Source organism: Gymnodraco acuticeps, unplaced genomic scaffold (assembly GCF_902827175.1).
Source record: "Gymnodraco acuticeps unplaced genomic scaffold, fGymAcu1.1, whole genome shotgun sequence".
Lineage (NCBI taxonomy): Eukaryota > Metazoa > Chordata > Actinopteri > Perciformes > Bathydraconidae > Gymnodraco > Gymnodraco acuticeps.
The window spans coordinates 15,001-78,984 of NW_022991956.1; the positions used below are offsets into that span (position 1 = coordinate 15,001).

Below are 63,984 nucleotides of genomic sequence, written 5' to 3' on the forward strand. Positions count from 1 at the left end.
AACAGGGGTGTCAAACTCAAGGCCCGGGGTCCCTGTGAGCCCACTGTGCTCTGATTGGTCAGCTCGCCCACTCTGTTCTGATGAGTCCACCACCGTTACAGCGGAACATCGGTGATTATGTGTTTCAACGGCGTTTTTTAGCAACCAGAAAATGACACCGATGAGAATGCTGCGTGGGGTCTGGGTGCCGTGTTGGCGGGACGTTGTGGGGCTCGCTGCTCCGCCCGCGTATTTCCTGTGTTGCAAGAGACTTGCAATTATTTGCCCGAGACTTCTGCTTTCAGACGTAGTTATTTATGAAGTTATTACCCTATCCGATAATAATCCAATGCAGAGGCAATTATGTAATATAACACATTATGTTATATATATTAAATATTTATATATGTATTTTTATATAGTCTTATATATAAAACTGGCCCTTTGAGTGCAACCATGATGCCAATGTGGCCCGGGAGGAAATTGAGTTTGACACCCCTACAAGCATCTTAAATGTGACGCATAAGATTAAGGCAAGGCAAGTTTATTTATATAGCACTTTTCAACACAAGGCAATTCAAAGTGCTTTACAAAAAATGAAAGAGATTAAGAAAATGGCATTTAAAATCAGTCAAGACAAGTTATTTAAGAAAGTGAGCTCTTGTGACCACATGTTCGGACCAGACTTCAAAGTCCTTCCAGCGTACAGTTTCCCTCCCCCTTTTTAATTTATCGGGCTGCTGTTGAGCGAAGACACCCTGCCTCCATCGCTCTCCAGAGCCATATCAATATTCATGCGTCTGCCGGGTGCGTTTGTGCGATGGCTGTCTCATTAGCCTTTGATCCCGGCCTGTCGGAGCGCTGATGCTCGACAACAGAGGAGCGTTTGAAGTGCAGAGAGAACAGCTGCTTGCATTGATCTCCATATACTTTCTCTGCCATGCTCGCACACACAGATGCTGCCCACAGGCACATGAATACATGCATCTACTGTAGCTCAGGATACAGCAGTAGTCTGACCTCAGCACGGCAACAATGGTATCAAGACGATGGCTGCTTTGTACCAAGTCCCTTCATCAGGCTCTGCTCAGCTACTGAACCCCACTTGGAATAATACATCCAAGGAAAGAAAACGTTTACATTAAGGTACGCATATTCGCCATCAACTAGTCTCTTTATTAGTCATTATAAAACACGTATTAATGCCTTATTCTACACGACCATATTCTTCAACTAATAGGCCATTAGTTAAGAGTTTTTCCTCAATAACCCTTTAATTAGTGCTTATTTATTGTAAGTAAGGACGTTGTTGTACATGAGAGGGTCTTAATATGCTCAATATGGGCCTAATAAGTCCTCCTCTCATAATAACACGTGACACATGGTCTATTCTTAACAAGACATGAAACTACAAGTGTTAATTGTGTCGAGATAACTCATGAATAATAAAATGTGGTATTTCTAACTCAGAATATGTTCCCTATTTTAAAGTGACGTCTTGTTCATAACCAATAAGCTAGAAGTTTGACGCTAATATGTTAATGAACAACTACTTGATGGTGAATATCTAAAGTGTTACTGATCATTTCTTGCGAGATCACAAGAGCCAATTCTGTGTGGAAATATGTGAAGATTCAAAAGGTAATAAGGTGTGTGTTTGAGCACAAACGAATCATTCACTTTAAAGAACTCACATCTAACAAACTATGTGATCAATGACAGTATTTGGAATTACCTGAGTCCTTTTTAAGCTCCACTCATCCATCAGTTTTTAATTAATCAACGTATTTTTTTACAATTGATTCATAATGTGGTCGTTTTACATGCCAACATGTTAAATTCAGTGCTACTAAAAGTCAAAATAGCTGTTTCTTTAGCTGTGATTGTACACATGAACATTTTTTGGCTATATTCTTACGTTTTACTGGCTCATAAATTATCTGTAAATCAGTAAAATAATGTGCAGATTAATGGCAGGTTCGTTTCATCCCAAGAAATATATGTTAAAATGTGTTCATCCTCAATCCTATGTTTAGTAAGAGGCAGGTAAATAATTAGAAATCTGTAAGAACGCATGAAAATCTTAATCTTAATGTTTTATCAACAGATTAAACAAAGAATGGTTCACGGCGAAAACTAACAACGATGTACTTCCTTCTAACAAGAGAGGAACTACTGGATTATAATGCAAGATGGAACCAAAACTCTTTGACGCCTCTTAAAAAAGCCACGATAAACCCTTAGAAGTTAAGAAAAATACAGAATAACTTGATGAAATCAGGAATATGTTGGGTCAATGCAACAGATTCCAGTGTATTCTGTCATTTAAATGCATGTTAAACGGTAACATCGACCTTCTTATGCACTATCTTTGCAGAAAACCAGACAAAAACGAAATGACATCATCTGTTATCACAGTGAAAAACTCAGGCTCTGCTTTAGTTGCTGAATTGAACCTGAAACAGTCTCTTTAAAGCAAAAATAACCCGCGTACGTTCTCTATAAAGAAAGGAACTACTTGATTATAATGCAAGAGGTAACAAAACTCTGACTATCATCTTTAAAAAAGCTCTTATTTGCAACCATGTGCCTTTAGAAGTTAAGCAAGTTCGAGAATCTCTGTGTCAATGCAACAGATTCCAGTGTGTTCTGCCGTTTAAAAAGCCCACAAAAATGACATGGCATCATCTGTAAAGCAGATAAAGACAAACAGCTATTGACTTTAACCTTGAATAATGTCTAAAAATCATACGTTAAAAGCGTTTTCTGACCGCTTCTCGAGTGCTATTACTATACTCTACACTTTTTTCCACGGTGCAGCCGTACATCATGACATCTGCACAAAGACCGCCCCTGCCTGCGCTAGTCCGCTCAATACCTCTCCTGTGCGTTTCAGGGAGTGTGTCTGGAGTCTATTTGAGGAGAAAACCTCAGTGTGGGCCCCCGTGGGAACAGGTTAGCGGATCAATACGTGCTGATAACATTAGAGAAGCTTTAATGGCACTAATGAAGAGAGCGGGTGACACTCAGGGAGACTCCGGGCAGAGGAACCGCCGCAGAGATACTTCCGCTTATACAAGGAGTTTGGGCGAGTGGATTAAGCTGTCCATTCATTATGTTATAGCCCACAAGGAACGGACGGAGATAACCTTAAAGTATAACAGCTCAAGATCACGAGAGCCCATTCTTAAAGTGTAGAAATGTGTACCAATTCAAGAGGAAATGATGAAAACGGGTGCGAGCAAGTGTTCAAATCTTATTAAATGGTGATCAACGAGAGCATGGGGGATAAACTCAACACGCAGGTGAGACATTTAAGGTCTATATGAGGTCTAAGTGATGTGTTCTCTCTACACACACTCGTAACTTTGAGTGAAGCACGAGGAAGACGGACACATATTGAGTTTTTGGAGGTGATCAGCTGTTTCGGTGTGCTTTCTAACACCAGGGTCACAGTGTGAGGACGAGTCTGATCGCACCGACTGTCAAACACTGAAAACACTGAAATGTCGACTTTGCACATTGACTACAAATGTATTAATGCAGTAGATTTCACATGACTGTATTAGGTTAAAAGAAATACTACATGTAGGTTCAACGTAAGATTATTGCTTTCAACTAACTGAATACAGTCGTGTAAAATCTGATGAGATAAAACACTTAATTAAAGTCGACGTTTCCGTTTTTTGAGTGAAGAAACTACATCTGAGCAGAATCCTTGCTGACATTTTGATAAATCAGCATCATCGCTCACACACACACACACACACACACACACACACACACACACACACACACACACACACACTCCACCAGCTCCAGCGCCTTCACTGAAAAAACTGAACCGTTGACTTGACTAGTTAATTGAAAGAAAATACCATTAAGTTGAACCTTAAACTTAAATCTTATTACTTTCTGATCTAAATCTGAGGAGATCAAACACTTGATTAAAGTCAACGGTTCAGTTCTTTAGGAGTGATGAAGAGGAGGAGAGGGATGAACAGAGGAGATGCACAAAAGGAGATTAACGTACCTCACAGCAGACGTCTTGGTTTTAACTTGTGGAAAAAGAAAAAAATGGAGTTGAACGGAGGAGGAGGAGTGAGGTCTTCTTCATCTGTCGTCTCTGGGATGAAGATGAGGAGAGCTGCTCCTTCGGCTGCCTCCTCTTCGCCTCTGGCTCGCTCTGCCTCTGCCTCACTAGCATACCTCCCTCCCATCAACTTTTCCTCCTCCTCCTCCTTTTTACTCCTCCCCTCCACCATAACCTTCTCTCTCTCTTCTCTCCCTCCACCCTCCACCAAACTCAAGGGTGACAATAGACATCAAGGCAAGGTAACACTCATTTAAAAGCAAGTGAGATACACACATCTGAAATGTTTAGCTCTGACTCTCAAGCATCGCTTTTTTCTATGACCTCACTTTGTCTACTTTATTTTTTAACTTATCCGTTAGTTATGTCAAGTGTCTCGCGCTAAACGAACCCCCCTTTGGTCAATTCTAAATACCCAATATTCCGAAAATCCAACGGATCCTGGCCGTATTTGTGTAGCATATAAAATACATTTGAAAACGGCGTTTATCATCAGTGCTTTTCCACAGAGTGTCAGTGCAGATGTAATCACAGAGTCGTTGTTCAAACATCTGGTGAGGTGAGTCTGTGTTTGATCGATATAACATCAGGACTAAGTTGAACGCTGCCTGTTCAATCGACCCAGCAGTTTCCAGAGTCAATTCATTGTCATATATGATGAAGAAAAGCAGCACATTCAGTCAAAGTCACAGATCGCTCGCCTGGTACAGACTGTTATGAACATGATGGGGGTTACAACACCCATCTCTCCAAAACATATACGAGCAGTCCATTATCAGACAGGCAAAGGAAATGGTGTCTGATCCCACCCACATACTCCACTCAGAATTCCAGCTGAAGATTCAGGGTTCCCACGAGCAGGCTGAACCGCTAAGCACTCATTCCTACCTTTGTCCATTAAGCTTCTTAAAGGTGGTAAGTTTGAGAAACTGGCTCGAGATACACTTTTTGTTATATTCCATGGAATGCTCTTAACATCCCGATAGCAATGAATATATTAAATGCTTTGACAATAAATACATTTAAAAAAAGTCATCTGTGGAAGCCGTGGCGCTGTAAAAAGCTCGACCAATCATCTGAGCCGGCCCGGCTAAAGTAACTGGATGGCCTACCTGCCTGTCAGCCCTCCATCTGGGCACAAAGTTATCTCGTGCCCTCATTGGTCATGTGCGCGTTCGTGTGTGTTGGAGGAGGGGCTCTGTAAGGAAGTGGCAGATTGCTTGCGGCTGTGTATTTTCAAATTCTAGCGATCTCGAGCCGGTTTCTCAAAAGTACCCTACCTTTAACATTCACCTGAAATTAAATGTATTCAAATGTAATGAAATGTACTTTTTAAATGTTGGCCATGAAGGGTAGTGCAATAAGTCGCTATTGTCAATATGTGCGTCTGTGTTTTGTGTTTGTTCAAACGGTGTACGACTGATGATATGTGTATGTCTCTTAATGTCCACTATGTTTGTACATGTAGGCCTACTGTATGCGGAACTGCAGGACGGAGTCCAGAACACATTTCCTTGCGGGGACAATAAAGTATATCGTATCGTACATTCACACATTTTAAAAACTAGAACCAGCAGATGTTGGACGTTTAGATTGAAATAGTTGTTGCGTTTGTATGAAGTAGATTAAGGCAAAATCCAATAGCATTTCCCGTTTTCATTTGATCTCTCAGAGGAGGAGATATAGGCTACATAGAGAAAAGGAGAGATGTTAGGGAATTTAATTTTAATATTTTATATAATTCATGCAGAATGGGGATTGTGCAAAAGGGACAATTATCAACTAGACTAGACTCACAGCTGTTTTCTATCCAAATGTGTGTGTATAGTGTTATTTGTTATACTTACTGTTGTTCCTTCTTCTATGTATACCTCTTAATGTGTGTATTAATAATACATTTTATTTCTATAGCGCTTTTCTTGAACCCAAAGACGCTTAATGTAACAGTTATATAGACACATATATAACTGTGTGAGTATGTATGTGTATATATACAGTGGGTGTTCAGGTGTTTTTGCGTCACACACACAGAGAGAAATGGACAATAAAGTTTGCTTTGACTAATAAAAGGCAGTTGTTAATGATGGTATCTCATCAGGTGCGTAACGCAGCGTTCTGTCACAATGACATGAGGACGAACAAATCCAGATATGTTGTCACCTTGCCTTTTATTTAAATCAGATTAACACTGTTATGAAATCAAATAGCAGCTCATCGTCACTCGGTTATAAAGTAGATTTAGGCTAAATCCATGTATTGATTTCCCTTATTTAGAAGATATCTTAGATGTAGCTGTTTCTTTTTGATATTTAATATAATATCATACAGAAGTGCAAAAGGAGGTGAGACACAATATTAACGGCAGATGTTCGTGACGGTATCATCAAATCTGGTGCGTAACCCACCGTCACAAAGAACAGAAACATAAGGACTCACAAAAAGCAGAAGGAAAAGCTTCATATGAACTGCTGTGTTTCACCTTGCCTTTTCTTTTAAAATCACTCGTGGATTTTTCAGCCAAGAAGCAGTTATTTTTTCCCTTTCTCTCCGCCTCTCGTTCGCCCCACATATATCCCTCCACTGCCTCTGCCTGCCCCTGTTTCCATAGTGACACTTTCCCCGCGAATCTCCCTCGACATAACCAAGTGAACTGGATGGGGGTTGGGGGGGGGGGGGGTAGCGGGCAAAAAAGATTGAAAATGATAGCAGAAAAAGAAAAAAGGACAAACATGGAGATGAAGGAGCAAATAATGGATAAAGAGAATATCAACAGAGATGTGTGTGTCGAGTTCACATCAGGTGCTCCTCGGCATATGGTGGAAATAATTATCATCAAACAACTGGATGGCCACTTGTGCTTTGTGACAATACTCCCAGCAGCAGAATGGAAAGGAATGATGGGACCGAGCCAATCAATCTGAATTTTAACGAGATAGAAAAATCAGTCTGATGCACGAAGCCAGAAAGAGATGCTGGAAATAAAATATGAAGAAAAGACAAAATGTGATGATAAGCAATCTTTTAAGTCGTCTTTTTATGTCTGTTATTCAGTCAACAACTTTGATATGTAGTGTGTAAAAATGACAGGAAATCATGCTCCCAGCAGAATGGAAAGGAATTATGGGATAGAGCTAATCAATCTGAATTTGAATGAGATAGAAAAATCAGCGTAATGCACGAAGCCAGAAGGAGATGTTGGTAAATGTGTAGTAAAGACTAAGAACATCCATAACATTCAGCTGTTTGCAACTCACAATTGATGTATCACTTAGTCTCTTGGCACTACTTCTATTCTATTTTATTGTATTTACTTGCACTATTTTATCTGTTTTATTGTGTTGCACTGTTGGAGAAGCCTGGGAACATCGACGTAACTACACTGTAGATATGAACGAATGACAATAAAAGCCTTGAATCTTGACTAAATGTAATTTCCAGAGTTGCAAAGATACAATAAACACAGCAGCGTAATAATAAAACTGACAGTGCAGTAAAAAGAGCAACTAAGTAACATAGACGGTCAAACAATTAACACAAACTGTAAGCAAACTTCTGTCATCTTTTTTATGTCTGTCATTCAGTCCAGATGACAAGAAATTATGCTCCCCAGAGCAGGGGCGGTTTTAGGGGGGGCCAGTGCCCCCCTAACACTGACCTGTGGCCCCCCTAAAAATGAAAAGTGAAAAAAATGAAAAATTTATGATTTATTACACGATTTATTGAATGACGGAATAGGCGGAACTAACGTTATTCGTCATTCTAGTCGGACCCATTAGAGCGGTGCACTCAGGACCCATTAGAGCGGTGCACTCACTTTCACTGTCCGGCTGAAGCGCGCGAAAAACAAACACTTTTCATCTCGGATCATCAGAGGCTGTTGCATCCAAGAAAGACTGATTGAAACCTACATTTCGAGAGACTACCACGATAATTGAAGGTGAGTTAAACTATTGTATCCGGGTAATTGTAGATGTAAAGTAGAGATGTAACTGTTCATTGCCTTTATTTTTATATAAATATGGTGTTAGTGCAAACATTGCACTATAACTTAAGCTGAAGCTAACAGTAATAACTATAAGATCTATCTGAAATAAATAAGTGTACTGAAACAAATACCAATAACTGGATTGCATTGTTTTCTTATGCGCAATTACTTCATACTGTCTAGTTCTCTTTTTCGTCCTGCATTTATTGTGCCCCCCTCAGAAAATAACTGGCCCCCCAGTGGCCCCCCCAGTCAAATTGGTCTAGAACCGCCACTGCCCCAGAGGATGAACCCTTAATGTTGATCTGGCGCCACCTGGAGGCCAAAAAACGTCTCTGGATGAATGTTGATAATTTGTTTTCATGTTAATGCGTTTCATCTATCATCTGTGAATATATAATGAATGATACATTTAAATATTTGAAGATTTGACCATTTTGATATTATCATCATTATTATTCAGAGATAATTAACAAATGATACAGAAGTGTGTTTTTGAATTTAAGTTGTGTTGAGCAGCAATGCAAAACCAAAAGGATTGAGGAGCACACATGAAAGTGTCTTAAATCAGAATGGAAAAGATCAGAGTCCGTGTAGTTTGTGCAGTTCACTTTATCAAATACACAAATAAGAATCACCATAAATGTGGAAGTGGGGAACAGAAGAATGCTTTTTTATTTTTAAAACCCATCATACTTCAAAGTGGGATGATTGTGTCCTCAGAAAGATGATAAACCAATATTAAAAACGTACTCAGATGCACTCCAATGATCATCTCCTAATAGAAACACCTGTCCGAGATGTTGAAGGAATCAATAAGACAAATACAGGTTGAATTTGCTCTTGCTACCGTTTCTTATTTAAAGGTCTACCTATCATGCAAAATGCACTTTTTTATGTCTTTTATACATAAATATGTGTCCCCGGTGTGTCGGGGAACTCACGCAGCGTCAGAAAATAAAACCCTCTCTCTTTTCCTCTGTAGGCCTACCCAAATCTTTTAAAAACAGGTGGACAACGAGCGGACACAGATTTGCTGCCGTTATGACGTGAAATCGGCGGCGGACCCACAGAAAGTTGCTATCAGAAACAATGCCTGACGTGTTTTGGACGTAATCTCGTCTTTGTTTACATTAGCAAACCTCGCTAACACTCAGAGCTAACTTGTACTGTAAAGCACATGTGTTTAAAAAGCAGGAAATTAAAAAAGGAACTCACCTTGTGATAAACCCGCAAGAGAGAAAACATTTGAGCTAGCTCCATACTGTTTCAGAAATAATCCTTGATGTGGTTTAAACAGGATGGCGTTTTATCACAGCAGAATTTAACTTTATCTCCGGTAGAATTCTGATCAGGCATTAGCTCCGCCTCCTCTTTTTTTTTTTTGTTAAGCTAAGGACCCAAAATCCGCGTTTCTCTAACAGGGCTGCAAAAGAGGGGTTTGAGCAGAATGAGGCATGGCTACAATGGGGGATCTGTTAGGTAGCCTATAGGTATGGCCCTACAATATATGTTTCCAATATAGCATGATAGGTCCACTTTAAAAGAAATAGCAACGAAAGCCACCATGAGGCGTTAGAATAATAGTGTACAAATTATCATTTTGCTGCATTGATCATGGCATTACTGTCGACTGCGTGATCATCTAACAGCTTAACTTGCACAGTAGTCTTGTAACATTCTCTTGCACTATTTCTATTTTGTTTGATTGTTTTATGTCTTATATGTTATGCCGCATTGTTGGAGGAGCTTAAGATGTTCCTTGCACACCAACACTGTAGCTGTCCATATGACAATAAAGCTTTTCAACTTTGAATGGTTTGTGAATGTTTTAATACTCCATTGATCCACAGCTGCTGTGTTTCTCCCTCTCTCCTTCAGACAGAAAGGTCAGAAAGCTTTGGCTCCTCGTGGATCCAGCGCAGATTAAGAGTTGTGATTAAAGTGACATTCCTCAGAGGTCATTAGAGGTCGAATGTGGGACTTTACGTCTTACAGGGTTTGATTTATGTGAACACGAGGCTTCTCTGCTGCTGCAAAGAAAAGCGTTCGCACTGCAGCCAGCAGGGGAATACATTGCTCTATCTGAGGAGGAATTGAGTTGTTTACTGTGATACAACTTTTGGGGAATGACTTTGTCCCACCTTACAACAACACTACTACATAAAGCACTATGAGCATTTGCTAAATTAAGCCCAAGCGATGTAGCTTTATGGCAAAAAGTGCACTTTAAATGATCTTAATATGTGAATTAAAGCACATTTCTTCTCATTTGATGTCCAAGCTACATCGCGATGAGCAGTAGCTTATGGTGGCTAATGTAAGCTAGTACATTTCCAATAGAAGTTGTTGTCAAACTGTGAACCAACCTGACTAATGACTGTGCATTTCTCTCGATAACTCAGCTCATACTTGATGTTTTATACTAATAAACAATAATATAGCATCAAATGTATCATATTAACTACATGTTATGCAGAAACATTGACTTTTCATGGAAATATTCATATAATATACATCTCTATTGTTTTACTTGTTTTTATGAAAATATATTCAGATTTCTTTGGTTGTCTTTATTTCTATCTTTCTATTCAGAAAGCCTCGTTAAAGAACCTAACTATATTTTAAAGAATAACCTGATATATTCGCCATGAACAGGTTTAAAGCCAGGTGTGATTTATCTGACGTTAACTTCCTGGAAGAAAGGCACGAGAAAAGCTCTGTTTCGGGAGAAAAAAACAGTGCATTATGGGGATTTTTTGGGGTCCAATAGACTTGAACTAAATGCCACAGTCCACTTTATCAGATTTGGTTACATGCGACTCAGATATCATACATTTGAGCAGACCAAGTGTGTGATAATATAGGATAAGATAAGAGGTCAATCTTTGCCTTACAGCAGCATAAAAAACAAGGCATTGCACATAAGTAGAAATTAAACAATACTAGAATTGTGTGTGTACAAATACTGTAATGACAGACACATATTCGACTTATAATACCACTTTTAGATGTGTATCAAGCAGGAAAAACCATCGATTCAGTTGTATTACTAGTGTTGCCTCAGTGTTGTCATATTTAAACAAGATTGCACTTCCTGTCTCCCCAAATTGGATGTTGGGCTTCCACTTTAACATCCCTGTTGTAGCAACATCCCTACCGCCCCTGCCTATAACCGACCTGGCCGAGCACAAACTTGTCTAAAAGATTTATGTCTTCTCCAACTCTAAATTCCAATCTCAGCCTGTTAGTTATCCCCGGCTTAGGTTTAGTTGGCAGAATGATTGACAGCCGGCTGATTGGGGGGAGCTGTGGATTTCTGTGCCCTCAAGTCAGATTCTGGAGGGATTCAACCAATTATCGCTCAAGGGCATCAAGACAAGGTGCCGAGTGTTGCAGGTTGTACTCTAGACCCCGGAGGGTTACAGTAGGATGCCGAGACAAGGAACTGCAGAGATTACGGAAACACACAATCAGACCTGGCAGCTTGTGTCTGTCGTAATTGGAAGAAAAAGAGTCTTTCTCTATCTGCTGGGTGAATCCCTGAGACGAAGGAAGAGGCGGGGGTGTGTGTGACAACTTTGTGACACCGTCAGGGAGGGGGTGTTTCTCAATGTTACGGAAGGATGCTCCAGAGCCACTATTTCAAGGATGCTACGTCATCGAGTGACGCCGAAGGACTGTTCCAATGTCCAGGATACTTGGAATTCTACCTTACGGTACGTCCACACAGCAGCTTTTCAAAAATCTTGAAAATCTTTGAGCTGGGCGTGTCTGAAAGCTTGGGGATTTTTTGCGAGCAACGCGACCAACAACCAATCACATGAATCTCCCGCCCCCGACATACAAAGCAAAAAACCCCGGGGATTTTATGCGAGCAATATATATATATATAAACTCCCCAACGGAAACAGGCGAAAACCTACCAGTTTCACCCACTGTCTCCGCACCTCCCTCCATGCCTGGTTCCTCCGGTTTGTATCCCGTTAATAGTTCTGGTCGTAAAGAACCGGGTGATTTGCTACCGTAATTTCTCGTTTGGAATATGAGGAAATTAACTGCGGTCTGGTTCTCCCTGCTTACACGCGGTTTGATTGGCTAGCGCTCTACTCTCAGATTTGCATAAACGGGATTTGATTGGCTGACAGCTCAGCTTCAAAAGTTGAACATTGCTCAACTTTTGAATCCTGGAAATCCTGGAAATCTTCGCTTCGCTCCCCCACAAAGCAGTTCGGCGAAAAGCGAGGCAAAGTGACGTCATCCCCATTCAAAGTCAATGGGTAGAGAAGCGTTGGAAGATTCGTCTAAAGCTGCTGTGTGGACGTACCGTTAGCGAGAAATTTCGAGGCTGCACATGTGTATCCTCCGCTGTCTTAAAATCCCCACAATGCTTTGTGCACGGACCAATTTCCAAAATCTGTGGCGGAAAATGTAAGGCGGGGCCTCTCATATGACGCAAACCTGCACACTTGCTAGCCTGTTCCATTCTTCGTTCTCCGAATGCCAGGAAGGATTCTTGCCTAGCTTCCGAAGGACCTGACTTGGAAGACTTGTCCTACCAAGGAAGCGTCCTCGACATTGTGAAACACCCAGTGTGTGTGTCTGCAGACCTTAGAAACAGCATTTTGACCTATGCATGATGATACCAGACGACTCAGAATACTGTATGTATTGCAGCTTTTCCTCGATGTGAATTCAAAACACTTTAGGGGACTATTTTATATATGATTTCCTAGGATGGTCAAAGTCAACTTTATTGTCAATCTCAAAATATGTTTGTACACGCAGAAAGATCGACTGTTTCCCACAGTCCCGAGGTATAAAAAAACATACATTAAAATGCAAGAACACTCCATAATTACAAAAAAAACACAAAATAACCGTTTACTTCAAGTAAGCAGGATATATAGATTAGATAAGATAGTGATATGTGTAATATATATTCATGTGAACTATATTTTTGGAACATTGTGTGTTTAACTGACCGGCTATAAATCCATACTTGATCCAAAACTGACATATTATATTATTATGTTTGACTACTTCCATATATAATTAATGATGAGGAAAGTGCAGGTAATGTAAGGCTAGCTAACGGATGAAATGTTTTTTTTCAGCATCAAGCCTTTTCCCAGGTGTCAAACAGATAAAACGAGGAGCTTTTTTACTGGTATTTCTACACAAACTCTAACTTTGTTCAGGAAGTGCTACTCGAGCATTTTTTAAAAGCAAACATAGGTTGGGTTAGGGTCACAAATTCATTCAGGAGTGTATGTGCCATAGCTGAAAGACTCACATCTGTCATATAGGTAGTACTAAACCTACTTAAGAAAACTTGATACCTGATTTTACAAAAAATGTGTGTGTGTGTGTGTGTGTGTGTGTGTGTGTGTGTGTGTGTGTGTGTGTGTATGTGTGGTCTAGCATTACTATACTTGTGGGGACCTAAAAATGTTTACACAGTCACGTGTGGGGACTGGCTTCCCTTATGGGGACAAATTGGAGGTCCCCATGAGGGGAATCATTAATTTTAGGGTGAAGACTTGGTTAGGTTTAGGATTAGGGTAAGGTTAAGGGTTAGGGTTAGGCATGTGTTGGTTATGGTTAAGGTTAGGATAAGTCTCCAGGAAATGCATGCAAGTCAATGTAATGTCCCCTGAAGTGATGTATACATGGTGTGTGTGTGTGTGTGTGTGTGTGTGTGTGTGTGTGTGTGTGTGTGTGTGTGTGTGTGTGTGTGTGTGTGTGTGTGTGTGTGTGTGTGTGTGTGTGTGTGTGTGTGTGTGTGTGTGTGTGTGTGTGTGTGTGTGTGTGTGAGAGAGAGAGAAAGGGAGAGGGAGAGGAGTGCAGACAGCGACTTGTAAATGATGTCTTTCATCTCTTGACTTCAGATGTGGCTGCCACCCACTTACATTATACAGCGGGATGAAGGGGGACACACAAGACAGACTGTGGGATGGGAGTGTGAGAACAAAGGAAGCCAGCACACACACACACACGCACGCACACACACACACACACTCACACTGGTCTGGTTGGACTCGTATAATCCCTGCAACCAGAGCAGGGAATCATTCCTCTTACTTGAACCTGGGAGATTTCAGGACAGATAATCTCGGGTGTGGAAAATGATCGAGCAACACTCTCCGTTCGCTCAACAAACAGCGCTGTGGTGCCCTTGAGGAGCCACTTAAAGCCCCACATCGCTCCAGTGAAGCTGCTCAGTGGCCGGCGGCATCAGACTGTGGCTGCACCCAGGAAATGTCTGCATGAATTTGAAGCACAAGGCTGAGAAGCAATGGCGGTTCGAGACCAATTTTGCTATTGCTGGGGCCAGGTATTAAATGAGAGGGGCCTTTAATGCTGGACGAGGGAGACAAAGACAGTGTGGAATATTTACACTTATTGCAACTATCCTACAAATATTCAACACATACTTATTCCTGTATTTATCAACATGCATGCGAATTTCACTACCAGTCTGTTTTTAAACACTGTGATTTAAACGTATGTATGTTTTTCCAGTGTATAGATACATACATATATATATTTTCTATTGCTTGTTGATATGTAGATATGCACTGACAGTATTGCTCTTTGATTATGCTGTACCTGTACAATGACATTATAGTTTTAATAACAGAATTTGTGTCAATGACTTAGTGACATTACATTTTAATTGAGTCACTAAACCATTAACCTAAATGCAGTTTGGGGAATAAATACATTATTTATTCAGCCAAACGTTGTTTTTATTTGATTTCTTCATATTTATTGGTATTTGTTTCAGTAACTTAAGCTTATATATATTTAATTACTTTACCAAATTGTTTAATAACGCCTATAGAGCTGGGTTCAGATTACCCTATGTTTTTTTATCCTGAGTCTTACATATTAATGGTATTGTATGTCCTTGTATTGTAATCTATTTTATTGGTTATTCACGTTCTATCATGTCTTTTAGAATTTCTTGTAATTTTCACTATATTTTACACTGTCATCTATGTTTGTTAATCTGTAAAGCTCACTGAGACCAATTTATGTTGTGAGATTGGGCTATATAAATACACTTTGATTTGATATTTGATGTATTCCTCTGGAAGGGGGCCACAGCGTCCAAACACAGAGTTAAAGGGGCACCGGCAAAGAAAAAGCAACCAGGCCACTAGATGTATTTTAGACGAATTCTCTACTCTGGATGTGTTTTAGAGGAAGTCTGAAAGGAGGCAGTACTGGGGGAATATCTATTCATTTAAGCCGAGGCTACACGGTGTAAAATAAAAGTCCCTTGGGGAAATTAAAGTGGGATCAAAACAGGACATTCATATATTACAGTAATACAGCCACCCAGATCCCAGAGTAATTCCTTCACTCTCCTCTCAGAATCACTTCTCGTGTTCTCGTGACAGCTCAGGCAGCAGTGAGTGGAAAATGAAATTGCTTTTCAGTGTGTCTCCAAACTCCCATTTCCAGGTAGATTTCCTTTTAAGGGGGATAATCAATGGCTGGATTTCATTGGGAAAGTCTCGCAGGTCAGATGCCGAAAATGTCCGGTTTGCTGCTTAGCTCAGATTGTTAATTTACAGGCTGTAATGATTCATTTAGTGTTACCAGTAAATAGATATACTGTATTAAAGGTGATAATCAGTCTTACATTAAGTACTTAGCGCCTGGTAGAGGACCCTTAACTCCTTGCTGATGATTCAATTCAAGATACAGAGGCTTTATTTTTCATATGCAGTGTAGATGTGGCAATGAAATCTGAAGTCCAAGGCTCCTCCAACAATGCAACATAGATATATATAAGACATATTATTTATATTTAAGTCTTTTAAAAGTATGTGTTTTATTTATAAATGTTTACATGGGCTGCCCGGGGGGGGCCCCCCCCCCTCCTAAGGGAGGGGGGGGCCCTCCCTTAGGGGAATTCATCCACACAAAACACACTGGACGCCGCACTGGGTCAGAAACCAGAGGAGACTGTGAGGTCCACCGTAGACGGACCACTTTTAGACAAAATGTCCTCTCCATCAAAGGCAGCTCTTTGTGGAATAGCCTCCCAACTGAGATACGGGATTGTCCCACTCTCAATAGCTTCAAAGGTCAACTCAAAGAATGGTTGAGAAACAAACAGACGTGCGATCACCGCTAAATGCACTTTAACACAGGGGTATCTCCTCTTGCACTTTAGGTAGCTCTTGTATCTTCTCTTGCACTTTATATGTCGTTGCTGCTATATTGTACTGCCATGTGGTAATTTATGTTTTGCTATGTTTACAAATGTCATGTTCTTATATGTTGTATGTCAGGGACTACGGATGGAAATGATCTCAAAGCATATTTACACTTGAAGCATTATTTGTCTAAAGTGTTCATTAATGTGCATTATTGTCCCTATTCAAATAAACGATTAAATTAAAAATGACATAAGACAATAAAACACATTTAAAATCCATAAAATTATGCAGGATAATTGTGTTTCGCTAAGACAGTGAATCTTTTGAGGACAAGCAATGTTTTTTTATGGTGGCAAACCAACCTGATCTCACCAGAATGCGTGACTCCACCACGACTCCTTAACACCACATTGCGTGGTGGAGTCACTACTGTGCTACATTTACGTGTCGGCACCACGCAAACAACCCCAATGTAAAGTGAATGAGGCTCCTTTGTCCAACCTGATCTCACCAGAATGCGTGACACACAATGCACTGTTTTTTGAGAACAACAATTGGTAACTAATGCGCCATAATACATTCTGACGAAAAATACAAATGATTATGAATACAAATAAAATAAAAGAAGCCTCCCGTGAGTTACTACAAGCTATAAAGTAGATTTAAAAAAAACGTTTTATAGAATACAAAGCTCACTGCAGGACGTTGTAGAAATGCGTGTGTGCACCACGACAAAGGTAATTCACTTTACATTGGGGTTGTTTGCGTGATGCCGACACGTAAATGGTGACTCCACCACGCAATAAGGAGTCGTGGTGGAGTCACGCAATCTGGTGAGATCAGGTTGTGGCAAACGCATTACAACGGCATTAAACATTTTCATAAAGAGAAACTTGCTGCAGTTAAACAATTGATGCAAATATAAATACACAAATGTGTGCAATGTTTACTGAAAGTGTTGAATGAAGGAAACGTTGCAAATACAAAAAACGCTGCAAGAAACTCAAAACATAAAGGAAACCATTAATGTCATAATTTGTGTAAAACTGAACATAAATATAAATACTGGAAAGTACCAACGTTTCTGTTGCAGGATTGCTCTTTTTATTTTGTTGTAGGAATTCAAATTCAATACATTTCTGATCATTATAGTCATAGTGCACAAAACCCCACATTAAATACCATTATTGGTTTTTGTTACATAATTTGTGTCAATGACTAAATGCAGTTTGGAGTAATAAATACATTATTTATGTAATAAATGTTTTTATTTGATTTCTTAATATTTGTTGGTGTTTGTTTTAGTAACGCGCTGCAGTTTGATGATGGCTCCAAATGTGCAGCACAAATAAATCTTATCTTGCTTACAAATATCACAAGCCATCACAAGACACATTCTGCTTGGCTCAGCGTTTAACCTCAGCAAAAACAGCTTAGCTATTTCAACCAAACATATTAAGGACATTTGTTCAGACAGAGAAAAAGTTACAAAACTCACAAGCAAAGTCTTTCCATTGGGAACAGGAAGAGAGTCCTTCTGCTAATCCACATGGACAACTCTCTGGATGTTTCTCAATGTCGAGGAAGGATGCTCCAGAGCCACTATTTTAAGGATGCTACGTCATCGAGTCCCGCCGAAGGACTGTTCCAATGTTCAGGATCCTTGGAATTCTACAGGGGACGGCGTCCTTCGTTGCGGGAAATTTCGAGGCTGCACATGTGTATCCTCCGCGGTCTTAAAATCCCCACAATGCTTTGCGCACGGATCAATTTCCAAAATATTTGGCGGAAATCGCGCTCCATTTAAGGCGGGGCCTCGCACATGACGCACACCTGTTAGCCGGTTCCACAATTCTTCGTTTTCCGAGGCGAGGAAGGATTCTTCCATCGCTTCTGAAGGACCTGACTCGGAGGGACTTGTCCTACCAAGGAAGCGTCCTCGACATTGAGAAACACCCTCAGGCCGTTTCTCAATCTCGAGAATGCTGGCTTGGTAGTCGCGTACTTCCAAGTCACTTCCTTCAGAAACGAAGCAAGTATACTTCCAAGCCACGGCTTCGGAAAACGAAGAAGAATGGAACAGGCTAACAAGTGTGCCACTCTCTCTAACGGTTTCAACATAAACTGTACCGAAAATAAATACCTCACGATGTCTATCTAATTATGAACTTGCTTTACTTTCACGGAACACTTTTTTGGTGGTAACAAATGTAACAAAGTAACATATTTACCGACACATGTTCTACGCCACTACATACTTACATTTAAATGTGTGCTGCGTCGGTTCAGCCATTCTCCGCAAGGGTTTTTGAAATTGGTCCGTGTGCAAAGCATTGTGGGGATTTTAAGGATGCGAAGTCTACCCATGTGCAGCCTCGAAATTTCCCCCAAACCAAGGACGCGGCCTCGGTGGAATTCCAAGTATGCTGGACATTGGAACGGTCCTGCTGCGCCACTTGATGACGTAGCATCCTTGAAACATTGGCTTGGAAGCCAGTATCCTCGAGATTGAGAAACGGCCTCAGTCTTAATGCCCACCAGTTTTTTCCTGTTAACCCCTGAACTGTGAGTCACATGATCTGACCTGACCAATGAGAAATTGCAAACATGTTTAACTTTCATTACAACAGACGACCAAAAGGTGGCGCCTGCTTAACACCATAATGTGTTCAGGCCTAAGAATGTGTGCCATGACAATTAATGTCACTGAAAAACGTAAATAAAATGTACGATTTATTGGCTTATTTTAACAATGTGATCGCATGATTCCTTACAAAATTACTGAAGATTTGCTGTAAACTAGCCATCTAACGTAGCTTACATAGTAATTTCATACACTTACGATTACAAAACAGACTAACTGCCAATAGTGACTAACTTTCTAATCCCCAAACATGCCGTTGAAGTACGTTTGCACCGTATAAACCTGACATTTTACCTCCCATGTCAAACAATAGTGGGAGTCAATGGTAAAGACTGTTGTCCAAAGACTCCAGTTATATCACATATTTGATAGATACTTCCAATTTATATATATTGCAATTTCACAAAACAACTTTTAAAATAAGACATGAAAATGGACTGCATTCATTTTAATATCAACATGTAATTTATTTAACTTCCACTATGACCAGTTGTAATGCTTGATGGTGGTCATAAATATTATCTATCTATCCATCTATCTTTCTATCTATCTGTCTATCTTCTATCTATCCATCCATCCATCTATCTATCAATCTATCTATCCATCTATCTTTCTATCTATCTGTCTATCTTCTATCTATCCATCCATCCATCTATCTATCTATCTATCTATCTATCTATCTAGCTATCTATCTATCTATCTATCTATCTATCTATCTATCTTCTATCTATCTATATCTATCTATATCTCTATATCTCTATCTATCTATCTCTCTATATATCTATCTATCTATCTCTCTATATATCTATCTATCTATCTATCTATCTATCTATCTATCTATCTATCTATCTCTCTATATATCTATCTATCTATCTATCTATCTATCTATCTATCTATCTATATATCTATCTATCTATCTCTCTATATATCTATCTATCTCTCTCTCTCTCTATATATATATATATATATATATATATATATATATATATATATATCTATCAATCTGAAACACAAGATTTCCAAGAACAGATCTGTTTCCACATCTAACCCTAGAAAAGCTGTTACCATCATTTTTGTCTTACAGTAACGCAGAAGTAACATGATTGGAAATCTTTGCCTTTTACAAGAATCTACCGACTAATTTGACATATAATTTAGCAAATGTACACCCGAAATGATGGTGATACTGATGGATTGGGTTTACTGAGTTTGGTGACATTTAAGTGTATTCATTTGTGTCTTGTAAATAGTCCCTCACTCTAAATCTCCTCTTGTACGTCAGGATTTAACTCATGACCGCTGGATATTTTTTAACACAACAAACCAATGTGAAAGTGTTACATTAAAATGTGTTTTCTACAGGTTGTTTGTTTGAAACCCCTCTAATGCCAAAAGGCAATCACCACTCCACCTCGAAGTGAGCTTACAACACAATTAGCGAAAGAGCAGTAACATTTCACATGGCATTAGGGGCAGCACTTTAAATAAGTTTAACAGACATTTGCTCGAGGACAGAGACAGAAGAGAAGCAGTAACAAGTGATTTTAATGAGAGCTTCATGCAGAAGAGGATAAGCAGAACTCTTCACCTCACATACCGAGACCCTGGCTGCTGAGACGGCTTCATTAAGTCCGGCAGACTATGGGATGTCACTCCTGGAAACGGGCAAGGCGGCCAAAGGAATGGGGAAACAACAACACGGTAATAACGATGACATTTACAATAGGCGTCGGATATCATATCCAATTTCTCCCTGCACACCCTTAATTCCTTTTTAATTGCTTTTCCGTGTTGGTTCCGGGATAAGGCTGTCTCTCTTCATTTATGAAAGTGAAGAGATGGGGACAGTGGTGTGTGTGGAGGGGACAGATGTGTGTGTGTGTGTGTGTGTGTGTGTGTGTGTGTGTGTGTGTGTGTGTGTGTGTGTGTGTGTGTGTGTGTGTGTGTGGGTGTGTGTGTGTGTGTGTGTGTGTGTGTGTGTGTGTGTGTGTGTGTGTGTGTGTGTGTGTGTGTGTGGCAAGGCCACCCTGAGATAATTGATGCCTGTTTAAAACAAATCAAATGTATTTTTTTCAAATAAGCTTTAATTAAATACTTTCGAATACCGGACTTAATTCGAAATTAACTGGAGAAGTAAATGATTATGAAACACGTATAAATGATTAATTTTCCTGCAGCACACTACTGAATAAATGTGTTTCAAAAACTCAACCTTAAAGAATGGATTAAGGTGCAAATAACAAACAAAACAATGAATATATTTCTAAGACTGAACATATGGGAACATTTTCAACATTCATCAGGGTAATTGTACCAAAAAGTTAAACAGGATGCACCTGCACATTTAATACGGTGTGCAGCGGTAGTGCTAGCTAGTAACAAACATGTCGGATAAACTACGAGTGCATATAGGTAACTTAAAGTATAAAACGGGAGGCTGTGGCGCAGTGATATATTGTGTTGGTGTTCGGATCAGGAGGTCACAGGTTCAAACCCCACTGCACTCAGCATGTCGTTGTGTCCTTGGACACAACGACACTTCACCCCAAATTGCTTCTGTGGGGATTGCCCACAGTATTGAGTATGTAAGTCACTTCGGATAAAAGTGTCTAACAAGTAACATGTAATGTAAAAAAAGTCCAACTAAGACAGGGTTTGGTTTGTAGGTTTGGGGCTATTTTAGAAACACAGCGGTTCAATACGGTGTAGCTACTATGTTAGAACCAGTTCTCTTTAAAAGGGGTTCATTGTAAGCTAACAGGAAGACAACAAAGATCTGTGTTTCAAGTGATTTTTAATGAAAATCTGATATTGAATATTATATTCCTAAAGATTTTCATAAACTGGTCCTTTAAGTGTGAAGCTGTAAGCAGCTAGTTAGCTTAGCTTAAAGAGTGGGAGAGCAGAGGGAAAAAGGTAAACAGGCTCTCTTCAAATGTTACAAAGTTTTCCGACCAGCTTTAGCTAATAAACACATTAGAGTAACCAAAGAGTAAAATGTCAAGTTGTGGTTTTGTGTTTGGCTTTGTTATCACTGCTGAACCAGGCTAGCAGTTTGCCAGGCTTTATGCTAAGCTAAGAGGCCAACATCCTGAACTGATAATCGGACAGTCGCACTAGCTCTTTGAGTTTTTGCGCTAACTGGTTGCTAGCTGTAGCTCCATATTCTGCGCACCCACATGAACATGGTTTCATTCTTGTCATCTAAAAAACTCTTGGGTAGCCAGGGTGCTATACTTTATCTCCCAAAATGTTGAAATGCTCTTTCACCTTGGACCAAACTAAAATACATCAGCTTTGTTGTACACTTTAAGGTTTGAGCAGTAAACAACATCAATCAAGCATCCGGTTAATCACGCTGCTGCTGCCTGACTGACGGCACAGCCCAGTGCACCAAATAACTTGGCAACCCTGCAGCTACTTTTATCCAGCCGAGTGTGTGGTGGTTAATCAAAGCCCATCATTTCCATAATTCATGGATGCCCATCTGTTTGCCACCTCCTCCCATGCCCAGTGCAGAATAAACAAATTCAGGAGAGGGGCCAAGGGGCTATTTAATGACAGCAACAGCCAGGGTGCAAATATCCACACACACACACACGTGCGCGCACACGTACACACACGCACACACACATACACACACGCACACACGGAGGGAGTCTAATCAATCTTCCAGCACAACTATAATTAATTTTAAACGCAATTGTTTAATCCATCTAAGGTGCAGCATTTGCATCGTAATTCACAAATTGAGGTTAACTAATTAGGCTTCATGAGTGTAAGGATATTACTCATCCCCATCACGCTGTGCCTTGTAGAAGAAGACTTTCAGGTATAACTTGCATAAAACATCTCTGATCTCAACATCGCACTACACTACGGCAACGTACCGATTTCCTTCTGATAAAATCACGCTGCTTTCACGTTATTGCAAGGCTCTTTGACGGCTGTGTGTTGAATTGGCGGAGATCAGGAGAGAGAAAGAATAAAGGAATATGGATTGTTCCTATGAATTAGTCACACAAGTTAAAACACAGTAAGTAAGGCTGTAATGTATAAGACAACAGCAACAACCTTGTGTTTAAGAGGGACTTACAGTGTTGATATTGTAATAGAAAAGTGTTTTTTAACATCTAATCATATTTCCTTTCAATGCCTCCATTTACACTCTACACTGATGTAGAAAAATGACATTTTAAACTGAATAATACTGTAATGGTTTAACAGCTGGAGGCTTGGCTGCTGTCACTTACTCAGAAGCCCCTGATAAACTCCCTAAATGAGATCTACTGTATAATACATCATGAGGATTGATGCCTGCAAACTATTAAGTGTATTGATGGTACCTTTTAAACAACAGGAGGAAATGATGGTTAACAAAACAAAACAGGTTTGATTAATTTAACCCTCCTATTGTCTTCGTTTCCCCCCCTTACTTTGGTGTTCGCGGTCAAATTTGACCGGTCCTGTTTTAACTGCTATTACATTAACACAAAAACCATTAATCAAACACCCTTTCAAACTGTACATATTGTATCAGACTACTGGTATACATGAACAACTGCAGTAAATATACAAAGAATAGACACTGAACATGTATTGCGTGTGCCAGGTGTGATTCACATGGGGGGATGGGCACATAAGGGGGCAGGACACACATATGTATGTGTGTGTGTGTGTGTGTGTGTGTGTGTGTGTGTTTGTTTTATCAGATCTGGATGGTTACTAATTCCTTTTCTTTATGGCAGTCATGTTTGACCGGGAACACCATGGGTGTTACAAAGTTGACTAAATCATCCAAAATCCAATGAAAGTGGTGATCAGCTATTTGATATGTTCAAATGTCTGTGAAGGATATCATGAAGCCTTAATGCAATCGAATGTAAAACAAAAAAGTTATGATTGATGAAAGTAGTACATCGGTCAGATTCGACCCGAAGACAACAGGAGGGTTAAAAGCATTTAAGGCGACAAATCTTCCAGTGTCGTCTGGTGTGAGAGGGTCACAGATGTAATTCAAGCCCCTCTGACCCAGCTGTTGAGCTCCATTTAAAGTTTTAAAGCACTAATACACCAGGGAGAGACACATTACTTTGTCTTCAAAAACACCTGGAGTGATCGAAGTTCTCCAACTCGGTGTTAAGCATCAAAAGTTTAAAATGAATCTGAAACTCTTCTCTGTCTTTGTTGAAACAAAAAGCCGGCTGACCAGAAGCCCGTGAGTCTGACAGTGACTTGACTTCTGAAGTTCAGGTAAAAAGGCTGGCAACAATTCAGAAACAATTTAAATATTAAGTTGTTTTTATCCTTAGCAGATTTACAGAAGGTCATCCTAGCTTTTATTTGGTTCTTGTTTACCAGATAAAATATCTTGTTGAGAAAACTGCATCCTGTTTTAAATGTAGAAGCTGTTCTTTACTGTAAGTGCACTCGAAAAAATGTAGCATCATGTTTGGTAGCAGGATGAGTGTCACTAACATTACCTGATATTACAATTGATTTAAATGAATTTAAAAGATGCCATTATGTTTTTTGGGGTTTTCCTTTTCCTGTAGCGCACGTGTCAAACCCAAGGCCCGGGGGCCAAATCAGGCCCTTGGTGGATTTAATTTCGGCCCGTAAGATAATTTATAATTCCTATTAGATCTGGCCCGCCGGTATAATGCACGCACACCTTCACTCCATCCTGAGGGTCTCCTCAGCTCAGAGCCTGAGCCCAAACATTGATGACCTTGCACCCGAGATGAGATGCCAAGTGTCTGGCTTGAGCTAGCATCACAGAGCAGCACACTGAGTTCAATGGATGTTTCCTTCTGCACTTTCTCTCACGACAACAGGGCATGTTTGGTTTCTCTTTGAGGGGAATAGTTTTGTTGAAGCTGTTGTTGGCCTGTGGGAAAATGTAATCATAAGAAATGACTCTGGAAAAGCTGCAGATAGAGCCATAAGAAATGAATGCACCTGATTATTTAATGTTTAATGTTGTTTTTATAGGCATTCATTTAAGCTTTGTTAGTTCCAGGTTTAATATGTGCAATAAGTTCATTTCAATACATTCTGCAATAAACATTGAACCAGTCCGGCCCTCGACTAGTACCCATTTATTTTTATTTTGGCCCACTGTGTATTTGAGTTTGACCCCCCTGCTGTAGTGTGTTGTTAACGTTTTTTATATTCTGATTACTTCTGGAAAACAGTAACACTCACACTTCTTTTGGCTAGCGCTCCAACACATTGTACCTGATAGGCTAAGGGGCGTGGCATCTCTAAGCTGGTTGACCAATCACAACAGAGCCGGCCAGCAAACCAATCAGAGCAGACTGGGCTCTGGTTTCAGACAGAGGGTGAAAAGTCATATGTCAGCTAATACCAACACAACAAAAACACACACACACAGTCGTCACCAATGCATATCAGTTTATTCATTTCTGGCATGTTTTTAAATATATTTTATTTATTTATATATTGTACATTATTCTTGGATTTGATTTTCACGCCTTTCATACACATATGGCTAAAAGATGACAAAGAAGAAAACGTGTTAAATTCTGAAAGCTAAAAACAACAACAGGTGAATCTGTGAGTAAAACAATACAAAATCATAAAAAAACTAACATTAGTATAACTGTTGAGTTAATGCAAGTCAGTGTTGTTAGCCAAGCATCATCCACCTAATTCATGTTTTGCTAGCCCTACTTTTTCTCGATCCACCCGAAACACTTTCAAATGAAGCTACAGCTCTTTCAGAACCAGTTACATTTGTCCTGTTGCATCTTTAAGCCCATTTTCTATACGTTACATTTGGCAAACAGCTGCTCAAGTCCCCGCAGATACACGATTAAACTTGTCAAATGGCTCGAGACATCATGAACAGCATTCGTCCATAATTACTTCCTGCCCTTCCCCATCTGTGTAATTCTGTGTCCTGAAGTATCCCTGAGCCGCCGTGTTTCTGCTGATGGCTGCCTCCATAATGGCCCCATCATCTCATTTTGTATACGCTATTATTTCAAAAAGCATTGATGGCACAACAGAAAGCGATCAGTGGAAATGTCTGTAAACATACTGTCGTGATTCGATGCAACACTGATCCATTTTGCATCCATTGAATTGAATAAAAAGGCAAGAAAATACGAGTCCACGCCCGCTACCAAAAGCTCCATCAGTGTAAATGTCAACAAGGCAAAAAAAGGGACACAAAATGAAATGATTCTCAGATGTATTGTTGCATCCTAGGTAACAATTAATTTGGACTCAAGGAAAAATCAATCAGACATTATTGCATGCACACAGAGCTGTGTATCGAACAGTTATTAAAAAAGTAAGCACTTTGCACACACTGCATATTTCACACTTCAATCCAAAGACTGACGTGATATGTCGACTTTATTTACAGGTTCTTTTTTCAGTAAGGCATGCCGTTATTAAAAAACAAAGCGCTGGGATTATTTTATTTGTGGGTTACGGTCTCTGTTTTAGGGCCATGATGATAATACTTTATACTGAGGGGGGGAAGAGGAGCAAAAACTGCATTTCTGAGAATAGTTTTTAGCCAATTTGTGATGTTAATTCGTCCGTTTACCTTCACTTTGTCAACATGTTGATTTCATTAAATGAGTTCAAAGTCTGTGGTTGTATAAAACAAATGTGCATAAGAGATTAAAGTTTGTAAAAATAAGTATTAAAGATTTCTAGATGCCGGAAAAACATGATTAATTTGTCAGTGATGGAGCTATTTAGATTTTTTCAAACCTAATAATTGCAAAACTATATACTGTAACTATACAAAGTACCAATGGAAAAGTATCATATTGTACCCATGACACATTTCTGAATATTATGTTATATATTGTATTTTAAATAATGATGCATAATGTAGGTATGGTGCAGCTGTTAAAAGTGGAGCTGGTTTGAATCACTTAATATGGTGCTAGGTGGGTTTATTTGTTATTGTACATCATAATGTATGAGTTTAAGTATGAGAAATGTATGTGAACAATTGACCAAAAGTCCTACAAACTATAACAAAAATAGCTATTTTTGGAAGCATTTGAGTTCCGATTTAAATCAGAAAACTGTGTGAAACTCCAAATTCCCACACTGTGCGTGACACTGAAGTATGCACACACACACTTAAGTCCTGTTCAAACATAATATTAAGACCTTCTTGCAATTCCCTTTAACAAAGAGGGTTTTTCTAACCGCAGACTTTGAAATGATTTCCAGATCTAAAGCGTATTGACTCTGAAATGAGCCCGTATAATCCCACAGTTTGAGTCAGTTTATCCCAGAAAGCCAGCAAGAAATCTCCCTTTTCTCTTCTGTTGAGAAAAGGATCAAATAGAAACGGGTACATGCGGTAACACCCAGTATGTTGTGGAATTGTTATCGAACAGTTTGAAGAATTTGTCTGAGTTTTGCTATCCTCTTTTTCTGTGTCAAGTTTGAACAAGACAGGCGAAAAACCATGAAAACACCGCTACTGTTGGAAGTTAGTTCTTCTCCACGTTGCATTCATATGAAAAACGTAGGCCTACATTCATCTAACTATTATAGTTGTTCACACTAGCTTTGGTTCATATAAGACATCTTTTGTTCAGTAAAAAATCAGATGGGAAAAATAAGTGTGTAAGATGCTGAGGCTTTGTTAAAAAAAACTCGTGTTTGACCCAAAGCAACAAAGACAAAGCAACTTTTCCTAGTTAACTTTCATCAGCTGCATTTTATATGATTTGTCGCCACCTGGTGGTCAGACTGAAGCAATTATTAGCGAACTTTTCAAGTAGTATAAACTCTGCATGCTCAAAGCAAGGCCTGTGTCATTCCTCATCACTTTCTTTGAGTGAAACACAGAGGAGACCGATGGCAATGCACCAAAAATGTCCCTTAGTTGATGTTCTCCATCTATTTTCTCCTTTGTCTTTTGCTTTGTAGGCAAACATTCGCACACACAAATGATAAATGATTAAATGTCCTGGTTAAAATCGACCTGTGTGAAGGAAAAGGAGCCGCTGTTGAGTGTTACTGACATCAGTTACCATGACTAGGCATCACCTGAAATGTTCCAACGGCGCATAGTTTAGAGATACATTGAGCTCTGTTTCAGTGACGTCTGGTTTAAAAACACCAGTAAGGCAATCAGATATGGTGCATGCTCATGCATGATTCATGTTTACGTGTGTCCAAACATCCTGGAGTTCATGATTTGAAACAAATATGAATGTCTGCTGAAGCCTCCTCAGGAAACACAGGATTCTGCTGGCTGGTTTTTCTTGTGGCTTTAGTAGAACGAGAGATTTAAGAGGAATATCCACTCACACACACACTCCACTACAGACAGATTCAATGCTAGTTTGCAGATGGATAATAGCCTCAGTGTGTGTCGCTAGTGAGATGGAAGAGGAGGAGAGATGCAGAGCAGATGGAAAACTGTTATTCGTGATACCTCACTTGTCCTCCATGCACTGTGTTGTTCCAACGTTCAGTGCCTTGCTCCAGAGTGTTCTGCACTTTCTGCTCAAATCCTGTCTCAGTTTCAAACGTAGATGCCTTCAGGGTTGAGTCCGGACGTCCCGGCGCTCAGGGCTCGCAGGTCGCTGGGTAAGAGCCGAGAAGAGCCGAGTCTCTTCAGAGAACCAGAGTTCACTTCTGCAACACACACACACACACACACACACACACACACACACACACACACACACACACACACACACACACACACACACACACACACACCACACACACACACACACACACACACACACACACACACACACACACACACACACACACACACACACACACACACCACACACACACACACACACACACACACACACACACACACACACACACACACACACACACACACAATATGATTTAACAACCTGAAACTATCTCATCCGATGTTACAGCCATCTCTGACCATGAAAATAAGGAAAGACGAGTCATGGGACTTTTAAGGGTTATTAGCGTATTAGCTCTTAACTATTATTAATGTATGTTTTTTAACTGGCCCCAGGCCTCCTGTCATTTTGCAACGATGAGAATCCCTGTCTACCGTCTACTGAGTTTATTTCAAATAATTGTAGTCACTCTGTGCAAGCGTTTTGTAGAAATACATTTGATCACCACTGTAGTTTATGAAAAGACACAAACTGAACACTAGGAGAGAAGTTCTGACCAATTTACTACTTTCATTAATCATATATATTGAGTTTTACATGTCATTGCTTCGAGTCCTAATACTCCACAGTAGGCATTTGAAAAACTGCTGATCATATCTGATTGCTGATGTCTTTCTTTAGTTTATTTACAGTCGTTAAACATTACCAACTTCCTCCTTAATTTTAAATGGTTGCTTTTTAATATACTTCACAAGTTATGAAGAGTAGTAACAAAGCCTTCTGGGGGATCTTTCTCTGAGGGATTCTTGCAGCATTTCGGGGATACTAGTGATTTAACCGGGCTACAGACTTGCTTAAGTTATGGCACATACACTCTAAAGATGACCAGAAGGGGGCACTGTGTACAAACACATGGGAAGACAATAATGAAAACAAAGCACTTTCATCCAAACGAGGCTAGTTATAATAGAACCTTTCAACAAGGTCATGGTATTGTGGCAAATGTGTGTGTTCATGCGTCCGTGTGTGTGTGTGTTCATGCGTCCGTGTGTGTGTGTGTGTGTGTGTGTGTGTGTGTGTGTGTGTGTGTGTGTGTGTGTGTGTGTGTGTGTGTGTGTGTGTGTACCGTTGTCCCCTGCAGGCTGGGCAGGCAGCACGGTGACCTTGGTGCCGGTCTGCTGGATGAACTGCTGCAGGTTGACCTGTCGCAGCTCTTTAGTCAGCTGCTCCAGCTCCTGCTCCTTCTCCTACACGAGGGACACATGCTGAGGAATAATACACTCTATGTGCAATGCAATGAGGAGTAATGCACATTCACATTTTCAAAGGTTTTATTGTCACATGCACAAAGCTACAGTGTAGAAATGGCAATGAAATTATTCTGACCTGAGCTCCTCCAACAATGCAACATATATAATCAAATACAAAATAACAAGTAGTGCAAAAAGTCGATATACATGTAAACAGAATATGGGATATGTACAAGAACAGAATATGAAATTAAATAATGTACATTTAAAAATTGTGCTGGAGTATATGGTACCTAATTTGGAACTACCTTCACACTCACACTCATCAGTGGTGTTAAGTAATTTAGTAGATTAACTCAAGTACTGTATTCGAACTCAATTTTGAGGTACTAGTACTCTACTTACTTTTGGTACCTTAAAGGTGGGGTAGGTACATTTGGAGAAACCAGCTCGAGTGCGCTAGAATTTGAAAATACACAGCCGGAAAAAATCTGCCACTTCCTTACAGAGCCCCTCCTCCAACACACACGAACGCGCACATGACCAATGAGGGCACGAGATAAGTTTCTGCCCAGATGGAAGGCTGACAGGCAGGTAGGCCATCCAGTTATTTTAGCCGGGCCGGCTCAGATGATTGGTCGTGCTTTTTACAGTACCACGGCTTCCACTGATGACGTTTTTTAATGGATTTATTGTCAAAGCACTTCAGATATTCATTGCTATCGGGATGTTGAGAGCATTCCATGGAATATAACAAAAAGTGTATCTCGAGCCGGTTTCTCAAACTTACCTACCCCACCTTTAACTATATTTTGATGCTAATACCTTCCTTCTTTTACTTGAGTAACATTTTGAATGCAGGACTTTCACTGTAACAGATTATTCCTACTCTCTGGTACTTCTACTTTAAATAAAGTACACACTCTTAGTACTTCTTCCACCTCTGCTGCTCATAACCCAGATAAACAGCTACAGAGAATTAGCTTCCAGATGGTTACGCAACTGCAGGCGAGGGATTGTGTTCAGGCCCCTCTCTAATCAGAGGAAGAATGCTGTAACAGCCCCCCTCCCTCCCCTCTCATTACCTCATGTTTCCTACACCCTGATGGACCTGCTGTGAACTCTGTGGATCTGCACTGTGAACTCTGTGGATCTTCACTGTGAACTCTGTGGATCTGCACTGTGAACTCTGTGGATCTTCACTGTGAACTCTGTGGATCAGCTGCCCCCCCCCCCACTGTAGAGCCTTGCCCCCCCAGCTGCCCCCCTAACTTTTGTTTCCCTAAAACTGTACTAAAACAAACCTACACTATTTCCACAAGCTTCTCAAGCAACAAAACAAGCATTACATTAGTTAAAAGTGAATCATTTTAAATATAATTTTAGGCCCGTTAAAAACGCAGCTACGGCCCTGCATTAAACTGCGGAGCGGCGTTCACACAGCCCGCGGCTCACACCGCTGCAGAGAGGGAGCGAGCTGTCCCAGCACCTATGGATCAGCTTCCCCTGGGAGCATTTCCCTTTCCACTAGTTTTGTTTTTACTAAGGACGAGAGCTTGAAACTAAATATTAATAAAACGCTGCTGTTTGAATCGATAGCGTTTAACAGACGGGCGCTGTTTGGGGCGTTACGTTACAAAATACTACGCAGACAGCGTTAGCTGGGAGATCGATCACTTTGCTCAACTACGCGGTAGCCTACTATTACATCCACGTAAACTACACATCACAGCCATGAGGCCAGATCAATGAAACCAGGATACATCCTTTACCGTAAAAACTGGATCCAAACACAGCTGCCTGTGTGCGCTTGATCAATACTTTCTGATGTTATATGATATGCTACATATTAGCTAGGCTACATGGCCCTAACGTGTAAAGTTATACAAGCATTTGTACCAGTGCTTTTCACAAGTAGACTCTTGCAGGCCAGAGTATAGGAGTGATTCAACAACAACAACACAAAGACATATGAGAAGTGATCAGGACGAACAGAAAGAGGAAAAGGAAAAGAGAGTTCACTGAAGAGACCAGGAGGGTCAGAGCAGGAGGAAGAGGAGGAGATGAAGAGACCAGGAGGGTCAGAGCAGGAGGAAGAGGAGGAGATGAAGAGACCAGGAGGGTCAGAGCAGGAGGAAGAGGAGGAGATGAAGAGACCAGGAGGGTCAGAGCAGGAGGAGGAGATGAAGACATTAGTGAAGAAGAAGAAATGTATGTGAGGAATAAAGATGAAGTGTCAGAAAGAGGGCCAGAGGCAGGGATCAGGAGGCAGAGGAGACTCCAGCTGGACCACATGGTGTGTTCTTATTCTCCTTACATATTCCATCACAGCAGCTCAATCTAGCAGCTCTTAGTATTGACAAATATTGATTGAAATGTGTTGCTGCACAGGTCACCTTCAGCTCTCTGAAGAGATGGGTGATGTCATTGGTGTACTTAATTATAAGTTGAAATGTTGAGCTTGTCAATCTTAATCTGAAAATACAAAAACTGAAATATAGGTAAGAGAAGAAACGGACACTTTTGTGATGTAATTCCCTCAATGCAGATCACACATGGACTGATCCATTATTTTAATAGGAGGGTAAATGGTATGGCGTGACGGGGTTGAAACAAACTGAGGGACAATATTGCAATTTCATAGATAATTCAAGTATTTTTTCAGAATTTATTTTTGATCAGTTAAAGTTGACAAGCATATGATTATATTAGCAGCAACATTTTGGGATAATTGGCCATTTTGATTTGTTTGATATTAAATTAATATGTAATAATGCTTAGTGAGGACATGCAAATATGTCTGTCTAATACTAAGAAAACCAATTTTTTTAAAACGAAATATATATTTAGTTTGACATTGTAATGCAAAAAAACCTGTTCCATTAATTCATTGCTTGAAAATACATTTTGTAGTTTCCTTTCATTTAAAATGGTTGAGGTAAGCTTGGGGGACTCAAAGGGCACCCGATTGTTTGTCTGCCCCCCCATGTAAAATGTTCTAGAACCGCCACTGGTTACAGGATGTGTTTTTTGTAAATTGTGTAACTTTTTTTATTATAATTTTTTTTTAAAGAAGATGTTATGCATGCTACTTAGGTAACATTAAGCTGTCTTTGTAAATGTCCCCTCTGTGGGACTAATGGCACATTTCCACTGCAGCGGGGTAGCCCCGTTTAAGCGTCCCTAAGCGTCCTCGCTCAGGCCTCGGGCTGCCTCGCTGGCCGTCCGAGGCCGTGGCGCATTTCCATTACAGTTTATGGCCTGGGGTAGCAACGCAGTGTAGGCGGGGCACATTTCGAGTTGTACCATCCCCAATGAGATGTAGGAACTTCGTCACCTCCTCGGTCGACCACGGTGTGCTTTTCTTTGACGTTGTCATTTTTGTAGCTCCTCCGTTTACAAAAATACTGTGTATAAAAATGCTGCAAGCTTGCTTCTAGATATATATGCGACGCTAGGGATGATCTCGCGCGCGATCTCGTGACGATTCTCTCTGACATTGGTCAGAGAGAATCGCAGTTGAGAGTGTTGAAGTCACTAGTTCAGCCCTGGCCCTGGTCTGATAGAACCACGATTTTATGGGGCCGGAAAAAAGAGGGAAAAAGTACCCGCTAGCCGGTGCTACGCTATATGGAAAGGCCACCAAAAACTGGCCTGGCCGCTTGAGGACGATTAAGGACGCTTAAACGGGGCTACCCGCTGCAGTGGAAATGCGCCATAATAGATTCTGAAATAAAAGGTGGTGATGATTACGGTTTTTTTTCAATTTAAGAGCAGTTCAAACAGACATTTGACCGGGAAAACAAAGTAAGGGGAGAGAAACAAACACAAAAGTAGGGTTTGAGCATTTTTCTAGAATAAAACGTCCTCTCAAAACTGCCAAGGATGTTTTAAAATCCGGACAATTTTGATGCCATAAAAATGTAATACTAATCAGCATATCTGAGCTGACCTGCAGTCTGTGGCTGGACGTGTGCATACTTAGTTATGTTTTAATAAGTAAGTCTATTCTCTTCACTTTATCTGAACTATATTAATATATTGTGCTGCTGTAATGATGTCAATGTCCCTGTTGCGGGACAAATAAAGGAATTCTGATTCTGATCACCTTTTTCATTGAATTTAACACCTATGATGTTCCCGGTCAAAAAATGACCTCCGTAGAATATGAATGGCCAACCCTAGATAACCCTATGGTGTTAATACAAATATTAAACATCAGATGTGAGCTGACCTGCAGTCTGTGGCCTGACTGGCTGAGCGAGCGCTCCAGAGCCTGGCAGCTGCTCTCCAGCCTCGACGTGTGCTCGCTCTGAACCTCCAGCTCCAACAGAACCTTCTGCAGCTGGTTCTGCACCTGAGATACAGAGAGAGAGTGGAGAGGAAGAGATGATGGATGAAGGAGACTCTTTAGTGCTTAAAAACAGCTGAAGGAAAGCTCAGCAGATCAACAAACGGACGCTAACGCTAACATCTGGGTGACGTGAGGTCTCTTCCTGCCTCTCATTATAGACTATGCACTACATTAATGCACTCAATGTACAACAATATCGGTTTTATTTTATTATTTCTGCCGATTTCTATTCCATTCCATTCCAATGTAAATACTGTTATATTTTTTTAATTATTTTTCACATTTTTCTAGTTCTCTATCTGTGTTTTTTAATTTTTGTTTTGCTTTGCACCATGACATCAAGTACATTTTCCTTTTAAGTGTCAACCTACCTGGTAATAAACCTGTTTCTGATTCTGATTAACACTTTAGTGGCTGAGTTTTGCAGTAAATGTATGAAAGATATTCCTTTTATGGAGACCAGAGCATTAAAGTTATTTATTCTCTAGGTAATAAAAGCATTAGTGTCCTTTGTCCTGGCTGGAAAGATGAACGGCCAATCTCTAGCAATATTTTTTAGATGATAAAATGTCGTTTTCATCACATTTCTGTTATGAATGTGTGGTTCAAAGCTTAGATTTAAATCAAGTATAACCCCTATAGCTTCTGAACTGTTTTAAATGTAGTTTTTTAACAAATGTTTTGCTCCAGGACCAACAATCAATAGTTTGGTTGTGTCCTGATTCAGCTGGAGAACATCTCGGCCATCCATACTGTAGCTTAATATCTAATAAATCATATATATCGATTGGTCAAAATATGTAACAGCCTTCAACTTAGTATCCAGCAGCCAATAACCACGTGAGGTTGTTATGAACTGAGACACAGGACCCAAAAGCAGGACTCTGAGACAGTTGTCCAAAAATAGAATGTTGTTTAATAACAAAAACTAAGTCGTACTTTCCAAAAATAGAAAGTAGTCAAATAACAAAAACTAAGTCGTACTTCAAAACGAAACTCACTTGACAAAAGGTATATTTCTCAAAGTAAAGTTTCAGTTGTCAAAAGGCCCAGGTTCTCATGACATGAAACATAACGAACTGACAAGGGAACAAAGAAACACAAGGGCTATTTATAGGTGAGGAGGATGGGCACAGGTGAAAACTATCAGGGCAGGGCCAAGCAATCTCAAGGGTGGGAAACACACAAAGGGAAGGATTACTTTCAAAATAAAAACAGGAAGTGACAAGATCACAAGACTAGAGTAAAAAACACAACTTAACCTAACATAACTGTCGAGTCACAACAGAGGTAATCTCTGGTTAGCCTAGCAAATCATTAATATGACCGTGCACTTTTACTGTGCATTTTAAATCTTAGAATATTTTAGAATTGTAAATGCGGTTAGTTCATTGAATGCTACAATTTCAGTGCTTTTTTTTGTAGTGTGGCAGTTTGCACTGATAAACAATAACTTATTTATTGACTTGTTTAAAAAAAATGTACTGCCTTGACCGTATTGTTCTTGTATTTGTATTTGTATGGTAATGTTGTATTGTCTTATAAGCGTACTGTTCTATGTATCATAGGTCCAATTTTTAGTCACTTTATATAGTATATATTAAAGGTTTTTAGCTCCAACATGATACTTATATTGTCTGTTATGTGTGATTGCACCATTGGGAATGCTTGGAATGTCGCTGTGTAGTGACAGTAAAGGAATCTAATCTAATCTTTTTGTTATGTACAGACTGGACTGTACCTCCTCCTCGTTGACCCTCTGGTGGAGCTCAGTCTCCTGCTGCAGACGCTCCTGCTCCAGACCTCCCTCCATGCCCTGAAAGTAAAGAATGAAATGTGAAAACTGGCATGGAAATAATCTACTTTTAGTTTCCATTTAGCAGCCTCCAGGTGGATGAGTAAAGCTCCTCCATGATGCTCACCTGAATGTGTGCCAGGTACTCTGAGAGTTTGGCCTCACAGTCCCGGACTCGAACCTGCAGCTCGCTCAGCTGCTGCCGGAGCTGATGCTCGCTCTCCTGCTCGATCTGAAGCTCGTTCTGCCAGAACTCCTCCTCCTCCATCTCTGCTTCGTTCCTCCTCACCTGCTGCTCCAGGATCTGCAGCTCCTCCTCCAGGCTGCCTCCCTGTGGAGAGGGAAACTTTAGGAACTCTAATGTACTCTTATGATAGCGATAATTGGATGACCATTTTAGTTTTCACTTCATATAGCACTGTAAATTGCATGAAATTATGAGCTTTCTTGTTTTGTTTTATGTATGTCTTGTGTGTGTGAGGTCCCCAGGAAGAATAGCCAATGCTCATGCTAGTGCTAATAGATGAGAGTAACAAATGCGTCACTTCCGGGCAAAAAGTACGGCTCCGCCCACTTTTGGGGGAAAACAACGCTGTCATTTGAATGGCGGTCAATAAAAATTATGAAGTTTTTGCCAATCCGATCAGAAAAGTAAGAAAACCGTGGCTTTTTGGATCTTCAAAGAGCCCGATTACGATGGCCAGTCAGGCAAACAATTACATTAAGCCATTAGAAATCAACGATAGGGCTCGATATATGGTTAAATATAGCAGTAGGCGATCGATGTCCATAGATGAGAGTAATATCTACAGTACGTCACTTTACGGCCCCGCCCACTTTTGGGGGAAACAACGCTGTCATTTGAATGGCAATCAAGCCTGAAGCCACAGAGCTCTTCTTTTACTGTCCTTTCTTCTTAGAGGAAGTACAGAAACACTGAACTCTGGATTTGTTTTAATGTTTGAGGTGCAATAAACGACACAGCAGCTTTTTGGCATGATAAAACTATTATTTTCCGCCCGCCTACTGATTTTAATTTAACCATATATCGAGCCCGATCGTCGATTTCCAATGATTTAATGTAATTGTTTGCCTGTCTGGCCATCGTAATCGGGCTCTTTGAAGATCCAAAAATCCATGGTTTTCAAATATTTCTGATCGGATTGGCAAAAACTTCAGAATTTGTATTGACCGCCATTCAAATGACAGCGTTGTTTTCCCCCAAAAGTGGGCTGGGCCGTAATTTTTGCCCGGGTCGTAGGTGTTACTCTCATCTATTGGGATCCTAATAAAAAAGACAAAAGACAAAAAGACAATGCCTTTGAGTTTAAACAGCCTCCAGGTGGATAAGTAAAGCTCGCATTCTCCACAATACATTTTCCTTGCACTATTTCTATCCTATTTTATTTGTGTTTACTTAAACTATTTTATCTGTTTTATTGTGTTGCACTGTTGGAGGAGCTTGTGACCAACGATTTTCATTATATATCTACACTGTAGCTATGTAGGCTACTAATGCCAATAAAAGCCTTGAATCTTGAATCCTTGAATGTTGAAAAAAGTCCCAAATTGGGATCAATAAAGTATTTCTTATCTCTTATCTTAACTCGCTCGACCCAAAGTGAATTCAAAATAATGATAAGGCACTGCAAAAAACGTTGTTTCTCATGCACAGGGCAGATTGATATTTTGGCTCTTATGCATCCATAAAAAGTCTACTTTGGGAATAATGGAAGACTTAAAAGCTCGGACAGTGATAGACTGCTATTAATATTCGAAATAACCTGTTGGAGCTTAGAGATGTAAAAAGTGTAACGTGTGCGTTTTTTTACGGCTACATCATCAGAGTATGACAGGTCAGAAATGACCTGATACGTTGTGTGAAGGCAGCCTAAAAGTTAACACATTTGTGAGGGTTTATAGTGCAAGTCTTATGGATTTGCACTTGGTTTTGGAGCCCGCTACGCTAGAGATGTCAAAAGAGGAACATTGTGCGTTGTTATGCGGCTATGTCGTCAGAGAATGACAGGCCAGAAATGACCTGATAGGTTGTGTAAAGACACATTTGTGAGGGTTTAAGTGTTTTTGGATTTGCACACATGGTTTCCTGTCAGCTGTAGTTTCACTCACGTCCCCAGCCTCTCCAGCGACCTCCTCCCAGTCCCTCAGGTCGGCCTCACACCCCAGCAGCCGGCTCTCCACAGCCTGCAGCTTGTCTCTCTGCAGCTGAACGAGACGCCTCATCTCTCCGGAGGGGCTCCCCGGCACAGAGGGAGATCCAACACCTCCGACAACTCCGACCCTGCACAGGTTCAGACTCACACCTCGCTGCTGCTGCGGCTGTTTGGCTGAATATAGTCATAATAAAGCTTTATTTGTATATCGCTTTTCACACAGCTCAAAGTGCTTTAACAACATATAATACGATACGATTCGATAATACTTTAATGGTCAGATCAAGTCTGAAATTTGACTTGCATCACAGCAGCTCCATGTGTAACATCAACATAGACAAATATCAAGACACAATACATGAAAAACAAACAACAAACATTTAACATAACCGCACAATCACTGAGAGAAAACATGCTCAAAGACCCTTTAGCGTGCATTTGATCGGATTGACTGGAGCACAAAGGAGTGCTTCAACATGGCACACATCACAACTAATTCTGATTCTAACTACAAAGCGTTTAGCAGTTTTGAACGTACAGGACAAATTCAAACCCCTTACCTTCAGTATCTCTGCTTTTCCACAGCAGGTCCCGCAGACCTCTGGCCCCCCCGGTGAAAGTCAAGGATTTGCGTTTTGGTTCCCTTCGTTTGAGCGAGCTGTCGTTCCCTGAGGGCCAGAGTTTGGCCAGAGGAGGCAGACTCTGGCGGTAAAATCCTCTCTCTTGGAACCGGGTTTGTCGGTCAGAGTTTGGCCGCTCGCTAACAGACGGGCCGGTCCGATGGAGGATGAGCTGCACGTCGCTGGCATACTGACCCCATTTGTTGAGCGACACCACGGGGTTCTCGTTCGGGGCCAGGTGGCGTTCTGTGTCACGCCATTTCTCGATCAGAGTGTACCTGCCGGTGCGTCCTGGAACAACATTTGAAAGGTTTATACATGATGAGGTGCTTAAAACTGACATTTCCTGACAACATGATTGCACAAAAGTACCATATATTCAAAAAATATCAGGTTTAGGTTCAGGTTATTCATTTGTACCTGTAGGTAGATTTGGTTTGCAGGTAAAAGACAGACTTTTTCGAGAGATTTGTCTGTTGTCTATGTTGTTTTGGAATATGTGTCATAATTGATCCCTTTTACCTGCAATGTACCTACAAATAATAAGATTGTTCCTATGAGTAATGGGTTCGGACGTGAAACCAAAAATATCAGCCAAAATTAGAACAAGTTTCGTGAGTTATTTTTCTGCATTTCTTATTTTTTTCTCAGTGCTCTTATTTTGAAGGGGTCTACTCACAATTGGTCACCTATACAAAAGGAACATATTTATGATTACGTTTTATGGAGAGGGATGATTTACAAAATTGTGAGCCATAATCTGTTTTGATTTATTTTGTTAGAATAGTTTATGTTGTATTTTGTTCGGATGAAAGTAGATTTGGTTTTAAGATTGCAGCGTTTAATGTAACGGTACATGGTTAACGCCGGTCTTATTTAGAAAATGTGTTGCAATGAAGAACTGATTTAGCTCACACTTGATTAAAAACATTTCACTGTTATAGATGGCGTCCTCTCATTGGGTGTTCCCCAGGGCTCTATGCTTGGCCCCCTTTGGAGTCCAAACTACACAATTTATTGTCTTTGTTATGCAGATGACTCCCAGATTTATGCCCTGAAAAATAACTTGTATTTAATGTGATGTATTCTGTTTTGGTGAAAACTCCTGAACCATAAGCAAGCCTTAAAAATAAAGTGTTATATCTAAGAGAAAAGACAGAGCAGATTCATTGAAGTCTTTCTCATTTCTCCCACGCTTGAGCAGCTTTGACTGTTTCAAAGAACGTTACCGGCACGTTAGGTGAAAGAACTTTACAGTGGTAAAAACAACCCAACAAATAGTGTTTGTGTTGGGAAATGCTGCGTTCAATTGGTCACGGGAGTGGGTGTGTACGCCTGCATTCTTGTCTGTACACATAGATAAGGGTAAAACACTGCCCAGCGTACCCTTACCCTCGTCCTACAAAGTGAGGGTCCTAGTAAAAGAGGCACATTCATCACTACAGCCATTCACATCAAAGTGCCCTGGCCGGGACAAAAGGCAACGAGAACACAAAGGACGGCCAACGCCATAACTCCTGCTACACTGTCACCATTAAAAACACACACATGTTTAACCCTGAGAAAGACCTATCAATGGGGGACAGCAAGAAATCCAAGAAGAGACCATTTTAAAAACAGTACACATCTTTCAATGTAGTGAAATTATATTGTTATGGTCTTGGATTCACAGTTTTATGTACATTACAATTAATTCAATGAGTTACAGAGAAAGTGTCAACTTATATCTCTGCACTTGTACATAAACCAAAGTCTGCAGCATGACTCATCTAGTTTTGTGAAATCCCATTTGTGATGAAAATCTCTTTGTGCCCTCTAGTCACTTTTCATTTTACTGCAATTTATCATCTCCAGCACCTCTGACAACCTGCCCGGCCAATGTTGGACACAACCCACAGAGCAGAAAATTCCCATTGGGAATGATTTGGGACTAAATATCTCGCACCATTAAGGTTTCTGAGCGCAGGAGCCGGGTGAAGAAGATTTAATCTCACAGTGTTAAATATACTCTTCTTTTGGTGGTCTATTCATCCTCCTTCCTATAACCAATAGCTTTTTAAATCTACTGTATCAGAGAGAGTTCAAACTTTAATAGGAAACTCAAGACCAACCTAGATTTATTTGTATTTTATTAGTAATTTATTGTAATTTATTGTAATTTATTGTAATGTATTGTATTTATTTTATTTATTTTATTTATTTTATTTATTTTATTTATTTTATTTATTTTATTTATTTTATTTATTTTATTTATTTTATTTATTTTATTTATTTTATTTATTTTATTTATTTTATTTATTTTATTTATTTTATTTATTTTATTTATTTTATTTATTTTATTTATTTTATTTATTTTATTTATTTAAATTATTTTCTTTTAATTTATTCACTTTTAATCACAAAGCTTTATGTTACTCTGGTTATACCTGGGAAGGGGAAGATGGTATTGTTTTTATTTGTAAATTGTCTATGTGATTGGTTTGTGAAACAGTTACCTTTGTGTATGAAAGGTGTTATATAAATACATATATTGATTTGACGTGATATTCCTGTGATGTTAGATATGTTTCCGAGCATATACCACCTGATGTGATCGCTAGAGATAAGCACACTGTTTCTGACATCGTAGTAAGAAGTTATGAGCTTACCTATGGCTTGTGCCAAAGCGATGACGACTTCCTGGCATGTTGTGAACTCTGTGACGCCACACACGATGCGCTGAACTCCGTCCACCCACACTTTCAGCTCCATGACCTTCATCCAGACGCCCTCATTCCTCCACACCACAAGGGGGCGCTAGACATGGTAAACTGTCCATCCTTAAAAAGACACAAAGAAGAACTGTGTTTCACTGTTTGGACTATCTTACAAAAACGATTTCACTCATTAACGCTTGCTAAAAAGTTAGGCAAATAAAAACGTTTAAAGTGGTAATATGTCAATGGTGTGTTTACTGACCCCTAGTGGCCAGTCAAATATTTCATGTCTAAAAACGAATTTGTTCACTTGAAAACATTAATTTGGCGAGAGAATTAAGGAACAATAATGACAACTATATCAACAAAATTCTGCAAAAACTCAATATTCCATACCAATTTTTGAAACATCATGTTTTAATTTGTAATTGAACACACCCTACACTTTTCCCACAAATGCTTTTCAACCACTTGTCACCACACTTTGACAACATGGCTGAAAAGAGCTAAAATCTTTATAGAAATACCACCCAGGTGCCACATGGCCGTGCATTGTGACACCAGCTTCCTGCAAACCATCTACTCACAACAACTACGAACACTTCTGTAGTGGGTTTTCCTGTAGTGCTGCTAATGAATTAAATGGTGAATTAAATAGTTATCACCGCATTTAGTTTTGCACAATTTACATTATTTAATTTCATATTCTGTTCTTGTACATATCATATTCTATTTACATGTATATAGACTTTTTGCACTACTTTGTATTTTATTATATAAGTTGCATTGTTGCATTTCAGGTTAGAATAATTTAATTGCGATTTCACTGTAGCTTTGTGCCTATGACAATAAAACCTTTGAATCTTGAATTGCTGCAAAAACACACTTGTGGTGCAGTGATTGTGACCGGTGTAACAGGCCTTGTGCAATATATTTTTCATTTGCTGGTGCCTGGTGCAGAAAAGCTCAGAGCGGTCGCATGCACGCAGAGCAAGAGCCATTTTCAAAGTGCTGACACAAGCAGCGAGGCAGTCATTAGGAACCTGGCAAGGTGGCGGAGCGGCTGCCTAATGCTCCCACTGCTGAAAGCCTACTGGGAAGAAGCAGCCCTCCTTTTCTCCTGACTGGACCATCAGCTCGGCTCTGATCCTTGACTTCCCCATCGCTTAAGGCCTCTCTTAACAAGTTAGGCGCCTTCCATCTTCATCACAGCTGGAATCGGACTCCCATCCGTCCAGCAATCTAACTACCGATCCCTCGAGGTGTTCGCCAACTGAGAATACATTACACTGCACACTCCTCTGCACTGAAGGCATCTGCTGAGGGTTAGGCCTGGAGGATTTGTAACTAAGATACTGCAGGATGCTTCTGAACACAGATGCCTGTTGTGGCCCCGTAAATAAGACTTTACCCATAGTCAGAGGTGGGAAGTAATGGAGTACAAATACTTCGTTACTGTACTTAAGTACATGTTTCTGGTATCAGTACTTTACTCCACTACTTATTTTCCTGACGACTTTTTACTTTGACTTCTTACATTTTGAACTCAAATACCTGAACTTTCTACTTCTTACATGTTGAACACAAATACCTGTACTTTCTACTTTTTACATTTTGAACACAAATACCTGTACTTTCTACTTCTTACATGTTGAACTCAAATACCTGTACTTTCTACTTCTTACATGTTGAACACAAATACCTGTACTTTCTACTTCTTACATGTTGAACTCAAATACCTGTACTTTCTACTTCTCTCATTTTCCAAACAGCTGGTTCCTTTAGTCTGAATGTGTGTTTGGTGGCGTGATCATTATTCTTTAGAGTCATTGCGTGCCTATTGATTTGAACACGATCCGTGTATCCATCATTTCCTGGTCTTCTCTAAAGAAGAGGGACCAATGGAAACGTTGTCATGTTGCTGTTGTTCAGCATGGAAACATTCATTAGCTAACAATGACATTATTGTTCTATTAATATAAAGGGAGGTCAGGTACTCTTTAAAATAGCTGCTAGTTATGGGTACTTTTTACTGAAGTACATTTCAAAGCCTCTTTACTTTGACTTGAGTAAAGAAGTTTAGTCAGTACTTCTACTTTTACCAGAGTATTTTTAAACACGAGTATCTGTACTTCTACTTGAGTAAAGGATGTGTGTACTTTTGCCATCTCTGCCCATAATGCAGCTCAGCTGAAGGGAGGAGAAATTAAAGAAAAAGGGGAATGAACGTGAAACAGCAAAGGGACGGGTGGATAGACAAAGCAAACACTTTTGGGAAGATAAAGACACGAAAGAATATTCATTTTGGGGAGTGGTGAGTCAGGCAGGATGTTTACTAAAAGATTGTTTACAGCGGAAAAACTGGACTTAAATAGGATTTCTACTTGTTGAGTTAAATTGTGGTCATCTTCGTGACAAGGTTGCACAACACTCTGTATCCTAACAGATGAGTCATACAATGTTTATTCAATGACGTGTGATATTGATATCACACCAGAAGGAAGAGCCAGTGTTGACAGAAGCTTGTAAATCTGCTGCCTCCCTCTATCTCTTACACTTACATGGATACAAACACTTTGTAAGGACACACACTCACACACAAAATTGCTATGTGCACATGTATGTGTGAAGTCTTACTGAAATCATTTTGCATCTCTGTGAAACAATCATCATACACCATCGAAACAATAAGAGCAAAGATATTGCAAATTCATTTTGAAGAGTTGTTAATAATATCTATGCTATATTGCTCTGAAACATCTCCTCTGAATAACTGTATTTGTCATAGACTGTCTCCAAAAACAACATTTGTACACATATTAATGAGGATTTAATTTAGCCTCGGATAGGGCTGCTCGATTATGGCAAAAATCATAATCTCGATTATTTGGGTTAATAATTGATATCACGATTATTAAAAACGATTATCCATTAACCCTAACCCTAACCCTGAAAAAGAAAAAGGTGTAGTATGTTTTTAACAGTTGATGATTACCCTGAACTTTAAGTATAATTCCATTGAAAAACCAATAAATCTTTTTTTAAATAAATAATAATTAAAAAATCGTTTTATTTCGATTATGTTGTTTTCATAATCGTTGCAAGCCAAAATCGTAATAGCGATTAAAATACGACAATATTCACTTTTACTGAAAAGGGCAAAGAACAGCAACCTCTGTAACTGGATGCTAACGGCTAATGTCAACTAGCTAATGTCGTGTTGCTGAATACAACACGGCTATGGTTTTGACGAAATAATAGCGTGCTTCCCTTGGACGAGTTGAAAGTGAGTAAATTGTGTCCCAAACACATGTTTATCTTCCTCTGGACACTATTACCGGACCCTAACCCCCTAATCCCACCAGGAGCGTATGCGCTGCGTTGCGCTGCGTTGCGCTGCGGCTGCGGCGTTTTTAGCGATCGCGGCCACTCTAGTCAATGGGTGCTATTCCACCAGACACGCTGCGCCGCGCTGCACCGCGGCTCGAAGCGTCCCAGAAGCTCCTCGCCGCAAGGAATTTCTAAAATATAGGATGAATCCTATTTTTGACACGGCGCAGCGCGGCGCAGGCAGGAAGTGGAACGTTCATCCAACAACTGCGAGGCTGCACACACGACGCTCCACTTCCGCAACGTTTTGAAACGCGTCTGGTGGGTTATGACGCAGGAGGAGGTCGCAGCGCGGCGCAGCCGCAGCGCAGACGCTTCCGGTGGGATCAGGGGTTTACCCGTTTCAAAACGTTGCGGAAGCGGAGCGTCGTGTGTGCAGCCTCGCAGTTGTTGGATGAACGTTCCACTTCCTGCCTGCGCCGCGCTGCGCCGCGTCAAAATTAGGATTCATCCTATATTTTAGAAATTCCTTGCGGCGAGGAGCTTCTGGGACGCTTTGAGCCGCGGCGCAGTGGGTCTGGTGGAATAGCACCCATTGACTAGAGTGGCCGCGATTGCTAAAAACGCCGCAGCGCAACGCAGCGCAGACGCTCCTGGTGGGATTAGGGGGTAAGACATCCCTTCTCATGTCTCTTTCTCCAAACGACTGCAGCTAATACACTGACTCTGGATAAGTACCTCATGCAACCCTTTTCCAAACTATCCCTTAAATCCTTGAAATGCTGCACGCAGGATATAAGCTGTGACCTGGGTGTGTGAGTTCAGGGAAAGTCAATTTAAAACTAATTGAATTCTCTGCACAACACCTCTGCAGTGTGCTTCCTCGTGGAAACAAGCTTCGATTTCCTTTACCCTTGCTAATAACTTCCAACACTTGAATCACTAGGAAAGACACCTCTATGCTTCAGGGGTTGCAGCTATTGTTCGGAGTTTTCACCATGCCATTTCCATACTTTAGATAGGTTCGAAGCTCCTGCTGCAAGTGCGAATGAATAAATGCACACAAATTAGTTTCCTGCAACATGTTTGGTTCTATTTCAGTTCAGCTTCCCTTGTAAATATATCACTTCCATTTTTAGTGTCCGACTGAGCTCCACATGTCCGCAGTGGGTAACCTCAGATCCTGTGGTTAAGGTGCTGTTGGAATTCCCTTTTCTATTAGTCACAGTTTAATAAACACACACCGACTCAACGCTTCACATTACAACCGCACACTGAATCCTTCACCTAGTCGTCTATTTATAGAGAATCCTGGACAGTAAAGCTGACCCTCTTAAAGCACAGAGAACACACTACATGTAGATTCAGGCGGTCTTTAAAAAGCTTCTGTTAACCCTTAAAATGGTGGTCCGGTGTTACATTTATGACTTTAAAGGTCATTTTAAAGATCTATTTCACATCCATACTGATGAGAAAGGACAGCTGCTTTAGGTCTTATTGGCTTCTCATGTGACTCTAATTATTTTTCACTCAAAGCTCCTAATTTGAGCGTTTTTGTACAAATGTACACATTTAAATCCCTTTCTTTCAACAGGCTTTCCCAAGCACAGTACTTCAGCTTTATCTCTTGAATTCGTTCTCACCTAAATTACAAAATTAGCGTCAATAGGAAGAACATATTGCTTTCAGTATGAGAGGAAAGACTATGTACAGCTTGCATCATTGGTTCTGTCGTTTTGTTACAGCATGGTCAATACAAATGTCCAAAGTAACTTAGTATTGCAAATAATCACATATCTCAAATAGTATTTTACACATTTTGAGCCCTAAAACTTGAGTGAAGCAGCAGAAGAATAAACAAGGCTTGCATTGCTTCGATTCTTTTCCATCTTTGGTCCCATCACCGTAACCTCGTCACATTTTGAGCCCTAACACTTTTGGACAACCTTTGCCTCAGCCATGTGGTTTCCGACATGAAGGAGACTGTGTTGTCTGGGCTGTTTGACGTGGAGCTAAACTTAGCGGTGACTTCAGTCTGAAGTTTCATTCTCAGGATGCCACAAGAAGGCAGAGCTGGGGAGACGTGGTGTCAGTGTTTCTTACATGCATTTCATCAAAAATGGATTGTAACTTAGAAATACCAGCACGAAAATCCCACTGAAAGCTCCTTTAATATCCTGGGATTAGCATATTATGATGGAAAAATGGAAAACACAAGCTCTTAATGTCAAACTAACTACGAGTCTGGGTTTGAAGGAGTTAATTTCCTGCCTTGCTTTCGCCCAGTGCTCACTAACTCAGTCACCTGATTAACCTTTAACTTCCCATTGATTGGGTTTGAACCCCCTGACCCTGCTTAATTCCTCCAAGCAGCCAATCACAACATCAATTATATTGTCATTATGTGCAATAAACAAGGTCTGACTACAAAGAATCCAACTAAACCTGCATATGTTTACATTTTACAGACCTAAATGCAGTCATGTTACTATAAAAATATGATAATTATTAAAAGGCACAACTTGTAAAGAATAAGAAGAACAAATGTATGTCACTATATTTAGTTCAATAAGTGAGCCATTTCTGACATACTAACAATGTACTAATAAGGACATTCAGAAATATTGTATTTCACCTATTTTCAGACACTATTGATTCGTCAATGCAAGATGGTTTTAATACACCTTTTTGTACTGATTCTGTATTTCTTTAACTACTTTTTCGACATTCAAATACATCTTTCTACCCTTTTATTACAATAATAGTATTTAAAAGTAGCACAGCTTGTATAGAACAAAAACACAGCACATTTCAGAGTCAACCCTTATTTTTACGTAGTTCCCTAACACATCTGAAAATGTGATTTAAGAAGGAGACGTGAAAACAGCAGGAGTCGTGAGCAGTTCAACAACAAGCCGTGATGCAATCAGGGGCCAATTTTTAAAGAGACACGGAGGTGGAGGCAGCAGGGGGGGGAGTAGTGCACAGACAAAAGAGCATGCTGCAGTGTGTGTGTGTGTGTGTGTGTGTGTGTGTGTGTGTGTGTGTGTGTGTGTGTGTGTGTGTGTGTGTGTGTGTGTGTGTGTGTGTGTGTGTGTGTGTGTGTGTGTGTGTGTGTGTGTGTGTGTGTGTGTGTGTGTGTGTGTGTGTGTGTGTGTGTGCGTGTGTGTGTCCACATGGCTATAGCAGCATGACTGGATGCAAACAATCCCTCTCCATGGCGACGGGGCTCTGCTTTGTCCGGCCTCACACAGATGACTGGATTGATTGGAGCGCACGGTCTGGGAAAGTAGACCAAACAATCACCAACAATTAAGAAGCAGCCCGTGCTTTCCTGTCACTTCCTCTTTGTTTCCTCTGAATGTGGGCTTTGGAAATACGTGGAGGTGTACTGTGCACCGGGGTTACCCAAACTCTGGAGTAAAGTGGGGGTGTTGCTGGAGTTGTGGTTTGCTGGTGGAGATTAACAACACACTTGCATTACGTACACTGCAAGTGTGTTTAAACGATTGGATGTTACAACAAAAGCACATTTGCGTGCAGTGTTGAAAGCCATGCTAGCAGCTCTGTTGACAGCATGCTAAATGTATGCCAAATTCTATCCAACAGAATGAATACATTACATTAAGCTACATGGTGGTTATGAATCAGAATTGCATTACATACACCGAGTGTGTGTTTAAACTATTGGATGTTTTAGTAAAAGCACATTTGCAATGCTAGCAGCTCTGTGAGCTAAATGCTAATGCCAGCATGCTAACTGCGCTGACATTTAACTGGTAGCTACAATGTGTGCTAACAGTTATAGCCAGAAATAATACATTACATGGTAGTTATAAGTCACTGAGTCGTCATTTTTTGTTCAAGTAAAGTTATAAAGTATCATCAAATGTCAGTGAGTGACAAGAAATTCAAAAGTATTATGATAGTTGACCTTATGAGGGTTATCAAGAATAACTTTTATCCAATGACCTTTCCCCTCTCTGTCTGTGTCTGTGTATTCTCTTGTTCCGATTAACCCAGCCAAATCTTTTTCCTTGTTTTGTATCTATATCTACGCCGGGATCCGGAGTCGAGGCTGATCCTGTTGCTGTAGTCCTGTGTCTTGGATCCTCTATCCTGAGTTCTGGATTAAGTCATGGACTTCGGGTCGTGGCTGAACCTGTCTCTGCGGTCCTGCCTTGGGTCTCGTCATGCTGCTTCCCTGATGGCTTCCACAGGATTGTAGCTGACATCCTCGTGGATTCATCTTCTTATTACAGACACATGCATTTCCTAACATTCGGTCTATATGCTGTAAAATGTATTATCTCTTAGATTTACACACGGCATCTATTGCACGTCTGTCCGTCCTGGGAGAGGGATCCCTCCTCTGTTGCTCTCCCTGAGGTTTCTCCCATGTTCCCTTTAAACTGGGTTTTCTCTGGAAGTGTTTCCTTGTACGATGTGAGGGTCTAAGGACAGAGGGTCTAAGGATAGAGGGTGTCGTTTTTCTCATACTGATATTCTGAACAATCTGTGCTGTTGTATTTGCTGTAAAGTGTCTCTACTGTAGGCTATTTTTATTTTATGTACAGCACTTTGGCTCGACCAAAAATCGTTTATAAATGTGCTATATAAATAAAACTTGATTTGATTTATATAGGTAATTATAAAATACCAAATAATGTGATATGATAATTGTTAAAGACATTATGAATATCCGTGAGTGCTTACTGATTGCGATGAGCAGATTTTATTGCATTATAAGTATGTTTATATTACAATATATACATGGACATCACTGAAAGTGTTAAGTAATGTTTACCATATTAGCTTATTATGTGAGCATTTGCTAACAAGCACTAAACACAAAGTAAAACCGAGGCAGGAATAATCAATTTATTGGACACATTCTTCCGTGAAGACAAAAATGTCCTGAGAGGAATGTGGATGGATATACATATTTTTTTTAAATCCATCCATGGGTTAAGATATTTCGTGCCAGCCAAACCACAGGATATGCTCAAGTCAGCACTGCAGGTATTTGGGATTTAAAAAGCTAATTAAATTAGGATTTGAACCCGTGTCCTCAGACATAATGTCATTTTTCTTGATGGACTATAGTGGGGGCTCAGAGGTCTTTCCGTAACACACTCATGACTTTGTGATTTTCACTTGGCACACAGCCTCGTATCATACGGCACAATATCTCATCCTGTATCTCCTCCCTTTCTTTCCTATTCATAGTCCGACATGAAAGCTGGTAAAGATGTTTAGATAAATCAAAGGTGACTGGAACAAAACCAAAACCTTTTTCAGTTTGCAATTACATATTAACCAGTATTTTAACGGTGCACTACTCTACGTCCTGGATTCTTATTTTCACCGGTGTGTGTTTCTTTTTCTAAAACTACAAACTTTTTTTTCAACCTTCTTTAATCTCGTCATGTCAAACCGAGCGCTCAACGGAGACACCTTTTTAAAGATTACTTCCACATCAACTGAGTCAGCTGAGCGGAGGGGAGGTGGTTGCAGGTTAAACAAAAACATGGAATAAGCGGAGTGAAAAGATCCAGAGAGAAATCACACAGAACAGCTTTTCATCCAGGAACTGTCAACCATCCATCCTACAAGATAAGACTCTCCTGTGAACAAACCAAACGTTTTCAATACATGCTAATTTTCAGAGCTTTTTAATCCTGACTGAAACATCTTGCAATGAAAATGTCTTTATCACAATGACCACTAATGTGCGAAAAGAGGTTGTTGAATGGGTGAAAACAACTGAAAAAAACAGCAATTTAGCATCGTTTTGTTATATTTCAGTGCCTGTAACGACCACCATATTGACGTTGGGTGACATATTGCCACTTTTAAGTCTCAAAAATTAAAAACTAATCAGCCTGCAGCAGACAATAAGCCTTTAACCCTGTAAGACTCGGAGCTTAGCTAACATAGAGGTGGAGGGAAGGGGGGTCCAGACTGGATTATTTACACTAGTTTGTTTAATTAAAGTGTTCTGCTTTGGGAGCTGATGAGGAGGCTAATATGGACGACATGGAATAACGTGTTTACTAGTTTAGATACAAACTCATTGGGATTATTAATATGACTGAGAGGGAGAAATTAAAGACAGCTTTTATGTTAAAGGAACACATATGATTGGATGCTTAGAGAGGAAACTGCACTGAAAAAAGTTGATGAAATATCATTGTTCCAGTTTTCCTAATAAATAATTGTCACCGATTAGCAAATAAAAGAAAGTGAACAGGAAACATTTTGAGGATCAATTCATTATTAAATTAATTTGGGAGGACTTGCTGCTAAATATAAATGTATATACATGTACATTGTAAGCATGGCTAAACCAGATATTTGAAAATGGGACTTTGGGCTTTCAAGAAATGTTGACAAGCTTTTTTTGTACTTTTTGACATTTAAAAAAATCAAGGAAACAGATTAAACAGATGAATAAGAGTTGCTGTAGTTGCTATTAGTTAGCAGCCAATATCTTTCAAAGCACATCATTTTATTTAACAAGGAACAACGCTTAAACATATATTAGAGACAAACCAAACGGATACTAGCAAGAAGTATTGAGAAGGGGCGGGATATTGAAATAACTCTGTTAAAAAAGGAGGGAATGTGAAGTTGTGCAAATGTAGGTCAATTAACCTACAATACCTTATATGCTCTACTGTCATGCACACAACTGAATATATAGTTTTGTGGTTGTGCTGCAGTGTTAGGGTCTACTACAAACACAACGTATGTGGATGAGTTTTGTCCTTGTTTCCATCACGTGTGCGTCAAGGACTTCCTGCTCATTCTGTCTCTGTGTGACTCCGTTAAAGGAACTCTGGTTGAAAGCCACTGCTGAGTGAGCGCTTACTGCCTAACTCTATTAAGAGATTCATCGCTGCAGGGCTCTCCACACACACACACACACACACACACACACACACACACACACACACACACACACACACACACACACACACACACACACACGCACGCACGCACGCACGCACACACACACACACACACACACACACACACACACACACCACTCACTTCCTACTGGCTCATGGATCAGATATGTGGAAGACCAAAAGCACTCCATTTAAGAATCTATTAATTAATTATAAGTTGTAAAATTGGGAGGATAATTATGAAAATGTGATAAATCCAGATATATTGGTATTCACTATGAAATTAGATATATAACAGCCTACAACCTTGTGTTATTTGCACCGGATTTTAAACACATGAGCACATACTACAGTTAAGAAAGCAGGAATAAAATCAGGCTCATAAGTCAGACATGTGGAAGACTAAAAGCACTCAATGTAAGGATGTATTCCTGAGATATAAGCTATAACATGTGGAGGATAAGAAGAAAAACATGAATAAATGTGACCCTGTTGAGAAAGTTATGCAACTACAGCTGACAAATGTATATTAGCTCTCCAGATATATGGGTATTCACTATGAGATGATATATAACAGCATATTTCAAACACATGAGCACATAGGCTACTACAGTTTAAAAAAGCAGGAATAAAATCAGGCTCATGAATCAGACATGTGGAAGACCAAAAGCACTTAATTTAAGGATATATTCCTGAGATGTAAGTTGTAAAATGTGGAGGATAAGAAGAAAAACACGAATAAATCTGTGTTAGCTATATGGGTATTCATTCAATATGACAGTATATAATCAACTACAACCTTATGTCTATGTGTGTGATATAATGTCATATATTCATTATCCTTACTGTATAGTCTCTTTTGTATATTTAAATATGGTGTAAATATATAATCGTTTATATTTTTGACCTTCTATTATAACTTATTTCCTCATGTTGTTTATGTTTGCAGCACCATACACCAAAGACAATTCGTTTCTATGTGTAAACCTGCCACTAAACTGGATTCTGATGTTATTGTCAGCAGATTTTAAAATGCAGGCTTTCCTGACGCATTGACATTCAGCCCTGTGCGTAAAAACCACAACAACATACCTGTTTGCAGACCAGTGTGTGTCAGAGCATGGGTAACTCTGCTGTTGTGCTGCAGCCTCACTGCTTCTCTCTGGGATAAAGACAAATCCAATGCATGTTATGCGGGTCACATGCAGATGATCCGGTGCGTTCTTCGTGCTGGTTTAACGGTGCAAACACAACCGATCCTCGATAACACGTCTGGGGTAAAAACATGCGTCCATCCGGGTGTTATTGGACCTCCGACGTGGGGCTCTGAGCATCTGCTAGCTGCTGCTGCTCCGTCACACAGCCTGTACATTGCATCGGAACTGAAGTGGGACACCGCAAGGCATCATGGACCTAAAGCTGCAACGCACTGGCCACGTAAACCACGCAGAGGTCCAGTCAGCTGAGTCAGATACAGGATTGTTTTTTCTTTCAAAGGTGACTAAATGGAAACAGATTTAGTTTTTCTCGTAAGGCAAGGCAAGACAAGTTTATTTATATCGCACCTTTCAACACAAGGCAATTCAAAGTGCTTTACAAAAAACGAAAGACATTAAGAAAATGGCATTTAAAATCATTCATTAAAAGAAAAGCTAATAAAATAAACATTAAAAGAAAAAATACATGGATAAAAGTTACAGTGCAGTCTAAGATGTGAATAGTTCAATTAAAAGCAGCGACAAAAAGAAAAGTCTTCAGCCTGGATTTAAAAGTAGTCAGAGTTGCAGCGGACCTGCAGGTTTCTGGGCGTTTGTTCCAGATATTTGGAGCATAATAACTGAACGCTGCTTCTCCATGTTTAGTTCTGACTCTGGGGACAGAAAGCTGGCCAGTCCCTGAAGACCTGAGAGATCTGGATGGTTCATCATTTAGCAGGAGGTCAGAAATGTATTTTGGGCCTAAACCATTCAGTGCTTTATAAACCAGCAGCAGTATTTTGAAATCTATTCTTTGACACACAGGAAGCCAGTGTAAAGACTTCAGAACAGGAGTGATGAGGACTCGAGCAGCGGCGATCTGAATCAGCTGCAGCTTCCTAATAGATTTTTTAGTGAGACCTGTGAAGACACCATTGCAGTAGTCGAGTCTACTGAAGATAAAAGCATGGACAAGCTTTTCCAAATCCTGCTGTGACATTAGTACATTTAATCTTGGAGAAATTGCATATTCATAAAAAGTAAATTTTTAACAATTTTACCAATTATTAAAACAATATAGATTAAAAACATTAACAAGGCAATCAGAACTAATTGTGTATTTAATTTTTTTTTTTTAATGTATTTAATTTATATAATGTTGTATTACTTTATATTTTTTACTCCTAATGTCAACTTTTTGGGATAAATGTCATATATTTATTAAAAGAGATGGGCTGACTCAAAATGTTGGGACAATTTTACCAATAATTAAAAGAGTATAGTAGTAATATTACTTCATATGTCTATTCCTGATGTCAACTGTTTTTGTATACACAATGTATGATGCTCATGTATGATCTTTAAAACAAGTATCCTGTCGGCTCAGAGGCAGTCAATTCAATTCAATTAGCTTTGTTGACATAATGACATTATTGCCAAAGCTTTGTACAATTACGACATAAATATAAATGCATATACACAGTGGTACGATACGATACTATATACTTTATTGTCCCCGTAAGGAAATTTGTTCTGGACTCCGTCCTGCAGTTCAGCATACATGTACATATACAAACATAGTGGACATTAAGAGACATACACATATCATCAGTCATACACCGTTTGAACAAACACAAAACACAGACGCACATACTGACAATGGCGACTTATTGCACAACCCTCATGGCCAACATTTAAAAAGTACATTTCAGTATGTGGGTGGGATCAGACACAATTTGGTTTGCCTGTCTGATAATGGACTGCTCGTATATATTTTGGAGAGATGGGTGTTTTTTACATTACATTACATTGCATTTAGCTGACGCTTTTATCCAAAGCGACTTACAATAAGTGCGTTCGACCAACAAAATACAAACTTGAAGAAAACAGAATCATATAAGTACATCAGGTTTCATAGAGCAAAAACATTTCAAATGCTACTCAACTGGCTTTAGATAAGCCAGTCCTTTATTAGTATATAAGTGCTTTGTTAATAGTTATATTGCTCGAAGTGGAGTCGAAAGAGATGAGTTTTCAGTCTGCGCCGGAAGGTGTGTAAGCTATCTGCTGTCCTGATGTCAATGGGGAGCTCATTCCACCATCTTGGAGCCAGGATAGCAAACCCACATGTTTTTGCTGATGGGAACTTGGGTCCCCCTCGCAGCGAGGGTGCAGCGAGCCGTTTGGTTGATGAAGAGCGAAGTGCACGCGCTGGGGTGTACGGTTTAACCATGTCCTGGATGTAGGAAGGGCCAGATCCATTCGCAGCATGGTAAGCAAGTACCTTTGTCTTGAAGTGGATTCTAGCAGTTACCAGAAGCCAGTGGAGGGAGCGGAGGAGCGGAGTGGTGTGGGAGAATTTAGGAAGGTTGAAGACCAGACGAGCCGCTGCATTCTGGATGAGCTGCAGAGGTCGGATGGCACATGCAGGTAGACCAGCCAGGAGGGAGTTGCAGTAGTCTAGGCGTGAGATGACGAGAGCCTGGACCAGAAGCTGCGTGGCTTTCTGGGTCAGCTGGGGACGTATCTTCCTGATGTTGTAAAGCGTGTATCTGCAGCAACGGGTTGTAGCAGCTATGTTTGCAGTGAAGGACAGGTTGTTATAGGATCACACCCAGATTCCTTGCAGTCTGAGTCGGGGAAATAACAGAGGTGCCGATGTTGATTGTTAGGTCAAGAGTGGGACAATCTTTTCCCGGAAGGAAAAGCAGTTCAGTCTTGTCAAGGTTGAGCTTGAGGTGATGAGCAGACACAGTTCAAGTTTGCAATGATTAAAGTGGTGTAAAGTAGTACATTTACTCATGTAGGCCTCCTGTACTTAAGTACAATTATGAGGGACTTGTACTTTTAGTATTTCCATGTTTTGCTTCTTTGGAGTAAATTCCAATTGAAGAAATAAAATCTGATCCTTTTACAACAAACACTATATGAAAGTCCTAGGCTATGCAGATAGACATGCTGCTCTTCTACTTTTAAACCCACTCCTAAAGACTCTTCACACACTCCGTCCTCATGTTTCAATGGGAATACACACCACTGTGCAACAAGGTTGGGTTGTCCTCTCTGGCAGGGAGCCGTGACACACACACACACACACACACACACACACACACACACACACACACACACACACACACACACACACACACACACACACACACACACACACACACACACTCTCTCTCTCTCTTTCTTTATGAAGCCATTGTTGGATATCTGCCACCTCATATCACCTCATTATTGGACCGGACCTCTGGACCTCATTGTACACTCTCCAGTGATTGGACCACAATTGAACTTCACAGGGAGCTCAGCAAATCTGTTTTAAATGTACACATAGAATGTACTTTAAAACTCAATAAGGTAGCATTCATTAGTCCGTTTAGATCCTTAATATATAACCACCTTAGCCTGCAGTTCCCTTTTAAACTGTATCATTCATTGAGTTTGCTGTATTTTTCAAGGACCAGGCGACAAGGGTACAGGAGTTGTTTGAAGAATCTTTTTATTTATCAAAAAGTAAAAAATAATACATCTTAATTACTAGGCCTGTAAGGGAGGTAAAAAGAAAATAACTTAATTTGACAGAGAAGCGACCCGAACAACTGCCACAATAGGGGAAAATACAGAACAGTATTGGATAGGCCAACCCAATAGCAATCAATGGCGTATTTCCACTGCAGCGCGTAGTACGGTCTAAGCGCGCCGTGCCAAACCCGGCCCGTTTTTTGTTGCGTTTCCACTAGGGGTAGTTCCAGCTAACAGGTACCTTTCCACAGTTTTTCTGGCCCTCCAAAATCGAGGTTCTTTCCGGGGCAACAACCGGGCTGAGTATGCTAAACTAGTGAGAGAATCGCTGGCAAGGGGGCTACAACTACAACAAAATGAACATATTTGACCGTGATTTAATTGTAATACACGTTTCAAAATTATGCCGAAGTAACAACATACTGATACCGGTTAGTAAAAACCATGAATTAATGCTTTGACAAGTCTGCAGACAGACGGCAGGCGAAAAACCCTTTTAAAATGCGTGTTTTCTAAATGGAGCTTGGCTAAGCTAACGTTATATATGCTCCGACCGTCCACACTCACAACAACGGCCTATACAGACATAAATAAACCTGCGACTGTATTCGCCATATTCGAACCACAGACTGTCTGTCTGTGGTTTGTACTTGTTTAACTTTTGTCTAGTTTCTGAACAGATATGAGGAGCTGTGAGCTTGAGTGCTAACAGCTAACGGCTGATGTTGGTTTTGTGGTTTTCATTGAAGATGACGTCACGGCTCCGCCTACACTGCGTTACTATAGTTACTGCCCCAGTTCCTAAACTGTAATGGAAACGCAGCATAAAGTGAGCCTGGCCTACCAAGGCCTAACTATACCGTACTAAGCCATGCGAGGCCCTGCAGTGGAAATGTGCCATAAGAAGACACCGACCAAGCCCAAATCCCCCCGTGAAATGTAAGAAAATGGTTTGGCCCAATTGACTGCTGCCAGTATTTAGGAGTCCTCAGCACCTTCTATATTCTACATATTGTCGACGTCATTTTTAGAAGAGCGTTTTCTCTTAATGATCTTTAGAGATTAAATGATTAAAGGGGACATAATTATGTTCTTCTCAAAGTAAGTATAGTTAAACGTTTATATACCCATTTCAATTCCTGTTTCCGAGGGTTACAATTCAAAATACACTTAAATTGTTTCTTTTTTGCATCTCTTTTTGTTTTAAATCTGATGCTTGGCTTTTGCAACTGTCCCTGTAGATATACAAAACTCTACAATCAAATGAACAAGTCTACCATTTTTCTAGATCAGACAAGGGTATCAAAAATGCAACCGTAAAGTTCAAATTAACATGACGATATCAAATCTTTGTGCACTTTATCAGAACATCTTTGTCCAGAACTATTATGAGTTGGGCCCACAGTACGTCTCTGCTCTCATTATGCAGCCCAGACGTAATTTCATGCACCGAAACGCTTCAAATGCACTTCTGTGATAATTAATTTACCTTATCAGAGCGGCAGCATGTTTCATTTGACAGATGTGCTTTACTTACTGTCCAAAAAGGTGTGAGATTAAATGTTTTCCTATATTTAAATTTCAGTCGACTCTCGTGTCTTCATACCTTACAGCATTAATCATGACAGCCGCCTGAAGTGCTGATCAGGCAGAATCACACATGACCTTCATCATGCGTTTCAGTAAACTGTAAATATCAGTGCAGATATGATGCAGAAAAAACATATCTTTCTCACAATAGTTGCTGAATCCAAAGTTGAATCGGTTCCTAGATCCTTAATTAAGCCGTCTCATGCAAATTCTGTCAGCAAATGTTTTTGCATGAGTCATGAATTTGATAAAAACCCACAATATTGTTTTAACTGCACTCATTCGCTCCAGTGTCGATATATCCGTTTTGAACTAAACTCATTGAATCCTCAACATATGGTTCAGTGTTTGTTGTGACAATCAACCCATGTGTGATTGATATTTTCTGGCACGCAGTGGTGACACCGTTTGACAGATGCTTTATGGATTTAAAACCCCATCTTTAAACTTCATGTGCGCTATATGGCTTCTGCTCAGTGTCAAGGTTGTGATTTTATAGCAAAGTGAAGGTTGGTTATTCATCACAGAGAGTTAAAGCATGAGGGATTTGCAGTTATGTCATGTACATATAGATCAGGGGTGTCAAACTCAAATACACAGTGGGCCAAAATGTAAAAATGGGTACTAGTCGAGGGCCGGACTGGTTCAATGTTTATTGCAACACGTATTGAAAGGAACTTATTGCACATATTAAACCTGGAACTAACAAAGCTTAAATTAATGCCTATAAAAACAACATTAAACATTAAATAATCAGCTGCATTCATTTCTTATGGCTCTATCTGCAGCTTTTCCAGAGTCATTTCTTAAGATTACATTTCCCCACAGGCCAACAACAGCTTCAACAAAACTATTCCCCTCAAAGAGAAAACCAAACATGCCCTGTTGTTGTGAGAGAGAAAGTGCAGAAGGAAACATCCATTAAACTCAGTGCTGCTCTGTGATGCTAGTTCAGATACTTGGCATCTCATCTCGGGTTATAAGGGTTCATCAATGTTTGGGGTCAGGCTCTGAGCTGAGGAGACCCTCAGGATGGAGTGAAGGTGTGCGTGCAATATACCAGCGGGCCAGATCTAATAGGAATTAGAAATTATCCTGCGGGCCGAAATTAAATCCACCAAGGGCCTGATTTGGCCCTCGGGCCTTGAGTTTGACACATGTGCTGGAGAGCCTTTGAATTAGGAATTTGGCCATATTTTTTGAAGTGGGGTGGTGTTTTTCTTTAGTCAGGGTGTAACGTACGTTCAACTTCAGAGGTTAATAGTTCAAGAAACAAAGTGGTATTAAAACAGCTTTGTTTCCATCGCTCAGATTAACAAGTTGTAGCAGAATCGTAGAAATAACCCCAATTTATTTATCTATTTGATTGTTTATGTTTGATCTCTTGTCTGTGTTGTTTGAATTTGTGTCACGATGGATATCTTTTCTTTTAACTGCAAACCAAATCTGCAATATTGTTTAAAGGTACAACCGGATTTAGTAAATACCCAGCTACACATAGTTACATTTCTTTAACAATAGCTGGTGTAACCGAACCCTGTACCTTAATGAATATCAGGTTGCAGTATCATGTCATGAAGTTAAAGGATAATATCTTTAACGGCATGTTCTTTAAGACGCCCAATAACTGTATTTCCCTTTCTCTCCTCACGCTTATTGCTTGTTTTGTTCTTGAAGGTTGAATAAAACTCTCTCTTCACCTCCCTGTCAAATTCTTAAAATATATGAATCAAACAGATTCTCCATTAACAGCCACATCACTGTCCCTCTCTCAGACCCCTGCCATTGACCTTCTGCCTTCTTCATGTCCATGTGCAGATTGACATCCAGTCAAAAAGCCTGCTCTTCACCCGTCTTGCCGTCAAGAACAGAATAAAATCGCTCTTTTGATCCAATTTCATATGCTATCTCTGCAGCCGCCACAACCGAACCTCCTTGACCCCGATGAGTCAAACTCGTACTTTCTGAATTTAAAAAAAGGACTCCTCGCTGTCTTTTCTGAGACCTGAGGATTAAACGTCACGGTGTCTCTTTCTACCTGACTGCATCTATCAGACTTCATCGCTGGAAGCCCTCTCAGTCCTTGACTCCCACTTGCTTTCCAAGTAGTGAAATGATGTTCTCTCCTTTTTTTTATGTCTCCGTCTGACAGATTTTTACTTCTTTGGCACCTGACATTTGCATCACCCTGAAGACACATTAGGTTTTATCTGAAAGTAAGGGGGAGAGGAAGCTGGTACTTAAAGCCAGCTGAAGGACTTATGAAAGTCTTCCTCCTCTGGCAGCACTAATTTGTGCCTCATATTTTGTCTTTGAGGTCTTTCAAAGTAGTTTGAGTACCAGTATGTCGTGGAGATATTTGAAACAAGAAAGCCTATCTGGAAAAACTGCGACATGCTGTCATGGTGCTCTTTAAATGACTGACTACGTTCATGACGACTGAGTTGATCTATCCTCGACTGGTCTCTTAAAAAAAAAAGTTCTGTATAACAAAACTGCATTTTCAGGGGTGAAAAGTCTCCATAATTTTAGATACATCTGTTTCTTTAATTCCCAAAAATAATTACAGTCACAGTACATCTTGCCTGCTGTTATCACCAAGCAGATGATACAAGATGTCACCCATTGGTTTGTGGTTTTTGAAGCCTCTTGTTTTTGGCATTTTGGTTTTTGTTAGCGCCATCTTGTTTTTTTTTAAGTGACACAAGAGGATGGAGCTATCCAACTGAGTGCTTTCTTTACTCTAAATCGGACCATAATGAACATCACGCACACCTGAGTTAACAAATCAAGTAAAGCATTTTCTTCATAGACTTCTATAAAACCAGACTTTTCTTTTGCATGAGAGAAAGATCAATCCACTTCTACATTGGCTTCACTTTCTCCAGAGGTAGCTGTTTGCCCAAGACATCCTTTCAACTCCGGCTGACGGAGGTACAGACTTTTGATCTGAGGAAACACTTCAGGAAGAGCTTTGTGGCCACGTTCGAAAAAACTAAAGTAATAAAACTCAATTGTTATTGTGTGACTATACTTATTTGTAGCTTCAATGATTCTTTAATTGTTCTAATGTGTGTGCAGGCAGATGAAAAGAGACATTTGAGAAGGACAGCTTTCCAAATTAAGGACAGTTAATAATAATAATAGTAATGGATTTATTTTGTAAGCGCTTTTACAGGTGCTCAAAGTCGCTTTACAGAGATAGTGAAAAGAAAAGAACAACAAATAAATATACTTAAAGTCAAATTAAAATCAAGCAATACAACAACAATGGCGACTGTGGCTGTGAGGGGTGCGGTCGTCTTTCAACCAGAAGGTTGTTGGTTCGATCCCAGCCCATGCAGTCAACATGTCGATGTATCCTTGGGCAAGATACTTAACCCTGATGGCCAACGGTGTGAGTGTGTGTGAATGTTAGGTCCTAGAGTAAGGTACACTGCTCTGTATGAATGGGTGAACGACATGTAGTATGTAAAGCGCTTTGAGGGGTCGTAACGACTGGACAAAGCGCTATATAAGTACGTTGTATTGTATATACCGTCTTAGTACAATGAGGTTTCCAGCAGTTCAAAAATAAGCTCAGCTGAAGGCAATGTCTCCTAACAAGGTTGCTTGTTTACTATCGTACTGTTTGGTTCACAAAAATAACCCCTTTTTCTTTATTTCATTACACAATTAACTCCAGTTTCTCACTGTTTCCCCCCACAGCTGTGTCTCCTGTGGTCGCTGGGACACTGGTGGAGTTTCAGTGAACTCTCTGTACTTATGAGCGTCTGACCCTGACCTGAAACACCAGGCGTACTGTGTCTGACTTTGTGATATTACAGGGTGGTACTTCATTCCAGACATTCCCAAAAGATCAGAGAGGTAAAAGCTCAGAGTACCAGCACATCATGACAATGCTGCCCCAAAACCTCCACAAAAAAACACTTCATTTTAGACCCCAAAATGTCCTTGATTAGGTCAGAGGGAAGATATGTGAGGGCCGACAGACACCCGGACAATGGCGTCACTGTTGAGAAAAAAGTAAAAAAACGTCCTTCTTTTAGCCTTTTTTTAACTATTACAAGTCCTGTGAATGAGTCCTTTCTTTCTGTGTGTGTGAACTCTACAAAACATGTTCAGTGGCTATGTGACAACCGTAAGCACTTCACTGCACTCGGCTCCAGTGGCAAATAAACCCATTCTCATGTGTCATGGCACCTGTTACGGTTGGCTATTTTAGTATTTTGTATGTATTATGTTCTGTGTTGGTCTCCAGGGTCCAGGGGAGATAATCCCTCACACACACAGAGAGGAACTGACACATAAAGTACACTGGAAAGACTGAAACGCTTACTTTACTTAAATGTATTATGTCAACACATGTCATATAAATGTATTAGGTTAGTTGAAAGCAATAATATTAAGTTGAGCCTGTAACTTAATATTATTGCTTTCAACTAACCTACTACATTTCATCCGGCAGGCAATAAGACTGTTAACCAACTGAACTGCTGAAACAATTTCATAACATTCATCTGCTACTTAGTAATTATTTATCTATTATCTAATATATCATTCCAATAACTTGTATATACACTTCTTTTTCTCTCACTTTAAAAAAATACATTTTTCTTTTTGTATTACTTTTAATATAGTATATTTTAATATTGTTTTGATATTGTCTGCTTATCTGTATTATTGTGTTGCATTGTTGGAGAAGCCTGTGACCTAAGATTTTCAACGACATAACTATTCTGTAGCTATGTTAGTTTGACAATAAAGAACCTTGAACCTTGAACAGTTAAAGGTGGGGTAGGTAAGTTTGAGAAACCGGCTCGAGATCGCTAGAATTTGAAAATACACACCCGGAGAAAATCTGCCACTTCCTTATAGAGCCCCTCCTCCAACACAAACGAACGCGCACATGACCAATGAGGGCACGAGATAAGTTTGTGCCCCGATGGAAGGCTGACAGGCAGGTAGGCCAACCAATCCGTTTAGCCGGGCCGGCTAAACGGATTGGTTGTACTTGTTACAGTATTACGGCTTCCACAGATGACATTTTTTAATGGATTTTTTGTCAAAGCACTTAAGATATTCATTGCTATCGGGATGTTAAGAGATCCATGGAATATAACAAAAAGTGTATCTCGAGCCGGTTTCTGAAACTTACCTACCCCACCTTTAAATGAAATCTGTTGACATAATACATTTAAATAAAGTCAACTTTTCAGTTTTTTTAGTATATCTTTTGGCACTTTTGACAGGAAATGATCACGTTGATCGATTAATCCTATGATGCTTTTGTCTTTACACTGCTCACCCAATTATTTCCATTAAAGAGAGCGATGCTGTTCTTGTAATAAATCTGAGTAATGTGGAGAGACAAGAAGGCTATTGTTTAAAAGGTTTAGCTTCTTCAGGGATTTTTTTTTCTCCGATCGTGCCCAAACCAAGGCTTGAAAACCGAACCAAATAGTTCCCAACGTTTGTGAATTATGAGGGAAATAGAGAACATTACGTTTTGTTCCTCGAAATGCTTGGGTTTTATTCTGAGGGCTGAACCACTTTGAAACGGCGGATGGTTTATGGAGATGAAGGGAACAAAGTAGGGGACAATTCACAGATCAAAACTCAATCTAGTCTCCACTCCTTATTGAGGAGGTTGTGATCATGCAACACCACTGCCCTCTGCAGGAAATATGAACAAAAACTGTATTTTCCTTTTTTAAATGACTTTTAAATTAATTTCTTTGTGATTTACTTTATTTTCTGTCTCATAAGGGATGCAAACATAAGGATCATATAAAATGCACTTCTAGATACAGTACACCATTTTAAAGCTCAACAAGGCCAGAGAAAAAAGCGATTTAGTCTATAGGTTGTGGTCATGCAACACCACTGCCCTCTGCAGGATATATTAACAACAACAACAACAATAACTATTTTCCTTTTTTTAAATGACCTGAAAAAAGGGATTTCCATTTAAAATGAAGCAAATCAAATCTGAAAAGTAGATATATTCATGTACTTCTTTGTGATTTACTT

At 40.0% G+C, this 63,984-nt stretch overlaps 1 protein-coding gene across 3 annotated transcripts; it reads right to left on the reverse strand.

The window, feature by feature from the left end:
- Positions 1 to 25,280: 25,280 nt before the first annotated feature.
- On the reverse strand, positions 25,281 to 53,008 carry rassf8b (Ras association domain family member 8b). Of its 3 annotated transcripts, none has more exons than XM_034200672.1 (9): positions 52,730 to 53,008; positions 41,346 to 41,516; positions 38,638 to 38,988; positions 38,034 to 38,251; positions 36,031 to 36,234; positions 35,850 to 35,924; positions 33,989 to 34,111; positions 29,631 to 29,739; positions 25,281 to 28,526 (listed from the first exon to the last, which is right to left on the reverse strand). In XM_034200672.1, exons 2-9 carry the CDS (start codon positions 41,455 to 41,457, stop codon positions 28,414 to 28,416), a joined length of 1,305 nt encoding a protein of 434 aa, XP_034056563.1. In that variant the 5' UTR covers positions 41,458 to 41,516; positions 52,730 to 53,008; the 3' UTR covers positions 25,281 to 28,413. The 3 variants fall into 3 exon arrangements, with proteins under 3 accessions (XP_034056563.1, XP_034056562.1, XP_034056561.1); XM_034200671.1 differs by having other exon boundaries at positions 29,631 to 29,745; XM_034200670.1 differs by having other exon boundaries at positions 29,631 to 29,751.
- Between the last annotated feature and the right edge of the window lie 10,976 nt (positions 53,009 to 63,984).

What these genes read in the sequence shown, in the direction of transcription:
- rassf8b (XM_034200670.1), bottom strand. Translation starts at nt 41,457, where the DNA reads ATGAAGGTCATGGAGCTGAAAGTGTGGGTGGACGGAGTTCAGCGCATC. An exon ending in AGTACCTGGCACACATTCAG is followed by an intron (nt 35,925 to 36,030) that starts GTGAGCATCATG and finishes CTTTACTTTCAG; the next exon opens with GGCATGGAGGGAGGTCTGGA. An exon ending in AGAGGGTCAACGAGGAGGAG is followed by an intron (nt 34,112 to 35,849) that starts GTACAGTCCAGT and finishes TCTGTATCTCAG; the next exon opens with GTGCAGAACCAGCTGCAGAA.